Source organism: Calidris pugnax, unplaced genomic scaffold (genome assembly GCF_001431845.1).
Source record: "Calidris pugnax isolate Ruff unplaced genomic scaffold, ASM143184v1 scaffold237, whole genome shotgun sequence".
Taxonomy (NCBI): Eukaryota; Metazoa; Chordata; class Aves; order Charadriiformes; family Scolopacidae; genus Calidris; species Calidris pugnax.
The window spans coordinates 752251-822475 of NW_015090985.1; the positions used below are offsets into that span (position 1 = coordinate 752251).

Genomic DNA, 70225 nt, shown 5'->3' on the forward strand with positions numbered 1-70225 from the left:
TATAGGGATGTTGACCAAATCATAAAGAAGATGTAATGACGTTGTCTTGGCTGACACGCTGATCGATGCTTTTCATGCAAAATTATGCTTTCTGTGACTAATAAATATTGATCTTTTGGTTCCTGTGTAGCACTGCAATAAAGAGTGACTTAAACATCTGCCAGCACTGAGCATCCTCCATCACTTTCCAACCCCCAGCTCCCCGGCAGCCACCCAGCAGCACCCATTTGCATTCGTTACTGTTCTCACATGTGTCTGAGCCCATCTGACACTGATGCCTGAACCCAAGGAGGGGACAGCACCTCTGTGACCATCCACCTCCCTTTGTTTTTTGGTCCTTTGAACCATACTCACGTTACAGTGGTTCATAGGAAGAAGCAGCTAGTAAGTGGAGCTGGAATGAGTGCTGGGAAGGGGGAGCAGGGTCACGTCCTGGGCCTATTTAGGATAATAAACAGGAGAAACCAGGCCAAGTGCAGAACAAATGGAAACATTTACAACCACTTGGCAGGAGAATCGTGTAAGCACTAATGGGCATGGTCAGACTTGCAACTCCTTAAATCAAAGCCATAGAGCTTGGTAGCAAGTGCCTGGTGACAAGCTTTGCTGGATGCAGGGCCCCATTCCGGCCTGCAGTCCCCATGGTGGTGGCCCTGCTCTATCTGCTCTGCTGCTGGAGAGGGGTCACACAGTGCTCTGCATTTCACACCCATGGGGGTCCCACAGCACCACACCAAGGGGCACAGCAGTGGTGGTAGCCCAGGCCTACTCTCGAACACAGAAGGGATCACACAGTGATGTGATGGTACCTCTTGGGTTGGGTTCCTGAGTTCTGACAGGGCTCTGGGACCCTGTTTTCTCCACCCCATCGCCGCTTCTCCTTCCATCTCCCCACACAGGAAGAAGAGCATTTCCATGTCTCCCAGGAGCCCAGAGAGGGAAACCACACTGGAGAACACATAAGTGTGAACTCAGATACGGGACTGCAAATAGATTGATGACGACAGGCAGAGGCCTGGGTTCAGTCACTCCTGTCTGGCAGACACCCAACGATTGAATTTGTTCACTACGTACATTTTGGGAGTAGATTGCTTTCCTTTGCTGGAGGGACCAGATTCAGACCCACTGTGAGAGAAGGAGTTAAGATGCAACAGTGAACCAGAAAGCAGGAAGGGCCAAAGGTCTCCTGTGTGCAGCCTCAGGGATTCCCATAGGTGCTGCAGACACACACACACGCACACACACACACTGCAGCAGACAATCCCACTTACTGCCCCCCTCTCTGACATTATTTCCCCGTTCTGGGGGGCTGCTGTAACACACCCTGCTCCTTTTCTTCCTGAGTCAGGCAGGGATCTGCCCTGCTTTTGGTGACCTGTGTCAGCATCCAAATGGTGTCCAGGGTGACCCAAGACCTGGGATCGTGCCCCAGTCCCCATCCTTCAGCACAAAGCTTGCTCTCACCAGCAGTTTTTATGTGTCCTATTTCCCCCTTCCCCATGCAGACAGCTAAGTGCTGAGAAGGCATTTAAGGTGAAAAACCGACAAATCAAAGACACTGCCTCTGGACTATAGAGTTTAAAATATGATGGCATCTCCCCCAGACTGCGAATGGGTTCACTGAAAAGCTCCTCCAGTCCTGAGACCCTCTCCTTCCCCAGCCCCCTCCTGGGAAAATCAGAGAGGCAAAGGGCTGCTGTTCCAGCAGATTTGCAGGAGTGGGAGTTGAAGAATCAATGAAGCTCTGAAAGCCAGTGGGGAAAGTCATTCTGCACCTTCCTGACACCAGGAATAAATGATTCAGCGGGAAAGAAAAAAAAAAAAAATACAACAACCCTCAAATGAGGCTGGAATTACCCACTGGAGAGATATTTCATCTTGAGGAATTGTGTTTGCTGCAGCGTTCATCTCACTGAGCCACAGCAAGGCTTTAATATCCAGCAAAAGGTCAAACCTAAATGGGAATTGTTACAGCTTGCCGGAGCCCCCACTGCCAGCCCGCCTGCACGCACGGGACGAGCTCGCAGCCTTCACGCGGGGCAGGCTGGGATGAGAACAGAGAGACTCTGTGCATGTAACAGCACACGGGGCTTCGAGTGGTGCTACATTCATCAGCCCTTCCCACCCCTGCCAAGTATTATCACACCCAGTTTAGTAACAATCATCCTCCCTATTAATTAGACAGCACTTGCCACCTCGCGAGCCTGCTCCCAACTCTACCTTCATCATCTCTCGTCAGGCCAAAGCCGTGGGGCCAGGGGAAAAAAGCTGCAGGGCTCAGTGCACAGGAGCTGCTCCGGTCTCAAGATGCTGTCCCTCTCCAATGTCCCTGCAGCACAAGGAATCATAGAATCACAGAATGGTTTGGGTTGGAAGGGACCTCAAGGATCATCGAGTTCCAACCCCCCTGCCCTGGGCAGGGACACCTCCCACCAGACCAGGTTGCTCAAGGCCCCATCCAGCCTGGCCTTGAACCCCTCCAGGGATGGGGCAGCCACAACTTCCCTGGGCAACCTGTTCCAGTGTCTCACCACCCTCATAGTAAAGAATTTCTTCCTGAGATCTAATCTGAATCTTTTTTCTTCCAATTTAAAACCGTTTCCCCTTGTCCTATCATTACCCTTCCTGGCAAAGAGTCCCTCCCCAGCTCTTCTATAGGCACCCTTCAGGTATTGAAAGGCCGCTATAAGGTCTCCCCGGAGCCTTCTCTTCTCCAGGCTGAACAACCCCAGCTCTCTCAGCCTGTCCTCACAGCAGAGGTGCTCCATCCCTCTGATCATCTTCGTGGCCCTCTGCTGCACCTGTTCCAGCCGGTCCATGTCCTTTCTGTGTTGAGGACTCCAAAGCTGGACACAGTGCTCCAGGTGGGGTCTCATGAGTGCAGAGCAGGGGGGCAGAATCACCCCCCGAGACCTGCTGGCCACACTTCTCCTGATGCAGCCCAGGATGGGGTTGGCTCTCTGGGCTGCCAGCGCACACTGCCGGCTCATGGTGAGCTTCTTGTCCATAAGCACTCCCAAGTCCTTCTCCTCAGGGCTGCTCTCCAGCCAATCTCCACCCAACCTGTATTTGTGCCTGGGGTTGCCACGTCCCAGGTGCAGGACCCTGCACTTGGCTTGGTTGAACCTCATGCACTTTGCACGAGCCCACCTCTCCAGCCTGTCCAGGTCCCTCTGGATGGCATCCCTTCCCTCCAGCGTGTCAACTGCGCCACCAAGCTTGGTGTCATCAGCAGAGTTGGATTGGCAGAGTTGGTTCTCAGAGGCAAGGCCAAGAGCACTGCAGGGACTGAGATGCTCTCTGTGCCTGTGCTCTGCCACCCCACAGCAGCACCGCACAACTGGGGGCACTGCTCTGCCCCACAGGTGGTGTTTCTCAGTGCTGTTCTTCAGTCTCGCTTGGTCTTAAGTCTGTGAAGCTTTGCTCACCCCTTCTGTTCAAGACATGGAGACCTTCTGCTGCTGCAGCACTGCTTGCCTTGGGTACCCAGGCAGCAGGGCTTCATCTGTGGTGGAAGGCAACTGGATTTCCAGAGGCTTTGCCGTCCTCTTTCACCTACCTCCCCCCCTTGACACCCGTATGTAAAAAAGGATAACAAACACTAGGAGTGTGGCTGTACATCCTGCCCTTCACACCAGTCTGTACAGGGTGCTCTGGCGTGGCCTCTCTCTCTCCCACAGCAGAAGGAGCAATCAGCAATGGGAGGGTGACACTGCAGAGCTCAGACAACATCACAGAGCTACCAGCTGGCCACAGCACACTCAGCAGCCCTCCCTTCCACGAGATCAGCCGGACCTGTGCAGCACCCAGGGAAGTAGAGGCTGTCCCCAGGAGCCTCAAGGCCCACGTGGAAGAGCTTTATTGTAAGCCCCAAACCTTGCTGCTAAGGCCACTCTGCTGCTTCAGGGGCCAAATCCTGCAGAGCAGGGCTTTCCTCTGCCAGAGGGAAGAACACAAGATACAGCAGGAAAGGATCCCTTTGCCAAAGTCAAGGCCTGATACAGGGAGCAGGACTGAGCTAGGCCACGGCAAAGCATCTCCCTCCTTGACACAGTACAGCCCACATCAAAACACAGGAGCACAGCCCAACACCACCCTGTGCTTGCTCCCTTTGGAAGAGGGACTGGGAACAAAAGGAACAGACCTTGGGTGTCTCAAGCAGGCTGAATTTGAGGTGAATACTGGGAGCTTCCAGATGTTTCCACTCAAGGGATCTAACTGAGCAAGGCACCTGTTTATCATAAAGGCTGGTGGGATTTCAAGGCACTTGAGGGCTGGAGGGGGCAGCTGTCAGCTCCTCCTCACTTGGAAACATCAATGCTTGAAATATCTTCTCTGAGCACAACCGCAGAGAGTTTCTGCCAGTGCCCTGATCCTGACCACAGCCGGCCCTGCCCCTCACTCCTGACCTGTCATCCCTTCCCCTCCTCACCTCCTGCATCACTCTGAGGAACCCCAGCCCAGTCAGGCTTCTTACTTCAGGAAGATGTTTTTATGAGGATCTCATCGCACGTTTGGTTCTGCTTTGGAGTGTTTGAATCTCCAGCATGCATGAGTCCAGGGTGGTCCTCTGAGGCTGGGGGAGCAGTCTGTCTCCTCATGCCTCAGGCCATTTTGTTATTCCCTCTTCTGCTTTTGGTATTGCTGCTGTCTCCCTCTATCCACACATCTGCTCAGCCTCTCCTCAGTATTTTGTAATCTTCCTTCCCTCAGACTCAACTCTGCCTTCTGGGAGTTCATCATCCCTACCCCAGGGTCATGGCAAAGTTCTCCAGGAATGAATTAGGCAGACAGGAGGTGGAGGGGAGGCAGAGATTCCCCGAGAGCTCCCTGCCTCCTCTTCCCCATCCTTTTGCATGATGAAGGTGAGAATCCAAGAGAAGAACAGAATTTTACCTAAAGCAGAGCTGAAAATCTGCTTGAGCTTTAGGCTTTACAGTAAAAATGGTCCCAAGCTACAGGCAAACTCCCAAATCTGCAACAAAACAGAAAAGTGTGAGAACTAGCAACTTTCCTGACAGCCTTCCACGTTCCATCTCAGCCATCCATCACGACCTGAAGAGCTCATGCTTTCCTGTTCTAGACCATATTAAACTCAGCCAAGGCACCTCCATCCTGCCCAGCCATCCCAGCTGCCTCTGATGAACAAGCTGCCACCCGTGATGTGCAACATGCTGGTTTTTTGCTGATGTGGACAAACACCCACTGGGGAATCACTTGAAACTACCACTCTCACTTTCAGTTATGATTTAAGCCAGATTTCACTATGTGCAGAAAGATTAGATTTTGCTAAGGTTAAGACGAGATAATTTTTTGTTCAAATATTTACACTTAAGGCTCACCAGAAAGTCAACAGGATTCTGCTGGACAACGCTCAAGTATCCACATCCCCAGAGGAAAACAGGGGTTTCCTGTGGTATTTAAAAAATCCAAAGACATCCAAAATTCAGCCCTCCTGATTGTTCCCAGGCCAAGCTGTGTCCGTGCCATGCATCCAATGCCTCTGAGGGAAGCAGGAAGAACTTGTTGGCCTTTTCTTCCTAATAACAGTGGACACATGGACGTGGCCAGAGTGGGTCACCAGCCCCTCACACAGTCACGCTTACAGAGGAGGTGGAGACTGTCTCTGAATCACAACCAGAGCCAGGAACTTGGAAAATGGGGTCAGATTGCTTCTCCCCGCATTTGCCTTTGTCAAGGTGTTTGTGTCTTCTGGGTGGAAGACTTCCCTGGCAACGAACCAGAGGTCTCATTGGGACATCTCGTCCTTTCTATTCAGGATGTTTAAATTCAAGACTCAAACTTGTGGTTGGCAGGGAACGGGGGCAAACAAACAGCTGAATGATACGCTCTCAGCTCCTGACAGCCCAGTATAGGGCAGCCAGGCTGGCCTGCAACAGTTATCCCTGCTGTTGGTGGGGAATGTTTGAGCACAGGGGTAGCAGGTCAAGGCCCCGTCACAGATTTAAGCTGCTCAGGCTTAAGCACAACAACAGAAAATCAAAAAACCATCAAACAATAAGTGTACTGCAACATTTGGGCTATGTTCCCTCCTCCGGAGGGTCTGTTGACTACCCCCAGGTGCTCTCCTCTGCTCTCCTGTTGGGGTATCTGCCTCTCACAGCTACACTGCAGCAGGACTGTTTCCCTAGCAGGAGGAAAGCTGAGCTCACCCACAGCTGCACTACACATCTGGGGGCTTGAGGAACTCACCCAGTGGCTCCTGATTGCGTCTACAACTTTATGTTTGCTCCTCCCCCCACCCCTAGACCCCCTTTTTGGCATGTCAACCTCTATTTCAAGTTCCACTCATCCACTCCTACGACTCTTCACATCTTCAGTGTGTGCCCTGGGGTTTAATGGTTAGCTGGGAGTTAAGCACAGCTCAAATTTGACAAAGCTCCTGTGGCAGATGCAGAAGCTCAGGTAGATGTTGTTCTCTCCCATCTCTGCTCCTTAACAAAGGTCGAGGGGTGGTGGAGGGAAGCTGACCTCCTCCTGATGAGTGCAGGCTGAATCCCTGTGTGAGGAGCTCTGAAGGGAGAACAGACATCTTCAGATGTCACTCCCACGGGATGGAGGCCGAGTTGATTTAAGAGCCTCCTTTCTCCGGGTGGACAATCAGCTTCCCCAGGGAGTCAACCACTTTCTGAGACTTTTCAAAAAGGCAGCGTTTATCTGAAATGAAGCTCCTATCTTTGAAGATTTATCATCTCTCTCCCAGTGCCCTGGGCAGTGAGCAAGCAAGCTCTGTGTCCAGCATACACGACGTTCTCTCACGCAACCACATCCTGCAAAGGGCTCAGCAGCATCCCAGGCCAGCTCTCCTCTCTGCTGGATGCAGAAACATCTCCCTGCAGCCACGGTGTGTGCGTGTGACCCCGGTGTGATCCCCCAAATCCACCAGGCTCACAGGGAATGCAGGAGTGTACACAACTCCTTCCTCTCGGTCGTTCCCGACAACGCGAGCCGCAGACCTCCAGCCGGCAGGTCAGCCTTCCCCCTGTGCTGCTGAACACAGCGGGAATGCAGACAATATCCTAAACAAATCTGCTGTTTACAAAGTCCCCTGTAAACTGTTTACATTGCTGGGGAGAAACCATGGAGGGACAGCAGCTGGAGCATGTTCTTCCCAGTGCTCCTGTGGGAGTGGAGCTGACGCATGGTTGGAAAGGGTGCAAACGTATGAAGGAAAAGAAGAGGCAGCAAAATCCCAGCAGCACCCACTCCCCAGGCCTGCCAGGACCTCTGGCTACCACAGCACTGCCTCCCTGAGCACACTCCAAGGGAGGTGGCGTGTCCCTAGGGTGCCATAGCCATGTCAGCTGCAGTGGGGACAACCAACCTCAGGCTCCAGAGTAGTGCCTGGGGCGGAGAGACTAGCCGGGGGCTGCTGTGGGTGAGCAGACTCCCCACTGCTAGAGGAAGCAGACCTGAAGGAGCCAGTCCTGAACCTCCTCCAGAGCCCCTTGGCTCTCCCATGAATGTCAAGTGTCTTGTGACTCTCATCCCATGAAGACATGGTGTGTGGCTCACGGAGACTGGCCTCCTGTATTAAGAGTGGTTAAAAGCGGGGCCTCAGAAATACCATGGAGAACATTTTGAAGTCCTGGCATAAAATAAAAGCCTCAGTGCGCTTCTAATGTACCCTGCTTCCTGTCGGTGGAGACCTCTTTGAAGTGCCTGCGCACACGGCGATGCGTCAGCAGAGCGCAGCGAGCTCAGCTGAAACACCCGTGACCCCAGCAGCCCCCCCAGGACAGCCCTGGGACTGCCCAGTCCGGGGGCTGAACGCAGGGCATGAAAGGCTTTGGTAGAAGAAACAGAGGGTTAAAAGCAAAAGCCATCCTTTGTCAGTCCCCTTCATACCCACACACAGCAGAAAAAGTTCGTTACGTTACTTGAATGGCTGAGCAAGATGTGAGAAAATATGGCCTTCGCTCAAGGAAGGTGAGAAGTGCTCTGAGCCCAGAAATAGCATCAGAGAGGGGTAGGTGGGGATGGGCAGCCAGCTGGAACACCAAGGATGGTGAAAACATGCTCTCTACACATGATATGGCAACCCCGACCCAGCAGTTGGAAAGAAATATGGGTACAAGGATTGAAAAAAAAAAAACTCACCCATTTGGTGTTGAAGGGCAGGCAGAGAGAGGCAAGGAAACTGTGTTTCTCCATCAGCAGGGGGGGAGTGATGTTCATCCACATTTAATCTCAACCTCATCATCAGGAGCCCACTCCCAGAGCCAGTCCTGCCTTCACTCTCCACCCAGCTGGTCTTCCAGGGCACAGTTGCGTCCTCTTCCTCACCAGGGAGAGGATGGAGGGGGTCTCCCAACACAGCAGAACATCTCAGGCAGCAGGAACGCCAGAGGAAGCTGGAGGAACTCTCAAGGACTGAACTAAAAGAAAAAACAGGGGAAAAAAAAAATCTCCAACCCGTAACAAAAGATTGTCAGGTTCCTTTGCTGAAGCAAAAAAAAATAGCTAAAAACCCAAATCTAAAAACATTTTTAGAGCCAATTGCACAGACTGGCCAAGCCAAACGAAAATTTTTTTGGTTTTGGTTTCAGAAGACTTTGTACAGCTAAAAAAATGTCAGCCAGCCAAAATGGCTCTTCAAAATGGACACGTGAGCCATTTTTATTTAAAAAAAAGTCAGAAACAACTGAAGCTCTAAGCCCACCTGAGTTTCTGCACAAAATGGCTCTTCCAAATGGACACGTGAGCCATTTTTATTTAAAAAAAAGTCAGAAACAACTGAAGCTCTAAGCCCACCTGAGTGCTGGGTGGGTTTCCTTGGCTGAAACCACCTACTGAATTTGACCAGAATTTTGCAATTAGTTTCGCTTGCCCCTATGGCTCTGTTCCAGCAACAAAGCACCTTCAGATTCAAGCCCTTTCAGAGGAGCATCAACCCACAGGGACACCCCAGCGCTCCCTGAGCCTTGAGAAACCCACTGTCTGAAATTCATGCTAGCATCTTTCTGCTTCCTCCTGGTGACTGGGTGTGCACCAGTGCCCAGCTGTGTCTCTCCTAACACCCATTATTTCCCGTCGAGATGGGCAGTAAAGCCACTGGGGCTCCCGTGTTTGAGCGTTCAGGCTATGATTTATCATAAGCCTTTAAAAATTGGAAAGTGAAGCAATTCTCCTTTCCAAAAAGCATTTATGCTCCCCCCCTTGCACCCATATGGGCTTGTTATGTTAAGGCTGCTCATAAAACCTGCTTGGGCCAGCCCGACACTTAACCTTGGTTTCTGAAACGACGCTGAGCACAGTTTGTCTTTGTCTGTGCTGGGAGCGAGGCACCGGTCCTGCGGCTCTCACTGCTGACAACCATTGTCCAAACGCAGCCTTTTCTCCCGTGTGCAGCGGGGCTCAGAGGGATGGAAAACACCAGCCCTCACTACTCATGTCTGCTTCCAAAGGCTCTCTAAAAGGAACTCGAGATGCCAGCCCAAACATCTCATGCATTTTCCACTTCAGTTTTAATTGCTGGCGCTGCACATCACTTCTTTTCATACAAGGAGCTGCCGGTTCAGCCCTAGAAGGAGCCACCTTTCACAGCACAGAGAGGGGGAAGAGATTCCTTTATGCAACATCTCTGGTGGGATCACCTTGCCCAAAAGATCCCCCAGGCAAAGGCAGAGAGGCAGCACAGCAAATTCATCTGCCACGAGTTCACTTATGCTTGATGTGACAAGCTGATCAGAAAGCACGTGTGTCCCGTTAATGGCCGAGGTCTCTCTCAAATGGGTTCAGCATCTCTTTCTCTTCCTGTTCCCAGGGTTTTTATTACTACGAGCCATTAAAACGCTGCCAAGATGGCCACAAATTAAAACACAAATTTTCTCAGCGTGAAGCTCTGGTCCCATATGTTTGGCCATGCCCCAAAATCATCCACTGGAACATTTTCACACACATCTACCTAGAGCAGCCCAACACTCCCAGCCTCCTCCTGCACCTTTGGGGTGCATTCCCATCCCTCCCTGGGCACGGAGAGGGGACCGGCACCGCCAAGGTGAGCAGGATGTTCTGCACCTGGATGGCTGGGATAGGGGCTGTCCTGCTGAGAGCTGTGGGGACGCTGCCCCACATCATCCCATCAGGGGGAAGGGCTTTTAAGCAGAGCTGAGAGATGGCAGTGGGGTAGATGGATTCGGGTGGGGGTCAGAGCCCTCTGCGGGGTGCCCAAGGTGAGGGGGGGGTGGGAGCCTGCCCCCCACCCTCCCCATCTCCGCACTGACCCGTCCATCTAGACAATCCTCCCCGCTGGGCAGCCGGGGACGCCGAGGGCTCTTCCGTGCATGGAAGTATTCAGGAATTCCTCTTGCAATTAATTCTCTGTCATTTCCCAAAATAGCATTGCTGCGTGGAGCAGCTCAGAAAGCGGAGCGCCGCGGATCAGCAATTAAGGGGCAAAGAGAGACTACAAAGGGAGGCAGTGCAGGTCACACCTGCGCTGCACCAGCACCGCGCTGGGAGAAAGCCCTTACCAAGCTCCGGAGGGAACGGCAGCTCCTAAGTCAAACCCAAGTAATAAGATGATCTTGTAGGGGGAAAGATTAATCATTATTGGCAGCCAAGAATGTGCAAGTCTAACAAAAGCCAAAGGTTTTTTTTTTTATTACAGTCCAACTGCAGCTGGGAAGACAACGTTAGCTAAGAATCATTAAACCTATTGCAAGAATAAATTTTCTTTGAACCAAACCATAAAACGGGAGTAAAATCCTCTTAAGCCAGCGACAGCTCCTAATGGAACAGACATTATTATTTTTTTTTGCAAACCAAAAATAAATTAATAAAATTGCTTTAGATTATTATGTGAATAGATTAGGCTCCAAAATGGAAAATATTTACTCAAGCAAAACCTGCTTAATTTAATACCTGCCTCAATTAATTTTTACGTTTGGGATTATAATTGGACAGAATAATGACATTTTCTGCTTGTACAAATAGGGATTTGTGAACCCTATTTGCCCAGAATTCAGGCAGGAGAAGAAGTGTGTAGGAAAACTTTACCTTGCTAACCCCCAGGTAACATCAGGGCTGCTGCACATGCCAGTAATGAGTTTGGCAGCTTATGCAAGCCTGGAAGACAGAAGGTGAAGCCAAGGTCCCTTCTCACAGCTGGTCATTAAATTTCCTGAAACGTCTGACCAGGAGGTCACAAGCGATATTATAAAATACAAAGAATATTACAGAAAAATGGAAGTAATTTCCTTCATGAACGTGGAGGCAGAACACCAAGTTAAGAGCAAGATGAACTTGCACTTCATTTCTTCAGCAGGCAGGGGATGTCTGCTGGCAGAGAGGGCTCTGATCCATCTGCCAGAGCCGGGATGGATGAAGGGAGTTCAATCTCTCCCTGCAAAGCCCTGCCAGTTTGCTCCTGAACACAGACCTCAGCTGGATGCTCCGGTTCCAAAGTCGAAGCACGGGTGATCACTCCTTTTACAGACCAACACGACTGGCTGGAGCTCTCAGGCTGAGAGCTGCTGACAGCAATCATATTTAATTACTGCTTTTAGGGCTAGCTCGGTGTACTCCTTTTGTGTACTCCTCCCTCATCAAATTTGACAAAGCTCCTGTGGCAGATGCAGAAGCTCAGGTAGATGTTGTTCTCTCCCATCTCTGCTCCTTAACAAAGGTCGAGGGGTGGTGGAGGGAAGCTGACCTCCTCCTGATGAGTGCAGGCTGAATCCCTGTGTGAGGAGCTCTGAAGGGAGAACAGACATCTTCAGATGTCACTCCCACGGGATGGAGGCCGAGTTGATTTAAGAGCCTCCTTTCTCCGGGTGGACAATCAGCTTCCCCAGGGAGTCAACCACTTTCTGAGACTTTTCAAAAAGGCAGCGCTTATCTGAAATGAAGCTCCTATCTTTGAAGATTTATCATCTCTCTCCCAGTGCCCTGGGCAGTGAGCAAGCAAGCTCTGTGTCCAGCATACACGACGTTCTCTCACGCAACCACATCCTGCAAAGGGCTCAGCAGCATCCCAGGCCAGCTCTCCTCTCTGCTGGATGCAGAAACATCTCCCTGCAGCCACGGTGTGTGCGTGTGACCCCGGTGTGATCCCCCAAATCCACCAGGCTCACAGGGAATGCAGGAGTGTACACAACTCCTTCCTCTCGGTCGTTCCCGACAACGCGAGCCGCAGACCTCCAGCCGGCAGGTCAGCCTTCCCCCTGTGCTGCTGAACACAGCGGGAATGCAGACAATATCCTAAACAAATCTGCTGTTTACAAAGTCCCCTGTAAACTGTTTACATTGCTGGGGAGAAACCATGGAGGGACAGCAGCTGGAGCATGTTCTTCCCAGTGCTCCTGTGGGAGTGGAGCTGACGCATGGTTGGAAAGGGTGCAAACGTATGAAGGAAAAGAAGAGGCAGCAAAATCCCAGCAGCACCCACTCCCCAGGCCTGCCAGGACCTCTGGCTACCACAGCACTGCCTCCCTGAGCACACTCCAAGGGAGGTGGCGTGTCCCTAGGGTGCCATAGCCATGTCAGCTGCAGTGGGGACAACCAACCTCAGGCTCCAGAGTAGTGCCTGGGGCGGAGAGACTAGCCGGGGGCTGCTGTGGGTGAGCAGACTCCCCACTGCTAGAGGAAGCAGACCTGAAGGAGCCAGTCCTGAACCTCCTCCAGAGCCCCTTGGCTCTCCCATGAATGTCAAGTGTCTTGTGACTCTCATCCCATGAAGACATGGTGTGTGGCTCACGGAGACTGGCCTCCTGTATTAAGAGTGGTTAAAAGCGGGGCCTCAGAAATACCATGGAGAACATTTTGAAGTCCTGGCATAAAATAAAAGCCTCAGTGTGCTTCTAATGTACCCTGCTTCCTGTCGGTGGAGACCTCTTTGAAGTGCCTGCGCACACGGCGATGCGTCAGCAGAGCGCAGCGAGCTCAGCTGAAACACCCGTGACCCCAGCAGCCCCCCCAGGACAGCCCTGGGACTGCCCAGTCCGGGGGCTGAACGCAGGGCATGAAAGGCTTTGGTAGAAGAAACAGAGGGTTAAAAGCAAAAGCCATCCTTTGTCAGTCCCCTTCATACCCACACACAGCAGAAAAAGTTCGTTACGTTACTTGAATGGCTGAGCAAGATGTGAGAAAATATGGCCTTCGCTCAAGGAAGGTGAGAAGTGCTCTGAGCCCAGAAATAGCATCAGAGAGGGGTAGGTGGGGATGGGCAGCCAGCTGGAACACCAAGGATGGTGAAAACATGCTCTCTACACATGATATGGCAACCCCGACCCAGCAGTTGGAAAGAAATATGGGTACAAGGATTGAAAAAAAAAAAACTCACCCATTTGGTGTTGAAGGGCAGGCAGAGAGAGGCAAGGAAACTGTGTTTCTCCATCAGCAGGGGGGGAGTGATGTTCATCCACATTTAATCTCAACCTCATCATCAGGAGCCCACTCCCAGAGCCAGTCCTGCCTTCGCTCTCCACCCAGCTGGTCTTCCAGGGCACAGTTGCGTCCTCTTCCTCACCAGGGAGAGGATGGAGGGGGTCTCCCAACACAGCAGAACATCTCAGGCAGCAGGAACGCCAGAGGAAGCTGGAGGAACTCTCAAGGACTGAACTAAAAGAAAAAACAGGGGAAAAAAAAAATCTCCAACCCGTAACAAAAGATTGTCAGGTTCCTTTGCTGAAGCAAAAAAAAATAGCTAAAAACCCAAATCTAAAAACATTTTTAGAGCCAATTGCACAGACTGGCCAAGCCAAACGAAAATTTTTTTGGTTTTGGTTTCAGAAGACTTTGTACAGCTAAAAAAATGTCAGCCAGCCAAATTTCTGCACAAAATGGCTCTTCCAAATGGACACGTGAGCCATTTTTATTTAAAAAAAAGTCAGAAACAAAAGCTCTAAGCCCACCTGAGAGCTGGGTGGGTTTCCCTGGCTGAAACCACCTACTGAATTTGACCAGAATTTTGCAATTAGTTTCGCTTGCCCCTATGGCTCTGTTCCAGCAACAAAGCACCTTCAGATTCAAGCCCTTTCAGAGGAGCATCAACCCACAGGGACACCCCAGCGCTCCCTGAGCCTTGAGAAACCCACTGTCTGAAATTCATGCTAGCATCTTTCTGCTTCCTCCTGGTGACTGGGTGTGCACCAGTGCCCAGCTGTGTCTCTCCTAACACCCATTATTTCCCGTCGAGATGGGCAGTAAAGCCACTGGGGCTCCCGTGTTTGAGCGTTCAGGCTATGATTTATCATAAGCCTTTAAAAATTGGAAAGTGAAGCAATTCTCCTTTCCAAAAAGCATTTATGCTCCCCCCCTTGCACCCATATGGGCTTGTTATGTTAAGGCTGCTCATAAAACCTGCTTGGGCCAGCCCGACACTTAACCTTGGTTTCTGAAACGACGCTGAGCACAGTTTGTCTTTGTCTGTGCTGGGAGCGAGGCACCGGTCCTGCGGCTCTCACTGCTGACAACCATTGTCCAAACGCAGCCTTTTCTCCCGTGTGCAGCGGGGCTCAGAGGGATGGAAAACACCAGCCCTCACTACTCATGTCTGCTTCCAAAGGCTCTCTAAAAGGAACTCGAGATGCCAGCCCAAACATCTCATGCATTTTCCACTTCAGTTTTAATTGCTGGCGCTGCACATCACTTCTTTTCATACAAGGAGCTGCCGGTTCAGCCCTAGAAGGAGCCACCTTTCACAGCACAGAGAGGGGGAAGAGATTCCTTTATGCAACATCTCTGGTGGGATCACCTTGCCCAAAAGATCCCCCAGGCAAAGGCAGAGAGGCAGCACAGCAAATTCATCTGCCACGAGTTCACTTATGCTTGATGTGACAAGCTGATCAGAAAGCACGTGTGTCCCGTTAATGGCCGAGGTCTCTCTCAAATGGGTTCAGCATCTCTTTCTCTTCCTGTTCCCAGGGTTTTTATTACTACGAGCCATTAAAACGCTGCCAAGATGGCCACAAATTAAAACACAAATTTTCTCAGCGTGAAGCTCTGGTCCCATATGTTTGGCCATGCCCCAAAATCATCCACTGGAACATTTTCACACACATCTACCTAGAGCAGCCCAACACTCCCAGCCTCCTCCTGCACCTTTGGGGTGCATTCCCATCCCTCCCTGGGCACGGAGAGGGGACCGGCACCGCCAAGGTGAGCAGGATGTTCTGCACCTGGATGGCTGGGATAGGGGCTGTCCTGCTGAGAGCTGTGGGGACGCTGCCCCACATCATCCCATCAGGGGGAAGGGCTTTTAAGCAGAGCTGAGAGATGGCAGTGGGGTAGATGGATTCGGGTGGGGGTCAGAGCCCTCTGCGGGGTGCCCAAGGTGAGGGGGGGGTGGGAGCCTGCCCCCCACCCTCCCCATCTCCGCACTGACCCGTCCATCTAGACAATCCTCCCCGCTGGGCAGCCGGGGACGCCGAGGGCTCTTCCGTGCATGGAAGTATTCAGGAATTCCTCTTGCAATTAATTCTCTGTCATTTCCCAAAATAGCATTGCTGCGTGGAGCAGCTCAGAAAGCGGAGCGCCGCGGATCAGCAATTAAGGGGCAAAGAGAGACTACAAAGGGAGGCAGTGCAGGTCACACCTGCGCTGCACCAGCACCGCGCTGGGAGAAAGCCCTTCCCAAGCTCCGGAGGGAACGGCAGCTCCTAAGTCAAACCCAAGTAATAAGATGATCTTGTAGGGGGAAAGATTAATCATTATTGGCAGCCAAGAATGTGCAAGTCTAACAAAAGCCAAAGGTTTTTTTTTTTATTACAGTCCAACTGCAGCTGGGAAGACAACGTTAGCTAAGAATCATTAAACCTATTGCAAGAATAAATTTTCTTTGAACCAAACCATAAAACGGGAGTAAAATCCTCTTAAGCCAGCGACAGCTCCTAATGGAACAGACATTATTATTTTTTTTTGCAAACCAAAAATAAATTAATAAAATTGCTTTAGATTATTATGTGAATAGATTAGGCTCCAAAATGGAAAATATTTACTCAAGCAAAACCTGCTTAATTTAATACCTGCCTCAATTAATTTTTACGTTTGGGATTATAATTGGACAGAATAATGACATTTTCTGCTTGTACAAATAGGGATTTGTGAACCCTATTTGCCCAGAATTCAGGCAGGAGAAGAAGTGTGTAGGAAAACTTTACCTTGCTAACCCCCAGGTAACATCAGGGCTGCTGCACATGCCAGTAATGAGTTTGGCAGCTTATGCAAGCCTGGAAGACAGAAGGTGAAGCCAAGGTCCCTTCTCACAGCTGGTCATTAAATTTCCTGAAACGTCTGACCAGGAGGTCACAAGCGATATTATAAAATACAAAGAATATTACAGAAAAATGGAAGTAATTTCCTTCATGAACGTGGAGGCAGAACACCAAGTTAAGAGCAAGATGAACTTGCACTTCATTTCTTCAGCAGGCAGGGGATGTCTGCTGGCAGAGAGGGCTCTGATCCATCTGCCAGAGCCGGGATGGATGAAGGGAGTTCAATCTCTCCCTGCAAAGCCCTGCCAGTTTGCTCCTGAACACAGACCTCAGCTGGATGCTCCGGTCCCAAAGTCAAAGCACGGGTGATCACTCCTTTTACAGACCAACACGACTGGCTGGAGCTCTCAGGCTGAGAGCTGCTGACAGCAATCATATTTAATTACTGCTTTTAGGGCTAGCTCGGTGTACTCCTTTTGTGTACTCCTCCCTCACTGCTTTTCCCTTTCTGCCAGAGAGCAGGAGATGCAGGAAGGGAAAGGAACACCGAGCTCCAGCACTCACACTGGCTCTACACACTCAGCTGGGAAAATAAATCTGAACAATCACTTCTCTGGGGCAGACAGTGCAAGGAAAGAGCTGCGTCCTGTGGGCAGGAAGCTTTTTGCACAGCCAGACACCTTCTCCTCTAAGCTCTCCACTCTTGAGAAGTGCATCATCTTCTAATTTTAATCTCCCAGCCATCACCTCTGTTAGACCCAATTCCCAAGACATCATGGCCATTCCCCCTGCTAGGAGCTTGGTAGGGTATGCAGTGGTCACACAGTATTCATAAAGCAAATCCTGTATATTCTGAGAGAAAGAGCTTCAAAATAAAAGCATGTAGAAACACACCCGTCCTTCAGAGAGCTCCCCATCCTCTGCAGGTCAGGGAATATCAAACTTCTTCAAACAATACTTTGGAAAATCTGTCTTCCTCAGCTGCTCTCTGTTCCCTCTCTCCAGAGGGAATGATTACATGCTCAGACCTTTCATGCCTCTAAAAAAATTACCTGATCTAGACGTGGCCTTTGCACAACGGATTTGAACCCACTGAAAAATGTCTGTCTCCATAGAAGTCACCCACTGCCCAAGGGCTGGAAATCACCGCCGATGCACTGTCTTCCTCCTTGCTTGTCTTTTCTCTAAAAATCCCTCCTCAAGCCTGAAATAATCTCTACAAACATATTGAAATGCTCAATAACCTCTGTCCCCAACCCCTCGCTAACCCCATTACTTGCATGATGCAGGGGATTCCTATAGATGAGGATGCCCTGAGCAGTTCCACACCCCGCTGGCATTGCTCGGGAGCAGGGGGCATCCCACCACACGGGTCTGCCCCGGGAAGAAGAACATGGCTGTAGGCTTGCAGCTGGCAGCCAACTCTGATACCCATTTCCCCTGGTGTCGGAAGTACACACTGTATAATAAGCAGAAAAAAGAGAAATAATTGATTAAAGAAGCTTCCTGTCTGGAAGCAGTTCTGATCCTGGCTTGACCGGCTCAAACTCAGCCCCAAGAGCGTACACTTTAGTGTATGTATAGAGTCTTCTGGGGAGGAAGATGAGAAAGCAGAAGGGTTTTATTTGCCAGAGACCTTGCTGGCATGTCAGAGCTCTTGTGCTTTCAAGACAGGAACCTTGTTAACAAGTGGTGGTGAGCGCAGCAGGCTCCTGCAGGCTCTCCACCCCAGTTACTGGTGCAGGTCTGGTTGTACCTTGTGCAAAAGGGTCAGTGGGGACAAAAATGAAAGAGAGAGAAATGGAATCAATATTGAAATCTTCCTTATTTTAAAGTGAAAATGCAGAAGGTCAGACGATGGCAAAAGAGAAAGTGAGGAGTATTTAGGCCCAAATACCACTTAAATAAGAAACAGGAAGTCTGTGGCAACAGCAGAATCACAGATTCCCTCAGAAACAGCTGATAATCACGAGTCAGGAGCAAGCAAAGTCCGTAGCTTTTCAGGAAACAACACGTCCCTAGGATTATGGGCAAACCTTAGAAGGTACCTGTAATTCTGAAGGCCTGAGGAGTCAAATTGTGGTCAAAGAGCCATACAGGTGCAAGAGGAAACAGCATGGAAACCAGAATCCTTCTTCTAAAGGCAAACAGAGGTGAATTACAGCACAACAGATCCTTTCCAAATCACCCCCTAAGTCCCAAAAGCAATTGATGGAGGACTGCGCACGTGATGCTGACTGACAAGCCTGCAAGATTGTCTGTGGGAAAGGAACAAGAGGGGTAATTTTATTGTCATGTACCACAGGGGGGTGTAAGTAAAATCACAGCATGAGAAAATGACAGTGTATCTGTCTTAGGTCATTTACATGCCCAGATAATCTGTGGGAGGGGAGCCAAAGTTGCTACATTTGACAGAGGAACACAACAGCAACGCGTCTGGGAAATGGCAGCTTACACAGATTTGCAAACCCTAAAACCAATCTCTTGTTCCCTGCTCCCAGAAACCAAAATGACCAGACTTAATAATTTAGGCTTCCAGACAATTACGCTTCCCTCCCTCATTATAGGCTGTGTAATGGCCTCATCTTGCTGAGCAGGCTGCAAGAACGCCGCGGAGGGACAGTCCCACGCCCAGAAGTGTACGTACAGCCCAAGGACACGCGTAGAGGCTGCAGAGACACCACTCGCAGGCGAAGGAACACTAACAGGCACGAAGGCAGATGCTGGGTAGCAGCTGCAGGCATCAAGTACGTTGCTGTCGGCAGTCAGTGCAGCACAACAGTTTTCACAGAATCACAGAATCTTCTAGGGTGGAAGGGACCTCAAAGATCATCTTGTCCAACCGTCAACCTGACTGACAAAAATAGTCACCCACACAACAAACAAGGAGCATCATCACTAAACCATCCCTCCCAGCACTTCACCAGCCCGTCTTTTGAACACCTCCAGGGATGGTGCCTCAACCCCCTCCCTGGGCAGCCCATTCCAATGGCTGAGAACCCTTTCAGTGAAAAAATTGTTCCTAATATCCAGCCTGAACCTCCCCTGGCGCAACTTGAGGCCATTTCCTCTCGTCCTGTTGCCTGTGACTTGAGAAAAGAGACCGACCCCCACCTCTCTACACCCTCCTTTCAGGGAGGTGTAGAGAGCAATAAGGTCTCCCCTCAGCCTCCTCTTCCCCAGACTGAACACCCCCAGCTCCCTCAGCCTCTCCTCACAAGACTTGTGCTCCAGACCCCTCACCATCTTTGTCGCCCTTCTCTGGACCCGCTCCAGCCCCTCAATGTCTTTTTCATGGTAGGGGGCCCAAAACTGGACACAGTACTCAAGATGAGGCCTCACCAGTGCCCAGTACAGGGGGACAATCACCTCTCGGGCCCTACTCCCCACGCTGTTCCTGACACAGGCCAGGATGCTGTTGGCCTTCTTGGCCACCTGGGCACACTGCTGGCTCCTGTTCAGCCCACAGGCCACCAACACCCCCAGGTCCTTTTCTGCCAGGCAGCTCCAGCCACTCTGCCCCCAGCCTGTAGCGCTGCAGGGGGTTGTTGTGACCCAAGTGCAGGACTTGGCACTTGGCCTTGTTGAACCTCATCCCGTTGGTCTCAGCCCATCGATCCAGCCTGTCGAGATCTCTCTGCAGAGCCTCTCTACCCTCCAGCAGATCAACACTGCCACCCAGCTTGGTGTCATCTGCGAACTTACTGAGGGTGCACTCAATCCCCTCATCCAGATCATTGATAAAGGATCTGATAAAGATCATTGATTCCAGGATCTGGAAGAAGTAAATGCGTTGTTAGTGTTTACAGGTTGCTCCTCCGCTGCAGAAGGAGGAACCCAGCCGAAAGGCGCGGTGGCACGTTGGAACTGGCATGGCTGGCAGACAGGCAGGACTCGGGATCTCTGCAGTGGAAAATTTTTACGAGCTGGTTGGATGGAGCAGGGCCAGAAGAGGCCGTCTGCAGAAGACACACACACACTTCACAGCTCACGTGAGGGATGTGATTACAGGATCGGTGAGACAGGCTCTGCAGGACCCTTTAACACTGCCCTGGCAGAGGTTCCCAGTAAAAATCCCAACGATAAGGGTGTGCAGTACTCTGCACAGAACTGATAAGTGCGGCAAAAAATCTGATGGCTCAGAAAACCTGGGCATCCCACAGGGATTCCAGCTGGGTAGACGGGGAGGAAGAATTGGGTCTTAGAGATATCCTTCAGGAAGAACCAGCTAGTTTTCAGCAGAGCCCAGATATGGATATTTAAAAAGAGGTCAAGTCAAAGAGGACCAAGGGGTTGAGCAGATGGTAAGAAAAGAGACATCAAGAAAGGTAGCAGGGAAGAAGAAGATTTAAAACTCTGTTTTGATTGTGTTGAGCTGAAGCCAGTAGGTGGGTGTCCACAAAGTGCTGTCAGAAAGACAGACTGCAAATTAATTTGGACAGCACAGGACAGGCTAGGAGGAAAGCGATCACTCTGTGAGTCATCAGCAGGAGATTATGTATGCAAAATTTGTAAATAAGGTCACCCAGAGAGGAAATGCAGAGGAGGAATAGAGGAAGGCTGGGCGAATGGCCAAAGATGGAGCAGGTGAAATAGTTGGCAGTACTTGAAGATTGTCAAGCAGGACAGGCACAGCCTTAGATACATCACTGCGGGGGCAACCCTGTCCTACTCTGTGAGCAGAGGGGAATAAGCACACCTCCACTGGCTGATATATTCCTTGAGGGCAAATGTGTCATACCAGCTACTGATAAGAAACCTAGAAAGGGCTCGGGAAGCTGCTGGGTCCCGGTTCTCTGAGGGTGACTTTCTGCCTCAGTTTCCCTGGAGCTTCCTGCAAGTGCAAGCCCAGACCTGGCTCTTGCAGCTGCAGAGACCTCATCTGGAGGGCAGGGTTTCCCTGGGGAGAGGAGAAACCTTCCAGTGGTTAGGGGCTGTGTTCTCCTTTGAGCTTTTGGCAGCTATATTGCAAGAAGGGGCAGTGAAGCTCCCCCAGAGACAGCTACAAAGTCACCACCAAACCTAAAGAGAGGGCAAAACACCTTGTCGGTAGCCAAAGATTGGAAAAGGGAACCACACAGCTGCAGCTGGCAGGGGGTTGGGGGTTACACCAGGAAACCAGGCCCACCCCGCACTGCTCAGCTGCTGCCCAGGTGCTGGAAGAGCCAGAGCTCGTGTTTGTGGTGTGCAGGGGCAGGAGCAGTGGGATCCTGAAAGCCACAACTGACCCCAGATTACACAGCCAGCTGGCCAGTTGCTGCGTTCCGAAATTGCCCATTTACCTGCGAGCGCTGGCTGGAAGGGGCAGCAGGCAGGGAACAACCAGGTTAACTTGTCACCGGCAGCAGCCTCTCGTTTGTCAGGAAGGGGTTCATGCAATTTACAGAGAGATGTGGGGGTTTTGCAGGTGGAAGGCAGTCACCCTGAGAGCTCAAGATAGCAAAGAGATTCTGCAAAAAAGAGGATCCATTTCTAACCTCACGGAGGCTCTTGGCAAGTCCAACAAGCCCCCCCAGCAAGGGAAGGGGTGGCTAGGAATGGGCCAGTGGGATGAGAGTGAGTTGCAAGAACAAAAGGGCTGTATTCAGAGGGCCCATTCTGGCACTTAAACCAGGCTTAAGCAATTTTGCTGCTGCCTAATCTGAGGATAATAAGGAGTCAGATGTGTAACAATCTGGAAACGCCTGGCCAAGCCAGTGGAGGTGAGACACTTAACTCACCCTCTGGATGTTACTGTTTCTGTCTGCCTGTGCACGACAAAGGCAAACTGCTTTTAGGCTGAAGGTATGCAAACCCTGATGGAAGCAAGATATTACGTGGCCCTGATTTATAAATGGACCATGCCAAGAAGTGCTTGTCTCCCTCCCAGCCTTGGCAAGCCAGTAAATGTAAATTTCTCAGAAAAGGTCCCTTGCTGACTGACAGGTACTCTGCGGCGGCGCGACGGGGTGAGCAGCGTTAACGTCGCTTTCTGGCACAAACCCCGTTCCCAAAATTAAATGAGCTGGTTCCAGGGGGTGTGCAGCAGAGGCTTTCTGGAAGTCAGGCTCCACGAAGTGGAGAGTTAAGTCAGGACAAGGTGGCCTGGTCTCTCCAGACTGCCTGCTTACTTGCTCCAGCAATTCAGAGGTTTTTTTTTACACAGCCTCATTTCCAAAGAGAAATGAGTTTGCAAGGCACAGCTTTGTGCAAATTGCCACTACCAGACTTCATCAGATCACTCCGCACTCTGAAACTGCTCTTTCTGCACCGTAATAGCCATTATCCCCAAGCTTTGTGTGTGTTTATGTTACCCTTCCATTTTCCCTTCAGATATGACAAGCAATTCTAAGAAAATATGTTATAAACTCTTCTGCTCTGGAGTTCTGTCACCTTTGATTGCACTCATTTGAGGCCAAGGATGTAGTTTCAAAGTAAATCAATAAACAACACTTAAAAGGGTCCTACAGACACAAGCTGGGCGCAGTACTGCTGCCCTCCTCTCCCCCAGGCTTCCTCTGCTTTGCTCCTCCAGCCTGAATTATTGTTTTAGGCAGGAAACCTAACCAAATAAACCAAAAATCCAAACAGCAAAACATTTTCCAAGCCCCCAGTGGTGCTTTGCAGCATGGGAGTAGGTGCTAGGGCCTGCCTTGCAGTTGGAAGGGCACCTCCAGCGTTCAGAAGTCCCTGTAGTCACCAGATCAGCGTGACTGCTCACCACAGCACAGATGTGGGCTGCTGTGAGGGTCTCTCACTCCACACCAACACCTCATTGCCAGTCTGTTGCACCCATGGGTGGGCTGCAGTCAGGGTCTCCTGGTTGCTACAAATGACCCTGGAAACACCTGAGGAAACATCTCAACCCTAGCGAGGGATTGGGAGGGCAAATCTGGAAAGCCTGGATTCAGAAAGGGGCCATAAGCCTCCCGCTCTTCCTGAAGACATTGAGGACCCCTCAGGTTTGCTATCACACATGAGACACTCAAGATGAGCATGTTTCGGGTAGATTTACTTGGGAACCCCAGGGGGGCACACAATTGCTCCTACCCCTCATTTACACTGCCTGTGGCTGCCCTGACCCCCCCAGTGCTCCAACAGCCATGGAAGCACAGGATCTGGTCCTTGGGATCCTTCCAAGAAGCTAACAAGGTTGTAGCTCCTCAAGCATCTCCTCCAGAGCCCCTGAGCAGTATGGACAGCTGGCTGAACACTTCATTAAGGGACAGCCAAGAGGAGGTTATTCATCACCGGTGCCGTCCTGCTCTCCAGGATCAATGTGGCACACAGAGTGAGGGTAAACTACAGGAGAAAGCCCCGACAGAAAGCCCCCCTGGATGTACTTGCAGAAGGATTTACAGAGCAAATTAACTGCGCTGCTTGAATTATTTGGATTTGGGGTTTTTAAATTCAAAAATCTCCAAAGGCTGTGTTGACACCCTTGGTGATCCCGAGGTGACGACTCAATACCGACAACTCAGCCAGAGAGGGGGGGCTGCTGCCTGCACACTGAGCCTTACCCCCTCACTCTCCCACTCCCACTGCATTGAAAATGCAGCTGGGTTAAAAAAAACCAGACACAATTGCTCCTACCCCTCACTTAGGCTGCCTGTGGCTGCCCTGACCCCCCCCCCCCCAGAACAGCCATGGAAGCACAGGATCTGGTCCTTGGGATCCTTCCAAGAAGCTAACAAGGTTGTAGCTCCTCAAGCATCTCCTCCAGAGCCCCTGAGCAGTATGGACAGCTGGCTGAACACTTCATTAAGGGACAGCCAAGAGGAGGTTATTCATCACCGGTGCCGTCCTGCTCTCCAGGATCAATGTGGCACACAGAGTGAGGGTAAACTACAGGAGAAAGCCCCGACAGAAAGCCCCCCTGGATGTACTTGCAGAAGGATTTACAGAGCAAATTAACTGCGCTGCTTGAATTATTTGGATTTGGGGTTTTTAAATTCAAAAATCTCCAAAGGCTGTGTTGACACCCTTGGTGATCCCGAGGTGACGACTCAATACCGACAACTCAGCCAGAGAGGGGGGGCTGCTGCCTGCACACTGAGCCTTACCCCCTCACTCTCCCACTCCCACTGCATTGAAAATGCAGCTGGGTTAAAAAAAACCAACAGTCGTTAACGACTGTTGGTTTTTTTTAACCCAGCTGCATTTTCAATTGACATCTCCATTACCTGTTTCAGTGTGCTGATATTGGTGTGTCTGTCTGGAGTTCCTGGGGCTGACTCAGGGCGTCTGTTTGCTGTTCCCAGCTCTGCTGCTTTCTCTTACTGTAAAATAAAGCAAATTATTCAGAGTGGAAATGATCTCTTATTATGGGTGTCTTCATGGTTTGTTCTCTGTTCAGCGCCTGGGTGCTCAGTTCCAAATCCAGCATTGTCTGTGCAGAGCTTGATTAGGGGAATTTACACCTGCAAAATATACATTCTATATGCTCTTCACATGCAGTTACACAGCACAGCTTTGAAAGAGCCTCCTGCACAACACACTGGCGAGGTGAAGCTCCTCCTGGAGAGGTGTGGGACAAGCAGCCCCCACATCTCCTGCACAACAGGCTTACTTAACCCCAGAGTACTGCAGGGCCTTGCTCTGAGCAACATTTTCTGGTGATTCAAGGAGCCCTACAGCCTCTGCTTTGCTTTTTAGTGTGGTCTGTCCTCACTCCTCAGCATCCCCATGCTGGCTCCCTAAAACTGGCACACACCTTCACAGAGCTATTGCTCATGGCACGTAAGACTGGGTGCCACATTTGATATCACAGAAGAGCTCTGAGATATCACAGCCTGGAAAGGAGGATTCTCTGAGCTGAACTGAGTGACACCACTGCCAGAGGTCAGACTCATGACATTCCTGTGCATTCAGATGCTCCCCTGCTTCACACAGGGCATAATGCTTTGGTGCCTCAGTCTCTCTGTGTGCAAACCTCAAACTCAAAAAGGCCAAATTCTTCCCAGTTTCTATTCCAAGCAGCACCTTATCCCTGTACCCCTCTACAGAGCAAGCGGAACCCATCATACCCAGCCCAGGGTATGTGGCCCCAGTGTCACAACTCCTACCAGAGCCCATTTTCCTGCTGCCCCAGGTGCCTGCAGCACCGAGCACTTTTAGGGGTGCTCAACCACAGGGAAATTAATTAACACAAGTGATCACTTATATTATCTGCAACTTGAAAGTAACTCTTAGCAAGTGAGTGTTGGAGATGCACTCGTTCAGGGCATCGCTAGCTACAGCCTCTGGGGCCTGAGACCTTTGCACACTCGCTCTCTACAGCTGTTAAGAGTCAGGTGGTGTCGTTCCTAGAAGGTGAATAAATTATTATTGCAAATTACTCTGATGAAGTGGCTTTTATTAGAAAGCCAGACACAAAGGGAGCTTGCTGATTGGCTACCAGTGATGTCATACCCAGCCCAGCACTCAAATGCAGAGACACAAATTTTCTCGTCTATATTTTGTGTAGAATTTTCATTTTCTGCCAGCAATAAAGCCTCACCAGCAGAGCCTTTCACCCCGTGAGTGTGGCAGGGGGTCTGTACTTCTCAAGCGGCTGATGAAAGCAAAGCGGCCTTTGTTCCTCTCTCTTGCAATGAACCTAAGGCTAACAGTTTTCACCCACAAAGGCACTGTGTTTTATTGCTCTATTACAAACCCCACCACTCAATTTTCTTAGGTGGGTAGCAGAGAAATAGGCATTTTTTGGCTTGCACGTACCTAAAATAATTCTGACCGCAGAGATTTTGCAATTTACAAGCTGAAGCTTAAAGTGCAGATAAAGTAACAGCCTGGGTAATATTCTGATCCTCAGCAAAAGGTAAGAACGGGGTTTTGGAAACAAAATCCCAACTAATCATTTGTTTTTCAAGTTTCACATCTTGGTTTTTCTTCCCTGCAAAGCCACCATGAAATTCTCAGTGAGCTCAGGCTGCTCTGAGCCAGACTCGGCGACCGTCACACGGCGTACTGTCATTTCTCTTCCCTAATTGAATGGCCTATCAAACTTACAAAATTTCCCTAGCAAATGTTCCAGCTTGAATCATTGCTGGATGCGAGCAGGCACGCTGGTACAGCTGGAATACTAGAGCCCTGTGCAGACAGCAAGCATGACAGCACCACTGGCCTCTCTGAACCAGAAAGCACTCCCATTCCGGCGGCACGCGCAGCCTCTCCCCGCTGCGGTCGGCTCTGCACCTCCCTACGGCGGCTCCGGGCTCCAGCCCCTGCTGGACACGGACACGGTGGAAGGTCTGACGTACCTGCTGCTTCCCCCCTCCCTCATGTACCCCTGAAGTGTAAATTTTACCGGGAAGGCCAAACCTAACATTTCCAGCCCTGGCAACAAGCTCCTGCTTGTGCTGTACAAACACGGCAGTCTCTCCTCTAACACAGGCAGCACAGAGCCTGAGCCGACCGACGCAGCTCGCCTATTCCCCTTTGATTATGGCTCTAAAGTAATTTGTCCTACAAGGGCAGAAAACAAAACACATCTATCATGTGGAAGATGTCCTGGAAACCCCCAGATAGTTGCACTGATGAAACTGGACACCGAGGACTGCTGGAGAGCTGAAGCATAGTTAGATTTGCTGTTCCCAGTCCTGGGGTCATGACTCTCTGCAACAGCATCAGCTCCACTTTATTCCAGGTGGCTTGAAGTTGGAAATCATTGTCTCTTATCACCTGAAGATTTGCTGAGCTGCCTGCCCTTTGCGGATAACAGCGGCTGCCCTCAGACTCCTAGATGTTGGATCTGAGGCTTTTGAAGTCCTGAGGGTGAAGGTGCAAAGGACAGGCATCCGGGAAAGAGCGAGCCTGACTGTGAATCAGAGTTAAAAAAGAATATGAAGGCAGAAATCCTAGGAGAGGATGCTGTCTGGCTGAGACACATGGTCAGCATCAGCAAAAAGGGTACGGGCTCTCAGGTTTAAGACCTGGAACAGATTCAAATCACCCCTTTTAGATCTGACCTCCTTTCCTGTTTGAGGGAGACGGCAAAGAGGAGAGGGAGCCATGAATCTTGAACCCAGTCGCTGCTTTGCACGGCTTGGCCTGACATCCCTCGTTGCTTTTACCACTCCATGTGCAGAATGGAAGGTTATTAAAAGCATCAGAGGAATCTCAAGTAAAACATTTTTATTGTTTTTAAGAACTTGGTTACAGCATCTCTGGAGTTCTGGCTTGGACCACCACAAACTAGAGCCAGGAAGCACAGAACAGCCTTTGGTATTGAATTACCGTTGAGAACCATATCAAATTCCAAAATTGCAACCGCTGGCCAAAAAAAGAAACCACTGTAGAACAGAATACACCCACGCAGACGGTGCAGACATCAAAACGAGCATGCTGGGCCTAACTCTGTTTCCCTTCCTCACGCAGAGTAACACCCTCGATTGCAGCAGCATTATTTTCCCATGTGAAGCAGCCGATTTCCAGAGAAGAGAAGGGACCCACCTACTTATCACTTGCCACTTGCCTTACAAGAGAGTTCCCCTATCGCTTGGCTTTTTAACAGAGTTGGGGTTTGATGTATCAGTCAACTCCTCCCTATCACTTGAGGACAGTATTAGAATCCCATCTGGATTATAATACGCAGTAATACGCTGTTCTGGGGTGATATGAATCAAAGCCCCGAAAGTGGGATTCCATTTAATTAATCGTGGCTGACAGATGAAGGTATTGATTGTAGATTGAGAGGTTCAGGATTGGCCCGGGGGATGAATTACTGCAGGGCACACTGTCTTAGGGTGGTATTTTTGAATTTCTAGCAATGTGGGAGGGAAGCTGGGAGGAAGTTAAGTGAATAATTGCAGCTAATTAGAACTTGTGCGTTCATCCCAAATTAATTTGTTTGAATAACGAACCACCACCAACAGCCTGATCCAAAAGTGAAAGGACAACCCAGAGAGAGGTCTAGGTTGCTCCCATAAATTCTTCAGTTCTGTCTCTGAGACAAAGATTTTATGGACCTGAGGCCCTAAATACAGAAGGGAAGACGGACAAGATTATTGAAGTGGGAACACTTCCTTTTGCCTAAGATGTAAGATAAAGAAAAGGGGTGAGCTGAAGCTGAAGGATGGTGGAGAGTTGCAGGAGAGCGGATGCTGCTCTTGCCTTAACCTTCTTCCTATCCGTTCGCACCACGCCGCCTCCCGCCGCGCTCCCGCCGCCGCCGTCGCAGGTGGGACATCAAATCTGCCAACGGGGAGGTACGGGGTGGCTGCAGGGGGATCAGCCACGCAACTGCTGTCGCTGCAGGGATAATAAAAGGTACCTAGGCCAGCAGAGAGGGCAGATGGAGGCAAAGCTGTGGCTAGCAATCTGTGCGCGCACACCGACCAACCCACTGCTCCCTGCCCGCGGGATCCCCGTAATCTCCCAAGGCAGACCTGCTGTTACAAACACTCTCATCACTAACGCAGCGGGGGCAGCTAAGCAGAGAGAGGGAATGATCTAGCAGGGGGTTAATAAAAGGACTGACGCAGAACAAAAAAGCCTGTCAGTCGCCATAAGATGTGCTCTCCACCCCTTCCACCCCCCAGGAAATTAAAAATTACAGCCTGTGGTGTACACTGCTTTCTCAGAGGGAATGGATGGGGCAATGGGATGTAGAAGGGCAGGATGGGAAAGGGAAAGTCGGGAGTCAAATGTTTGTCCCAGCTGTTGTTTCTGGTACAATATATCAAGTGTTGTTGTTCTAAAGAAATAGGTTACCCGGCCTCTCTAAACCTGACGAGACCAAGCCACATTTCTGTTGCCAACAGCTAGGTCCTCCTGGAGAGAGGCCACCAGACCCTGCCAGGCTGGAGGGCGAGACTGCTCTGCCTGACACCACTGAAGTCCATGCTAGCATGTTTCCATGGAAATGGGAAGAGAACAAATGCCTGTGCCATGATATACCTTTTCTGATGTAGATTTGGACCATTTCTAACTCTCTTCCTACTAAAAACCTTCAGGACTGGGTATTTTATGAGCACAACCATGAAGAGGAAAAAAATATCTGGCTGTATGAAACAAAAGCCACCATCCTTTCTGGTGATCAGCTGCTGAACTCCACAGCATGCTAATCCACCAAAAACACCCTTCAAGGGAAACAGAGATCTCCACGCTAAATGTAATCTGGTAATCCACAGGCTCCTTGTTTCTCACAAGTGGTTAAAGACGATCTGTTCCCTCCCCTCTCGGGGCTGTTCCGCGTGAAGTTTCCAGCACCGTTTTCCCCCCCTCCAAAGGAATGAGATCTCTGTGCTCAGAGGTGAATCCCCCGCTGCCTGGCATTGTCTGCTGTGCGGGGCGCATTGTCTGCAGCCGGGCTGCGCAGCGCGGGCCCGCAGCGCCCTCTCCCGCGGGCCAGACACAGACTCGGACCATTCGACGCCGCACAGCCGCCGGGCCAGCGCCAGCACCCACGGCCAGGGCACCCTGCTCGCTTTCGGGGTGCTGGGCCGCCCGCCAGGCCGGTGGTACCAGCCTCCTGCCAACGGCCCGGCATCACCCAGGGCGCAGGGCTGGGGTTTCAGAGAATCATAGAATTGCCCAGGCCGGAAGGGACCTCCAAAGGCCATCTACTCCGACCCCCCCGCAGTCAGCAGGGACACCCCCAACTAGACCAGGCCTCGTCGAGCCCCTCCTTGAATATCTCCAGGGATGGGGCCTCAACCACGTCCCTGGGCAACCTGTTCCAGTGCTCCACCACCCTCCCAGTGAAGAACCCTCTCCTCATCTCCAGTCTAAATCTGTTCCCCTCCAGCTTGAAGCCATTGCCCCTCGTCCTGTCACTGCAGGCCTTTCTAAACAGGCTCTCCCCAGCCTTCCTGTAGGCTCCCTTCAGGTACTGGAAGGCTGCTATTAGGTCTCCCCGGAGCCTCCTCTTCTCCAGGCTGAACAACCCCAGCTCCCTCAGCCTGTCCTCGGAGCAGAGGTGCTCCATCCCCCTGATCATCCTTGTGGCCCTCCTCTGGACCCTCTCCATCAGGTCCATGTCCTTCTTATATTGAGGGCTCCAGACCTGCACACAATACTCCAGGTGAGGTCTCACCAGAGCAGAGTAAAGTGGCAGAATCACCTCTCTGGACCTGCTGGCAACGCAGCTTTTGATGCAGCCCAGGAGGTCCAGAGAGGTGATTCTGCCACTTTACGTTTCGCAAGAACGAAGCCTGGCAGCACCCAAAATAGCCATAACTTCTACACACCTTGAGCCAAGGCCAGTGGCATCTTGGCAAGCAGAGGCAGAAATCTTCGCCTGCTTTCTATCAACTGCTGGGCACTTCAGATAAAGGCAAGCTCTGTTCACGGAGGCTTTGCTGGGGGCCTGAGCTTGGCATCTTGCCGGAGGAGTGTGGAGTAAATTATCCCTCTGTTGGACACTGGTCTCTGATGATCACCAAAGGTCTGACTGCACCTCGCATGTCCTGAGCGGCAGAGTAACTCACTGGTCTGTTCTTGTACCATCACCACAGAGGATTTCTCAAGCCCCCCTCACCAGGAGCATCTCAGCAGCAGGTTCCTGTCTCCCCCCACCCGGGACACTGGGCTCCAAGGCATCTCCATGCCCACACCGCAGACCAACCTGCCCCTGGGAGCTTATTTCTCAACCCACTGGCGCAGGAGAGCCCCACACTTTAGGAGAAGGAATATGAGAGAGAGATCTTTTGTGAAGCCAAAGGCAAAGCAACAACAAGTTTTGTTTCTGTAGAGAGTTTGCTTGGTTTACTTGGGATTATTATAATTTTAAAGGACAAGTTACTGCTCCTAGTGCTGGGATCCAAGGATATGAATGGAGGAGCTTCATGAATACACGTATGTTGCGTGGACAGAATAAATAAAGCTCATCTACAGTTGTCATTTTAACTTCCAAGTGGGTGAAAACCAGGTGTCCCACTCCCAGGAGATCCAGAGAGGTCTCAGGCACCTTCATTAGACACAGAATCACAGAATCACAGAATCATCTAGACTGGAAGAGACCCTCAGGATCATCGAGTCCAACCATCTACCCTACTCTAAAGTTCTCCCCTACACCATATTCCCCAACACGACACAAAGAGGAGGCTGGGCATTAAGCCCTGCCTGAGATGCCAGGCCTGACTGGGTGCTTCCATGCTGCCAGGAGAAGCATGTTGGAGAAGTCAGCCTTCCTCCACAGGGAACAGCACACCCAGGAAGCAGAGATTTCCTGGCTGCCATGAAAACACTTGGAAAGTAGAAACACTTCTGCCCTTCCTCAGTGCAAGGGACTGCAGGAGGATCCCAGCATGAGAGTCAGTCAGGCCCCAGACCCAGCTATACCCGCAGGACGTTCAGCACCATACTACAGTTGCTGGAATAAAGTCAGCAAAAGAAATTACAAATGAAATAAAAGATTTCAATTGACCAGAACATTTCATTTGTCCCAAAAGAAAATGAGAAGCCCAGGGCTTCCTATCAGCAAGAAACAGCAGCACCGTGCCGTGTCCCAGCCCAGCTCTCCCCAGCATGGGCACTCGCAGCATCTGGCCAGATGTGCCCTCAGGCCCTACCCTGGCTCACGCACCCCCACCTGCTGCTGGAAAATGGGTTTTGGAATATTCCATCCTGCCACATCCATCTCAGACAACAACAACAAAAAAAACCCATCACATCTCTTACATCACATTCTATGTTCTGACAGATCTCTCCTGCTGCACTCCCAGCAACACCAGCCTTGTGTTGCACACCCAAACTCAGACAGGATTTTCTCCAGACTTGGGAAGATTGTTCCCTCTTTTTCCTCCCATTGAGAAAGCTCTTGTGCGTGCTGTGAGGGAGGCAGGATGTGGGTCAGCACGAACCCGTCTTAAGATGACAGGAGGTTGGTTCACAGGGGGCTGCAATGGGGCTGAGCATCTGCTCCACGCTCTCCGGCAGGCTGGCGGGCCTGCGCTCCTCCTCCTGCTGCTGAGCAACCCCAGGAGACCGTGTATTTCACTGTCCTCCAGGTCTCATTCGTCTTAACGCTTGCAGTGAGTGTATGTATTCCTGGTTTCAGTGAAATATATGACTCTCTACTGCTAGGCTGTATGAGCGGGAATTTATCTGCTCAACAGATTCTGCCAGCATGATTTATCCTGAAAAAAATGGTCTAACACTGACAGGATCTCCTGGTGGTAGTTCCAGGTGGTCTTTTCTGTGCTGGTGATAGGAGGTTTTGGGTTTTCTTAGCACTTTTCCCCTTTGTCTTAGTTCTTCCACCACTGCTGGCTGCACTAACACTGACACGGCATCAGCTTCAGGGCATGCAGATACCAAAAAGTGAGTACATTCCCATTTTGATGCTCCAGGCTGTGGAACAGGTCACGTCCACGCTGCCCAAAGGAGATATGGGCAAAATCCACACGCCCCTGACTCTTATCACTGAATGTATACACACACCCTGACATCAAGCCCTGTGCCAGGCTGCCCTGTCCGGCTGTGACAGCCCCAAAGCTTCCTCTATATTCACTTTGTCTCCTGCACCTGGGTTTAAGAGACCTGTGGTCATCCCAGCTGTTGGACTGGTACTACCATGGCACCAGGAGGGTGATGGTGACCCCATCCTGACAGGGGCTCTCCCAGCTGAACCATCACCAGTGCACCCATCCACTCACTCACTCTGATCTGGAAAGGCTACAAACCCATCTCCCCTCCTGAGCACCCTTCTATCAAAGCAACGAATCCCAGTAACTTGAGAACACTTGCAGAGCCCCAGCTTTCAGGTACTGAATTTACAGTTTATGTCTCCCGAGTGACACTGCAGATGGAAAACAAAAAGCACAGAAGTGACAAAAGGAACCTTAAAAAAGTATTTTCCACTTCAGGCAGCCGATCTAAGCCAAGATCTAGAGTCAGTCTTGTCTGAAGTACACAGGTCCTTTTCCTTGCTGTGTCCTTCCGACTCTTTAACCTTCTCAGAACCACCTTATCAGAGTCTTCTGCCACGCAGCTCCCAGGTCAGTCTTTCCAGGGGGCTGCACCATCTTGTTTAAGCATCTGTAGGCAGTAAAAGGGGATTTCTGTGGTGTCCCTCAGTCTTGCCAGAGTAGCAAATATTCACAATTGTGAATCTGTCTTGCATGTTTTTTTCTCAGATTCCTCCTAACCGCACCCAAAGTGGACACACAGTTTGGTTGATGCTCTTTTTTTCCTGCATTTTCTTTTACTCAAAATAAAGATCTCATTTTACTGCTGCCTTGCTGTATTTACGATCCATGAGGCTGCTCAGGGTCCCACCTACCTTGTGTCCTTTTCTTGTCATATAGATAGAAGCTGCAGCATGTCGTTTCAGCAAAATAAGCTGAAGGCATTTGGGGGCACTAACAGTGGCATTTCACAACTGCTTCTCGGGCATTTCATCTCCTTTTCTCAGAAGACTTTATGTCCTTGAAATACAGTTTGAACTTTTCACATGAGATCACAATTGCCAAACATTCCTGTGCTATTTAGAGGTATCTTTGCTCTTTTGGGAGATCACAATTGCTGTGCTATTTAGAGGTATCTTTGCTCTTTTGATAGTGGTGACATGAACAGGCAAGCCACTGCTCTCCTGCCACTCCATTTACTGGCAACAGATGACACCGTCACCTCTCAGTTCGTATCACCGTACCGTGCTGTGAGGAATAAGACCTGCTGTGGGCCAGGTGCATCACATTGATGTAAATGCCTCTGTAACAGTTGTCTCTTTGGTAGAGCTACCTAAAGATTTGCAAATATTTGAAAGATTTGGAAGCAATCTGGAGTTTACACATCCTAACGGTCTCTGAACTGGCTTTTTATCAGCAGGTCTGAAGCACACACTTTTCCAGGGCCAAGCCCCGACCGGAGGAAGCCAGCAGGTGTCTGCCACACGCTATTACAGCAAACTAGAATTTCATTTTAGGTTTATTCCCCCAGCTCTTGTTAGCAGACTAATGAGTTTGTGATTATGATCTGCCGCAGCTTCTGTCTTGAAGACGCCTCTGCACCTGTCTGCAGAATGTCCTTGGGTACTACACCGGCTCCTGCGCGTCCTGCTCACGCGGCTCGCTGCGGCGCTGGTATACTGGGTAAATAATCTGAATGGGAAATTCTTCCCTTGGGCTGAAGGATAATGACACTCTCCTCATTTTACAAAAGAATCGAGGGGAACATTCCTGAAGGCTTCTGCTGGTTGGCTGGGAAATGCACCTAAACCCCTGCTCAGAGGGATTCCAGGTTAACTCCTGTTCATAGTATGTGCCAAACAGGACGTGCAGCACCAGCCAGCCCTGTCCAAAGCAGGGCAGAACCTAGTTCTGCCTCTCCCTGCTCCTCTCCTACCTGTTACACGTGAGCAGCACGAGGCTCGCAACCGTTTCACTGCCACACACGGCAAAAGTTGCTATTTCAGTTGAAATGTTGAAGGCTGATGGGAATCTGACAGTCCATGGTTAAACTGCACTAGAGTGCCAGCTGGGAAGTGGGTGGAAATGAATTTTTTGTCAAATAGTTAGACTCCATTTTCTCCAGATTAATTAATTCACAAAGAACATATCCCTGCATGGATTTCACAGTTGAAAACAAAGCCAGTCTCGCCTCCCCCTACACTATCTGTCAGTCGTACCACACGGAACAGAGGAGCTCACTCAGTTGTTTCTCATGTGATCGTGTCATGGTGGAAAAAAGAAAAGCCCCCACCTTGGCTTTCAATTTACCTGAGGTTCTGAGCTGCCCTGCATCTATTTTTCTACAGTTACACCCAAACATCTGGGGGTTTTGTGCGGAGCTGATCTACAGGGCTATGACCCCAGCCTTCAGGAAGCAGCCAGAAGCCCCACCACAGGCTCACTTGCGCGGCAGAAAAGGCACAACCCAGTTCTATTTTCAGCCTGAATTTCTCTCAGTTTGTATGAAATGCCAAGTGTCTGTTTGATATCTCTGCCGCGGTGGTGACTCTCAGATCAGATTTGGTTTCCCACGGACAAGATCCAAGGAGTGAGGGATGGCTGGACGGGTGCCCAGCTGAAAGCTCCAGAGCTGAACAGCGAGAAGCATCTCCACACCTGTGTCTCCAGCTGAACTTGACGGAGGCAGTAACATGCTCCACCACGGAAAACCCAGCTGTCCTCGGACTCCTGCTTCTCATCTGGCAGCACGGCCTTAGTCGGACTCATCTGCTTTGATAATCTCCAAGTCTGGTCATCAGGTGCTCGGTGCATAGCTGTGCCCTTTCCCAGTAGAGTGTGCTGAGCAGCTGCCCAGACCTGTCTTTCTCACCTTCGGCTGCCAGCTAAGTGCTAAATCCGTGGCAGCCTCCAAAGAGTTATCAGCTCCTTTCCCAAAAGGGAGCTCTGTTTGGGAAAGGTTTCCTCACACACCTCCCTATTTGGCATCTCAGGACTTCACTTGAAGTAAGACCGTGCTCAGTAACACCTCTCCTCTCCAGCGGAGAGCATAAGACTGTCACGGCACGTCAGACTACAGACCCACATAGCCCGTTATCTCATCTCTGACAGCAGTGAGTGGTGTGATGCCTGGACAAAAGAGACCAAGCCATCATTGACCAGTCACCCTCTAGACACAGAGAACTTCACAGCCCTCTGTGGCACTGCTTTAGAGCATCTCTGCTCAAGGCTGACGCGTTTCCGTTTATTCACCTCCTCCTGGTACAGAAGCTGGTCCAGACTGACAGTCATCCTTGTTGCTCTTTCCTGGACATTTTTTATACCACATAGTTTTTGAGGTTGATGGGCAACCAAAACTGCTCTTGTCAGCCTGTGTTTGGCTAAAGCAAATGTCCTGTCAAAGGGGGTTCGGCAGCTGACTTTCTGAGGAGCAAGGCACTGGAAAGTCTAAGTGTTTCCATCAGAGATGAATGACCTCCTCTAGTCAGCAGATGGAGTAGTCACTTGCTGCTGAGGTCTTCTTCTGCGTGCGTACGTGATGTTTCAGCTAGAGGCGAAGCGGGGAAGAATGAAGTGATGTGATAATCTGTCTTGGCCACTACTGAGAAGGGAAATTGCACAGAAATAATTTCTGAAATCCAGAAAGCAACAGAGGCAGAAAAGGATTGGTTTGCTTTCTTCTATACTTTTGTAAAGATGAAAGAGGAAGAGTCTTTCTCAGTACGGAGAAGCTTTCAGTGCCTTCTCTCTTCTCTTTAGCCCATTTTCCTATTGGACCTCATCTTCCAGAGCACTACATTGTGGGCTATCAGTGCTATGGCCAGAACAGCCATTTCTACAAGAGAGATGAGCTCTGCTCTAAGGCAATGAGAACAACAGCCCAATCACCCAAATCAGCCTGAAGGTATCACAGGAAAGCATTCAGTCCTCCAGCACTAACAAAGCATCATTTCTGAGCTCGTAAAATCAAGATGGCACAAATCATATGCAGACCTGCAAAAGGAACTCTCTGGAGCCTGCTCTGGCTGGTCACCCATACAACCACAATGTCATTTCCCTGGGAATCTCTCTGGTTTTCAGCTCAAGCTCTTTTGGTCGCTACCTCTCCTTGTCACACACGTTTCCAAGCCTAGAGGCAATACATCATCACAAAACTTTCAGGTGCTGCAAAGCTACAAAGAAAAATAGAATTTCACACTGACAGAGCCTCAGCAATATCTATATGCTCCCATCAGTAAAAACAGACCTCAAATAGTTATTATCACAGGACAGACTGTGTTCCGGTTTTCTCTGATTTCTAGTGTTTTATAGTTTTATTTCCAGGGCACAAGATATTTTCTTTCAACTCTTCCCCATACAGTCAGTTTCACCACCACCCCTGCTTCTCCACCTCCTCTTTGGTTTAGAAAACATTTTTGGGGGGTTCTGCCTGTATATTGCTTTTCTCAGCCACATTTCTTCTAGAAACAGTTCTACTTACAGAATAGAATCATGGAATGGTTAGAGTTGGAAGGGACCTTAAAGATCATTGAGTTCCAACCCCCCTGCCTCTGCTCATTGCCTTTTTAAGGAAGAGACTAAGACCTCTTCTGCCAATTAAGACGAATCTGGTTCTGTGTGCAGCCACAATTACTACTGCTGGCTTCAATTTTATACCAACTGCTCCATGTTTTATGCCTCCTGTCATTCACACACGAGGAAAATACAAGGGACAACTCTGTCAAAGCAAGTTCTGTGGCTAAAAGCTCTGCAGCTGAAGACAGCTTTGCTGGGCACCACTATTTATGAGTTGTGCCAGTTACTACAGAACAAGGGGATACACACAAACAGTTTACAACATGAACTGTGAAATACACAAATACTTCTGGCAGTTTCACCGGTGAAATTCTGAAACAGCTGCCTCTCAGCAGACCAATACACGAATTTATTGCAAAATCTGATACAGGGCTTCGGTCAGCATGTTAAAATGTGCCTTAAAATATTGTGTAAGGCACATCCTATCAGTCAGCAGATCAGCCACCCGTGAAAAAGCACCCAATTGCTACAGCCGTGAGTTCCTGTTCTTTAGGTTGCAGCCTCACTGGAAGGTGCTGACGAAGGGACAGGGCTCAGGAGGGTGGAGCGGAGGCGGCCCTGGGGCTGTTCTGATTAAGCAGTGCAGCAAGGGCCCACCCAGGGCCACGCTGTAAGGCAGGACCTACAAGGATGAGCAGCACGTAGCTGATGTAACCATCACCTTACCTTGTCCCCACCCAATGCAATTCTTCCACGGTTGGGTGTGTGATTGCAAAGGCAAAACGGCAGCTGAGCCAGCAGGAGAGAACTGCTCCTCACAACGACATATCCTGTGCCCAGAATCCAGACTGTGGCTATTCCAAACATGCATAGAATCATTGAATCGTTTGGTTGGAAAAGACCTTTAGGACCATCAAGTCCAACCATTAACCCAGCACTGCCAAGTTACCACTAACCCATGTCCCTCAGCACCACATCTACCTCTCTTTAAAATACCTCCAGAGATGGTGACACCACCACTGCCCTGGGCAGCCCCTTCCAATGGCTGATAACTCGTTTGGTGAAGAAATTTTTCCTAATATCTATCCTAAACCTCCCCTGGCACAACTTGAGGCCATTTCTTCTTGTCCCATAGCCTGTTCCTTGGGAGAAGAGACCAACCCTCCCTGGCTACACCCTCCTTTCAGGGAGTTGGAGAGAGAAGGTCTCCCCTCAGCCTCCTTTTCTCCAGGCTCAACACCCCCAGCTCCCTCAGCTGCTCCTCACAGACCCCTCACCAGCTCTGTTGCCCTTCTCTGGACCCGCTCCAGCCCCTCAATGTCCCACTTGTCATGAGGGGCCCCAAACTGGACACAGCACTCAAGGTGGGGCCTCAGCAGTGCCCAGTACAGGGGGACAAACACTTCCCTAGTCTGTTGGCCACACTGTTCCTGACAGAGACCAGGATGCTGTTGGCCTTCTCAGCCACCTGGGCACATTTCTGGCTAATATTCAGCCAGCTGTTGACCAACATCCCCAGGTCCAGCCACTCTTCCCCAACGTTGCATGGGCTTGTTATGACCCCAGTGCAGGATCCAGCACTTGGCCTTGTTGAACCTCATCCCACTGGCCTCAGCCCATCGATCCAGCCTGTCCGGATCCCTCTGTAGAGCCTTCCTACCCTCAACGCTCCTGCCCAAATTGGTGTCATCTGCAAACTTACTGAGGGTGCACTCGATCCCCTCTTCCAGATCACTGATAAAGATATTAAGGAGAACTAGCCCCAGTACTGAGCCCTGAGGAACACCACTTGTGACTGGCCACCAACTGGGTTTAACTCCATTCATTATCACTCTTTGGGCCTGGCCATCCAGCCCATTTTTTATCCAGTAAAGTGAACCCCCATCCAAGCCACAAGCGGCCAGTTTCTCCAGAAGAATGCTATGGGAAACGGTGTCAAAGGCTTTCCTAAAGCCTAGGTAGACATCCACAGCCTTTCCCTCCTCCACTAAGCAGGTCACCTTGTCATAGACACAGGATACACACTGAATAAGAAACAGGGGGAAAAAAGGCCTATTTTCATGAAACAATGCTACCAAGAGTGTGGTTTTGCTGGTAAAACTGTGTGGCTCTCAGCCAGAGTTTATGCATTTTCCCTCCCTTGTGCTCACAGAAATCTGACCTGAAGCTCTCCTGCCCATTGGCAAAGTACCCTCAACAGGCCCCTGAGTACAGTGCTGAGAGCAGGCAGACCTACAGGGCAGCAGACACTTTGGCTTCTCTATTCTAGTCTCTCCTGGCCTGCCTACACCTCTCTTCCTCAGTCTTCTGCCACAGCAAGGCCTCCAAGTACAGCCTAAAGGGCTGCAAAGCTAAGGCTTCTCAGAGATATGGCTTTAGGAGTATTTTTGAAGGGTATCAGAAAGAAGTGTTGCATTTCTAACACAGAAATAACAGGGTTGTACTGTGCCAGTTTGTTAGTTGGAGGTATATGATGAGGTAGAGATGATGTTTTAGCAACACTCTGTGTCACAGTAGGGAGGTCAGTTTGGATACACACCGAACATTTCGAGGCACATTCACTGCCAATGACACCAGCACTGCTGTTGATGTGAATGGAAATTATAACCTATATAATAAGGAATCCAAAGTATGTATTATGAGATGCAATCCACATAACACTCACCACTGAGTATGTGGATGGATGTAATTGGATGGATTTAGAGGAATAAAGAGTATTTTGAGAGTTTCGTTTTCAGAGTTCCTTTCCAAAGATAAGATTGGGCATCTGTCATCCATCTTCTACCTTGCCAAAGAAGTTGAGAAGATAGGAAAGCACTTAAAGCATTGCTACACCCATACACATTGCTCATATAAGATACAGAACCATTCTTTCTTCTGGACAGCATAGAACACCACCTGTGATACATCTATTAACTCTCCCGTGACGTTTACAGAGCCAAACCTGACAGATAAATAGGGGTTTCACTGTCCTGTTGTTCTGCAGCTCCCAGCCCCTGACAGCGTCGCAGTTGGTGCAGCAGCACTTGGAATCTCACAGGGGCAAGAATGGAAATGCAGTCAAGGCATTTTCTTGCCAAAGTTTTCTCACTTCTTTCTTGAATTTCCTAACCTGTCTTCTTCCCACAAGGTTTTTAGTTCTCCCATCCCTGTCGATCTGAACCATATGCTCCAGAAACAAGGCTCAGGCAGTCACTGCCACCAACTCTAATTGCTCAGGGTGTTCACCAGCGCATGTGGTGGCTCACGCTCGCTCCAGTCCCTGCGTGATCTGCTGAAAGCCAGGCTGATCACCACAGGGTGTGAGCTATCAGCACTGCAAAACCCAGCAGTTTGGCTCAGATTGAAAGAAATGCTTAATTTTAGGTCTGGATGTTCCCAGCTCCAGCCCTGCTGTCTCAGATGGGATGGAAGCTGTTCCACCCCCCACTGCTGAGTTCTCAGAAAAATGGAAGCTGGGGAGGCCTCCAAGGAGGCAGATTTATAATCATGAGGCAGGGTGGGAGGGAAAAGAGATTCTCTGCACAGGAACACTCACTTCTGCAACAGCAAATCTCTCTAATGTGGTGGCTCAGATTCTGCAGAACATCCAAACAACTGACAGCTTCATACTAGGCATATCTTCCAAACTCTAATTCTGGGTACAGACTATCCTGATACTAATTAAGCAATTTAAACTGGGACTTGCATCTTTCCTGTGCGATGCTACTTCTGAAGCGCTGTATTACCAATGAGTGTTTTGCAACTGCCAAAACATGAAAGTGTGTTTGTTATTAACACATCACTATATAATTAGGGGACTTAGCAGGGGGCTGGGTATTCACATGTTCTTTTTCCTCTGTTGCTGACAGCATTAGATGAAAGTCTCTAGGTATCCCATTAGGTGACAAGTGAAAATGAGTTCTGCAGCCAAAACTAAGCAATTTGGCACAATTTAGGAGAGAGATGGCATTTTCTGCTCAAAAAGGGCTTGGAATTGGAACAGCAGGAGGTGTTACAGATCAAGATGGAGATGCGCTGGCCAAGCTGAGCGGGTGCCTTACGGAGCAGAGCAGCGGTGGGTGCTGAAGTCCAGGACAGAGATAAGTTGGCAGAGCTCAGATGGGGAATGATGCCCAGTTTCTGAGAACAACAACAGAGTCTGTATTTTAATTAGAGTTCCTCTGCTCATCTGCATGGCTCAGCACAAACTTTCACCTGCTGAATTTTCCAGACCTTTATTAGGATCCATCCAAAAGGCCGATTTTCCACTTTTTCCTATTCCTCCCCCAGTGAAGACATGCCAGTAGTGACCACTCACGCCCAGGTATTCTGCTGTTGGCTCTCATTAAACGTCAGAAACCTTTTTCTGATGCCAAGCATCACAAACACATGCACTAGTTTCATGTATATAAACTGATATATGGGTCCTGCTGTAAAGAGTTTTGAGTTCAGACTAAACGAGGCCCAAAAGCAGGAGACTGTGGGATTTCAGGAGAGGTTTAATAGCAGAGAAGGCACGATGACGCACAGAAGAGTGAGTTGGACACACAAAACCTGAATAATTGACTTCATGAAGCCTGGGGAACAGAGAGAGGGGCAGTAATATGATGGGAATGTGGGACAGGACAGGAGGTAACAAGATTTCCAGCATCTGCAATGCAAATCCTGCCCCAAGTACTGCCTAATGTTTATTAGGTACAGCTAAAGATTCCATCCCAGGCATTACAGATACGCATGACCGATCCCAGCAACAATAAAGGAATTCATAGTTTGAGAAAAACTCCTCCCCTTTCCCCATTGTGCATGGGGCTACCGTTTAAGCTGGCCAAAGTGGGTCAAAGGGAATGAGTTCATTTGAATATGTAAATTTGGCTTAACAAGGAGTAAAGACAATTGCTTCAAGCTTGTGAGTTCAAGCTAAAAAAAACAGGTCTTCACAGCTCCTTTGGGAACTGGAAGCTTTGGCTTTCACCCCTCCTTGCTATTTCCTCCTCTTGCCCACCTTCATCCCCTTCCCTCTCGCTTCCTGCCCTAATAAGCGTCAGGCAAACCCCTCATTTCTCAAAATGGAGCCTGTGGCCAGAAAAGCAAATTCAGTAAGGTCATTAAAAAGCTCATGCATAAAGGTTTGTCAGCTCTGAGTGGCTGCTGAGAGCCTGTGCTACGTGTGCAACTCTCCATAGCTAATTTTCAAACAAGAAAGAAAATGCATCTTTTGTCTGCCTCCTGCAGACAGTCTGTTTTCCTCTTTTTCTCTTTTTTTTTTTTTTTTGCTAAAGGGAACAAATTCCGTTTCCAATAACTGAAGACTGATTAAACCCACTGTCCCTCTACCACCACCCCCAGTTACAAGCAGCTCATACCATGAAACGGTGTCAAGATAAGGATTTCTTATACAAAGAACTTCAAATAACCAGGGAGAAGAAATGAAGGAAAACTCATCATTAAGTTTTGATTTAACTCCTTCTGTTCTAAAATCCAGTCACTCTTACCCTTCTCTTCCTAAGCTTTTAAGGAAAGTATTCCAGCAAAAACTCTTTAAATCAGGTGTCTTTCAATGTGTTATACCTTTGAACCAGAAATAATCAGCTTGATATTTCTGTAATCAAACAGGTATTTAATTAATACCTTTTACTCAGCCTGAGTCAGCTCTTATGAATCCAACACCCCTGCGTCCCTCTCTACTACCTCTAGCCAAAATTTGTGGGGCACCAGGTAGCTCAAGGGAAGGAAACAAGAAGCCAAATTTCAGTTCTCAGCTGAGTGTTTCAGTTCTAATCTGGTTGTCTGAGGCAAATCTAGATCTGCATTGCCTTTAAAACCAACGTTGACCCAGAAATCTCTGTTTAGCTCCGTAAGCGAACAGGTTCTCTGAGGGAACCTCTTATCTTTTTTTTAAACCTTTTGTTTTGGTTGGTAGGAATGAAGATCACAAAACAAATCTTTCAATTACCTTTGCAGTCTCTTTCAAGTCCACTGACAAAACTGTTCATGGAGATTGAGCACCAGTACTTTACGGAGACGGTGCTGTGGTTACAGAGAACAGCAGTGGTTCCTCCTGAGCAGCTTTGCTTTTGTTGATGTGGAAACCATACCTCTGCTGGGAGTTAAAAAAAGCCAACTTCAGTCTTCAGGGCAGCAACACAGAACACTGCATTAGCATCAGCTGAGAAACTAATCACCCCAAAATGGGATCATGGCTTAATTCCCCACGGTACTGCTGCATTAGATAGGTTATCTGCTTGCAGCCTAACCCTCTGATGACACAGTACTAATAAAGGGGTCCCCGAGCTGTGACAACGCTATGAGTTGCGGCTGCCTTATGGGCATGTCTAATTATGATGTTCTGTGACAAGGCTATAAATACACACAGTCCCACAGGTGAAGACCTGATTGCAGCGAGCAGCGAGGGGCTCTGGCAGGTATTTGCTCTGTTCTCACACAGCCTAGCATCGCCTCCTTGAACTGGAGGGCTGTTTATAACTGCGAGGCCTATACCCCGGGGAGTTCAAGAGTATGGAAGCAAGTGAGATTTCATAATCACATATAGATCAAACGTTAGCAGGAAAAGCGCCGAAGGGAAAAAAAGAGTAAATTTGTTTAAATGAAAAAGCCTACTGACAAACCCCAAAGACCACCTGAGCAAAGGAAAAATGGGATTACATATTAACAGACCCACCCTGCTGGGCAGAACGTGGGCCTGAGATGAAGATAACCACTCTTTTACAAGGCTTTTAAGCAGGTATTTGAGGAGGAAGAACTGTTTGAAGGATTTCTTGAAGAATATGGAAGGTGGCTAGGCCTCTAGTTTGCTTTCAGGATTTTGTTCTTAAAGATTGTTACATTATCATAACGCTGTAGTCTCATAAAACCAGCCAGTGCCCCTGCACACCATCTGCCGCCAGGCAAGGATGTTTTTCCTCGCTCTCTCCTTCCCCAACAATTCCAACCCCCATCGTCTGTCTGTCCTGCCCCCCTTTGCACCCTCGGCCTTCACCTGCTCCAAGGAGCAACTTCATGGGAGCAGAAAAAAAAAATTAACATAATTAAAAAATATGGAAGTCCTTTTTGGTAAGGACTAGTAAGAAAGGGAACCTGACGGGCTGCCAAATGACCCCCAAGGACCAGTCATGAAGTCATGATAACACCTGCTGGAGATCAGCTGTTGACTGAATACCAATTCTTGCATCCTCAAAAGAAAAATCAACAAAAAGCCTTCTACTACCCCATCTCCTTTACTGTTTGTTTTGTCAGAGTCAAAGGAGATGACAATCACTCACAAGGCAGAACTGAGTAAGGAAATTATCAGCTGCCTCAGCCAACGCACTGTGGCGCACAGTTGTCAAACTCTTGCAAATTTTGTCATAAGTCTTAGAGCTAACATTTCCATGGTTTCTAAAGAAGCCCAGAAAAATCCCCTTTGATTAAAAAGGGAAACCTCCCTTTTGACTTGCTACACCACCTCTGTGGTGGGATGAGAGAGACAACAAAGGACGCCCTCTCCCACTGCTCCCAGCACGGGCTGCCTCAGGAGGAGCGTGGGCAGGGATCTGAAGTTCACTCACCCTGGAGAAGGCACGGCGGAGGCTGAGTCCAGAAGCTGTGCTACAGAGGAAGCCAGAATATGCACTAGGGCCAGTGATGGGTGCCAGGTCAGTGACTGGTTTGCCTGGCGGGACCTGTTGGAGGAGCTGGGGGACAACGCTGACAGGGTTGGGGCACACAACAGTGGGTATTTCCCACTTCCACAGACCCACAAAGGTGCTGGGCAACAAAGGACAGACTACAGGGGCACCGTAAGGAAGAACCCAAGGGAGGGGAGGGTGAAGCAGTACCACGTACAGAGGAATGATGCCCACAGATGGGCTTCAGCTCGGTACCAGTCACACGGTGAGGGCCAGGCCCCGAGGCAGAACCAGGGCAGCTCTCACTGTAGGCTCCCGGGTCCAGGACTGTCTCCCTGCTGCCCGAGGGCCGGGCTCTACCGGGTCGGACCGTCCCCAGACGCCCCTGAGGCCCAGCGGCGCCCCTGAGGGAACAGCTCCCCCCCGCCATTTCCCCTCACGAAGCGCCGCCGCGCTCGCGCCGCCTCCGCCACCCGCCTTATTCCCGTAGATCAGTTACGCAGGCGGCGCCGCCGTACCTCCCGGAGGTACGTAGGTTGCGCTGAGGGAGAGGAGGCCGCGCCGTTCGCGTAGGGCCCGCCTCGATTCCCGAAGCGGCTTTACGACAGCTGGCGGCCGGCGGGGGCGGGGCGCTACGGAGGCGGCGTAAGGAGGCCGCCGCCGCCGGCGTCCCTCCTCAGGCGTGGCGGGGGAGGAGCGGCCGCCCCGCGATGTGGCAGAGGCCGGTGTGCGTGGGCCTCCTGGCCCTGGCGCTGGGCTACCTTTGCTTGCTGGGCCCCGAGCTCTCCTACTCGCCGCTGCGGCACCTCTCCGCCTCGCTGCTGGGGGGGCTGCGCGGCGCCCGCTCCCTGGAGGAACGGGTGGTGGCGGCCTGGCAGGCGGCCATCGTCCGGCCGGCCCGCCGCTGGGCGCGCGTCGCCGTCGGGTAGGTGCGGGGGGCGGGCTGTGTGTCCATGTGGCTATATATATATATATATACGTGTATGTATGTGTGAATGTATGTATGTGTGAGTGTGAGTAGGTATGTATGTGTGTGCCCTTGTGGGCAAGAAGGCCAATGGCATCCTGAGGTACATTAAGGAGTGTGGCCAGGAGGTGGAGGGAGGTCATCCTGCCCCTCTGCTCTGCCCTGGGGAGGCCCCATCTGGAGCACTGGGTCCAGTTCTGGGTTCCCCAGTTCCAGAAGGACAGGGAACTGCTGGAGAGGGGACAGCAGAGGCTACAGAGATGATGAGGGGCCTTGAGCATCTCTCTGCTGAGGAACAGCTGAGGGACTTGGGGCTTTTTAGTCTGGAGAAGAGAAGGCTGAGGGGGGATCTGATCAACACCTATAAATACTTCAAGGGTGGGTGTCAGGAGGATGGGGCCAGGCTTTTTTCAGTGGTGCCCAGGGACAGCACAAGAGGAAATGGGCACAAACTTGAACAACAGAAGTTCCATCTCAACATGAGGAGGAACTTCTTTGCTGTGAGGGTGGCAGAGCCCTGGAAGAGGCTGCCCAGGGCGGTAGGTGGTGGAGTCTCCTTCTCTGGAGACATTCAAACCCCACCTGGACAAGTTCCTGTGCAACCTGCTCTGGGTGGACCTGCTCTGGCAGGGGGTTGGACTAGATGATCTCCAGAGATCCCTTCCAACCCCATAGCATTCTGTGATTCTGTGTGTGAATATGTATGCCTGGGCCTCACCTGCCTCACCAGCGCAGCCTCCCTGAACTACTATGACACCTCGCACCAGATCTCCTGCCTGTTCATTAAACCTTTCTGTTAATTTTCCAGGCCTGTAATTTTCCAGACCGAGGGCATTTTCCCCAGGGAGATGATGGCGAATGCGGGCACCTGCCCACTGCATTGCTTAGGCAGAGGTGGCCCTTGGCCGAGGGGATTAATGGTCTGGAAAAGTCACGTCATGGTGATTTAAGTGTGTGGCATGGTTCAGACCTGATTGGCAAGCCCATCTCCTGAGACCTTATCCCCGGCTTGCTTCCTCATAAAACTAACTTATACATGGAGTCTGAGGGACTTGCAGCTGCTGGCCTGTCCCCAGGCAAGTGGCAACTGGGAAGCGTCGTCTGGCAACGAATAGGTATGAGAGATGAGTTTATGAAGTGGGGAAGTGCGTGAAGCCTCCACGACAGGGGAGAACTAACCGAGTCAAGGCAGAGAGGCCAAGAAGAGAGATGAGGGAAGGGAGAGGAGAAAGCAAGAGACACTGAAGACACCTGTGCGTGCACAGGGAAATCCAACACCCTTTCTCTTTTTAAACTGGAAAGAAGGGGAAAGTTCAGGAATATCACATTGATCTGAAACGCTCTAAGTGACCGTTAATCTTGTCGTTATATATAGCGCTTGACTCATTTTCTTTTAAATGTAAGGACATGACAGGATAACTTGACTTTGACTGAAGATTCGGCCTTCAAGTGTTGGAAGAGGTTACACCACCTCGATGGCTGTGTAGCTGATACAGTGTTAGCTGGAGTCTGTCTTCCTCTTGCATTACGGTTGTTCCATGCTTTTTCCTATGAATATATGGCAAAGTAGGTTTTCCAGTGCCTCATTTAACTTTCTCTTTCACCGCTCCTTCCAGGTGTCTTTGGTTTGTTCCTTGCTTTCTTCTTTGGTTTAAAGTGACTGAATATATATAAAAATAATATATAAGCACACCGAACTCAAAGTTCAACAGCAAACAGAGTTCATTACTGGCATATCCCTTCTCTTAAGGGAGTTTATTAAAAGCATGAAGTGTGTTAGTGGAGGAATGGTAGGAAGGGAGAAGAAAGTTGGAAGATAATTAGAGGTGTCTCACTTGAAAGAACTGTGACTTGGTTTATGGCTCCTTGCATCTTTAATGATTCATTAAAATAGAAAATTGCTGACCTTTTGCCACAGTGAGTTTGGGGCTAAAATGCTGCTTGAGCTTATTGTTTCTTTGGTTCTCTTTTCTCTGCTGCATGAGGGGGATTTTTCTCTCTGTAGTGTATGAAATGATGCACACTAGGGATGATTTCTGAGCTGGTCACCTTCTGTACTGAAAAGCCTCGGGGTTTTTGCTGTCCTTTATTTTGTATGGTGCAGCCTTCATGTGTTGTGGCTCAGATTGTGTGCGAGGGGTCAGTGACAAGGAAGGACACTAAACAGCTGTACGTTTCACAGAGTAAGGTGGATATCCTGCAAAAGTTTTATAGATTGTTTGGACCTCTGTCAGGGAAGCATGGGGCAGAGGAATGGAAACTGCATTTGACAGCAGTTCCAGAAGAAGCTTTTGTAACTGCTGGTATTGTCTTAGTCAATATTTGGTACGTATCCCTGTCTCTCTCAAACCAAGGAGTAGAAATGAAGGCAAGTGTTCATAAACTTTCTTCCTGGTTCCAGCCCAGAAAGTTTCCTGTTCTCTAGTCTGAATTAGACTGTGTTTAAGTTGATGTAATTGATCAGAAATGGAGACTGCAAGATTTAGTCATGGGTTACGCTTCACATAATGTCTAGATCTGCTGAAATGGTTCTTATCACTTCCTAAAAATTGCAGGACTTTTCTCCTGTCCGCTGTTTGGGAGAAGGCGGCATGCTGTCGCTGGAAACTTGGGATGGTCCTTTTGAAATTGCAGTTTTCAAATATTTCAACTGACAAATTGCTCTCTTGACTTCTTATAAACAGCAGCAGGTTGTGTGCGGGGTGTTGGTGTGTGCGGTTTCGGTTACTGTTAGCAGGAGCTGAAACTCCAGAGGCTGATCTAGTAGACTTCAATACTTTCACTTTTGTTTTTAACAGTTCTGAATTGCATGTATTTTTTAAGCCGGAAACATATATTTTAAAAAAGCCAACTTATTATTTTAAGAATATAAAATGTTATTCTTACTGTGCCTATTCCTTTTTGAGCAAGCCTAAGGCAGCACACGAAGTGCAAAATGTACCCCGACACATGTAAGCTGCGTGGTCCAAAGATCATTATTCTTGTTTTAATTCCCCAGAATGAAGAGAAGGGAGGGATTTCTAACAGTGTTGGAGCGCAATAAAAGCCTGTCAAAAGGAGGCTGCTTTAGGAGAGAATTTCAGGAAATTCATACACCTTTGTGGTTTTTTTTCATTTGGTTGGTTGTTTTCCCCCTTAGCACGAGGGCTGTGAACAGCAAACATCCCTGGCCGGGAAGTGATCCCAACAATATTGTCTTGCAAGTGCCCTAAGGTCCCTGTGGTTTTCCCAGTCAGCATTTTCCTTCTCTCTCCCAGGGTCAATGCCTGCGTAGACGTGGTTCTGTCTGGCGTGAAGCTGTTAGAGGCGCTGGGTCTTGAACCTGGGGATGGAAAAAATCACGTAGTCTTGAGCTCCAGACAGGACCTGAAAGAAGCGTTCGCTCACTTCATGGAAAAAGGGGCAGCTGCCGAGCGCTTCTTCAGCGACGCCGAGTCTTTCCATCACATTGCACAGACAGCCTCCGAGTACCCCGCTGCGCAGGTAGGTCTTCCACCTGAAGACAAACTCTGAGAAGCATGTTTCTTATTTTCTGCATTGGTGGTGACTTCTGTTCTCTGCCTAGGAACAGTACAAATTCTTTATGAAAGAAACCTATCCTACAGCTTGAGTGTGTTCATGACTTTCCACAAAACTCTGCACCTGCTGCAAATAGTAGGGTTTTGAATGGTCTGTCCCAAGACTGGAATGTCAGTTGGAGATGCCTCTGGAAGAGTGAAGTTATCTGGGAGCCAGATGGGGCTGGTGCTGTAAGAGGCTCCAATATCTTGTAATGAGGCAGGAAGTGAGGAAGTAGATCCAAGCGTTAGGAGTTGTAAACACTCCGATCAGCTTCAGCTCCTTAACGTGGGATTTAAATTCTCTCTAGAAGAAGTGGTGATGAAAAGAAATAATTTTTCTGAAGACTCCCTTTCCAAAAGCAAAGTTTTGTTGCTCTAATTTATACTGGGTCTTCTGAGTCTAAGTTAGCTCACTGCCAAGCAAGGTATCAGTTTCTACAAACTGCTTAATGACCCCTTCTGTGCAGTTCACCAGCTGCTTTTGAAAATGAGGAAGAGCTCTAAATGTTTTCTGTTGTTCAAGACTCTCCTTTGTTGACTTCTCACCGCATTTGCTATGTTGGCCCTTCTGTAGCCTGTTTTCTGCCACCTCTGAGTGCCTGTGATACTCACGACAGTCTGTTTTCTTCGGTTTCAAAGCTCACATCAGAGTTGCCTTACCTGAGAGTTTGACCTTTCTTACCTGAACAAACTTTCACGGGTTCTGCTTCCTTCATGTGGGCACAGGTAGCAGGTTTAACCTTGGTTTCAGAGCAGAGAAAGTATTGTTGCAGTTTTTAAATAATTGCTTGTCAGTCTTGCTAAAAAGCCACAAGTTACCACCTGCCACAAAGTTGCGCAGAGATAGGGGCTGTTTGTGTTACACATGAATTGATTCCTACAAGGGTGTGAGTTACCTCATGGCAAATACTTAAGCTTTCTCTGACTTATTCCTAACCTAACTTGTTGATGTTGTAGAGAATTGTAAAACTGTTTTGCCTTCAGCCCCAGTAAGCTTTATTATCTCCTAGACTGTTTTCTAAAAAGCTAAAATCTCTAGCCTGTTCTAAGGACAAAGAGTTGGAGAGCTGGGCAGAGAGGAACCTGATGAAATTCAACAAGGGCAAGTGTAGGGTGCTGCACCTGGGGAGGAATAACCCCCTGCACCAGGACAGGTTGGGGCTGACCTGCTGGAGAGCAGCTCTGAGGAGAAAGATCTGGGAGTCCTGGTGGACAACAGGATGACCATGAGCCAGCAATGGGCCCTTGTGGCCAAGAAGGCCAATGGCATCCTGGGGGGCATCAAGAAGAGTGTGACCAGCAGGTGAAGGGAGGTCATCCTGCCCCTCTGCTCTGCCCTGGGGAGGCCCCATTTGAAGTACTGTGTCCAGTTTTGGGCTCCCCAATTCTAGAAGGACAGGGAACTGCTGGAGAGGGGACAGCAGAGGGCTACAAAGATGATGAGGGGCCTGGAGCATCTCTCTGATGAGGAGAGGCTGAGGGACTGGGGTCGTTTTAGTCTGGAGAAGAGAAGGCTGAGGGGGGATCTGATCAACACCTATAGATACTTAAAGGGTGGGTGTCAGGAGGATGGGGCCAGTCTTTTTTCAGTGGTGCCCAGGGACAGCACAAGAGGAAATGGGCACAAACTTGAACAACAGATGTTCCACCTAAACATAAGGAGGAACTTCTGTCCTTTGAGGGTGACAGAGCCCTGGCAGAGGCTGCCCAGGGAGGTGGTGGAGTCTCCTTCTCTGGAGACATTCAAACCCCGCCTGGACACGTTCCTGTGGGACCTGCTCTGGATGGACCTGCTCTGGCAGGGGGTTGGACTAGATGATCTCCAGAGGTCCCTTCCAACCCCACAGCGTTCTGTGGTTCTTTGGCAAAGCACATATAAAGTTATCAAAGCGAGGGAACGCCCATAACTGCCTTCATTTGTTTTACAGCTTTATGTAGGAGGAAATGCTGCTCTCATTGGCCAGAAGCTTGCAGCACATCCAGACCTGAAGGTATGTGTTCCAGAAGTTTCGTGCTATTTGTTTGTCTTTAGTAGATCTTTTGTAGATTTTGGGGATCCTGCAGTTATTTCTTGGGTTATGGTGGAACATATGGTTGGCCTATAAATTGAAAAGGATAGCTGATTATATATTTTTAATTTCAGTATTTTTTAAAAAGAGCTATTGTCTAGGTGATGACTTCCAGGTTATTGGTCTCTTAAGAGTTACTGGCTTCGGTTTTAATCTTCTCTCTAATAAATATGGACCCCTGTGTCACCCTGATCCTCTAAATTTTTGTTCTCATCTTAGTTTAGGAAAAATTGGTTCTTCTTTTGAGGTGGCTGTGTGAGGGCCACATTGTTTGAGACAGACAGGGGTGAGCTCCTCTATCTTTCAGTAAGGTTGTGAGAGTGACTAGAGTTTGGTTCTAATCCTGTGATGGTTTAAGTCAAGGTGTCTGTACAGCACCTACCCAAACCCTGAAAGGGATGTAGTTTCCTGTATGAGATTATTTTACATATCAGCTGCTGCTGGGAAGAGATGAACAGATTTGGGGCCACTGCATACACTGAGATATTGGCAAGGGACATGCAGGGAAACCTTGATCATTTTTTCTTGCTTTCTAGATCCTGCTTTGTGGCCCGGTTGGTCCTAAACTCCACGAACTACTTGATGACAATGTGGTTGTGCCGCCTGAATCCATGCAGGAAAGAGATGAATTCCATCTTATCTTGGAATATCAAGCAGGTACCTTGCCAAAGGCTGGGTGGTAGCTGAGAACCCTGAACATTACTAAGATAGTCCTGGTTTTAGAGTTAGGTTTTTTTGAACTGGTTAATTCCAGAAGGGCTGTGTAAGTTATCACTACTGGCAGCTGCCACTGCACTAATCCATAATTCCATGCGCTTCAGGGGGCTGTGGTGGGTGAACAGGCATCTAAAAGTCTTTTGAGACTTTTTGCCTTTGTAATATGGTTACTGTAAATACCGACTGTGCTGCTCCTGTGCCACCCCTTTGGTTCTGGGTGCTTGTACCCTATAACCTGTGGAAACCAAGTGGGTCTGCTGGGTATAAATCTAAAGCTGTATGAACACAAAAGTAGTCCGATAATGTACCGAAATGGTACAGAGGTACAAAGGTACCATTTAACCACGTGCAGATGAAGTTCAGGGTAACTCTAATATACTGGCTAAGCCAAATCTGGATGTATTTTCTTGGCTGTTCTCAACCTGCATCATTCCACACTAGGCCTGTCTCAAAACGTTCAGAAAGGATGTGTTGGTGTGACAGAAGAGGGAATATTTGGCAAGGAGAGGGGCAAGAACCACCTTATTAAACATTTCCAGCAGCAGCACTAACGTGGAGCAGCACCCAAAGCATGCACTCAGCTGGACTTCTGCCTGAAACAAGGGTACCAGAACTGACAAGGGCCGTGACACAGGGCCACTTGGAAAATCACACTGATCCCTTAAGTAAATCTGCAGTAGCAGGAAAATCACACTGATCCCTTAAGTAAATCTTAATTGTTCCTGCTCCTGGGAGCATCACGATTAGACGATACGTTAGTAGATGATATCTCCTCAGCATCTCTGTTCTCGGTTGCAAAGCTGGGGATCTTTGCCCTCGACACAGCTTTGCCGTAAGACTTTTCTTAAGGGGAGGTGGCGCTGATGGCTGTTGATGCTGGTTTAGTGGCTTTTCCACAAATGCTGATTATATTCTCCAAACTCTAACCAGTGTACAGTCTGGGAGAGCCTGGTGAAGAAGTACACAGGCTGGCTCTAAGGTGGAGATCCTGCCTATAACAGAAGATACCCCCAAAAACGCCTGTGTCTCAAGAGTTTTCTGTTCAAGCTGCCCTTTGTGACCTGTGTTTATTTACTCCCTTGCATTTCTTTCTGCCCAGTTATCGTAAGGGGCAGGAGGCACGGCCTGCTGCCTGAGCAGAGATGTGTGTGCAGATGGGGAGAGCTGGCAGAGGGCTGGCCAGTTGGACTGTGACTTGTGCCATTTATATCCTCTCCGGGCTCGCTGTCAGTACCCTGTTTTCTCATGGTTCAGTGTCCCCCAGCCAGAGCCCGTTTAATTTGTGATCTTATCCAGGAATAAAACCATTTACACGTAGAGCACTGATGCAGCTCTATTTCTGCAGAGCTTTTCTGGGAGCTCCCTAGTGGGGAACAGTAAGAGCCACCAGATTTATCGGGGTGTCCCTTCATGATACAGCGTAAGCCAAGCTGACAATGGTTGTTACCAGAAGGGGAAGGTCTCCCCTCTCTTTGCACATCCTGCACACTCCAAATATTTGGCGTGAGCTGGCTGTGACACGTAATTGCACGCTAAACTAAAACATCTGATTAAAACATCACAAAGCTTGCAAAACCAAAAAAGTATTGAATTCTCCTTCTGATCAGACAAGCAGCTAAATAAGGAGCGAATGAAGAGAAAAAGAGCAAGACTACTTTTATGGCTGGCAGTAGCTGTTAATTGGACACAGACATTGTGAAACTGTGCCTTCAGATTCCAGCAGGATATCCCCAAACAGTCTCCAGATGTGTGGTTGGATTTGCTTCTCTTCTGTGTTAACGTGCGTCTGTTTGTTCCGCCTTAGGTGAAGAGTGGGGACGGGTGAGAGCACCCAACGCCAACCGCTTCATCTTCTCCCATGACCTATCAAATGGTGCATTAAATATGCTGGAAGTGTTTGTGTCCAGCTTGGATGAATTTCAGCCAGATCTGGTGGTACTTTCAGGGCTTCACATGATGGAAGGACAGAGCAAGGAGATGCGGCAGAGACGGCTTATGGAGGTGAGGTACTTGGACACCACCTTAATTTCCCTTCCAACAAATGCTTTGTGGCAAACTTTTGGTTTCTTAGGCTTGAACTTGTAATTGGGCTGTGTCTTCACATCTCCCACAAAGCTTTTCAGTGCTGTGTGCTAAAAGAATGTGAACTGTAGGAATGGCCAAAGGCTAAACCTGTAACTTGTGTTTCTTGGATACAGTGGGCTGTCCAGGGGAAAAAAACCACAGGTCTGGCTGGAGTACGGTGACATGGTTACCAGAGCTGATCTGGTGGCTAAATTACACTTTCTCTATCCCAGATGCTAAGATGATTGGGGTTACAATCAAGACTTCCATTCCTGAGGCAGCATCTGTTAGATGGTCCAAGAGGCCACCTTCTCATCTGAGTCCAAAAGAGCTCCACCACATTTTATTTTTTCACATCTCCCACAAAGCTTTTCAGTGCTGTGTGCTAAAAGAATGTGAACTGTAGGAATGGCCAAAGGCTAAACCTGTAACTTGTGTTTCTTGGATACAGTGGGCTGTCCAGGGGAAAAAAACCCACAGGTCTGGCTGGAGTAGAGTGACATGGTTACCAGAGCTGATCTGGTGGCTAAATTACACTTTCTCTATCCCAGATGCTAAGATGATCGGGGTTACAATCAAGACTTCCATTCCTGAGGCAGCAGATGGTCCAAGAGGCCACCTTCTCATCTGAGTCCAAAAGAGCTCCACCACATTTTATTTTTATTTACAGATCAGCACCTGTCTTACAGCCAATTGCCCTTCCTCATGCAATGCACTAGTTTTGGGGTTTTTTTTCCCTTTTTCTCAGTTCTAGGATCAGCTGTTCTACAGCTGCTTCAGATTTGCAAGGTTTCTGAATTAGTCCATTAGAAAGTGGGTGCAGATGAGGGTTAGATCTGGTTTTCCTGCTCTGGGATTCTGAAAACTAGTTGTTTTTATTTCTTCCCCTTAGCAGTACATTCTGGCACTTCTGAGAGATCTCAATTGGAATTGTGTTTAAATCCATACACGAGAAGATTAAACAATGTGTATCTCTGAGTTAAAACCCCTTTGTTCCTCGTGTTTCTTGATGAATATATGTTTTAGGGTGGTTTTTTTCTTTCCCTGTACCCCTGTAGGCTGTGGCCTCCATCTCCGATATCCCTACGGACATCCCCATACACCTGGAGCTGGCCAGTATGACCGATCAAGACTTCATGAGCAACATTGTGCATCAGGTAACGAAAAAGAAAGGACACACTCTTTTTATCAGTTTCCTTTTCTTCAGTAGCACAACGCAGAGACCAGTAGATGAATATAGAGAACTTAAAATTAGGGCTATCCATTTGGAGATCAATTTGAGAACGTGGGTTTAACGTCTGCCTTTGTGTTCTGGAAGCTGCTGTTTTCTCTGCTGAGCTCACCAGAGTCTCCTTTGTGCAGTGAAGGAGAACTGTAATGACTTGGGGCTTCGCAGAGGACACATTTGTTTTCTTTAGCTCAGAGAGAGTATTCAATTTAGGTAGGTCTCTCTGGGAAGTGGCATTGAGGAGGTATCTGTAATGCTCTGGGTTGATCATCAGACCGTTTTCAGCAAGGAGGAAGGATTTTCTGCAGATCTGAGTTTATTCGCCGACTGTATTCAGTAAAAATAGTGTGGTGAATACAGCTGGGCTCTGTTCTCTGATGTAAGGAGTTTTTGCAGTCACGAGTGACCCAGGAGAATATGCTCAGCTCCACTGATAGAAGTCACTTTGGCCAGTTCAGATTTTGCAGGCTTGCAATTTCTAGAAAAAAACAGGATTTGAATTTATAATTTTCTTCTCCCATGACCTATCAAATGGTGCATTAAATATGCTGGAAGTGTTTGTGTCCAGCTTGGATGAATTTCAGCCAGATCTGGTGGTACTTTCAGGGCTTCACATGATGGAAGGACAGAGCAAGGAGATGCGGCAGAGACGGCTTATGGAGGTGAGGTACTTGAACACCACCTTCATTTCCCTTCCAGCAAATGCTTCGTGGCAAACTTTTGGTTTCCTAGGCTTGAACTTGTAATTGGGCTGTGTCTTCACATCTCCCACAAAGCTTTTCAGTGCTGTGTGCTAAAAGAAGAATGTGAACTGTAGGAATGGCCAAAGGCTAAACCTGTAACTTGTGTTTCTTGGATACAGTGGGCTGTCCAGGGGAAAAAAACCCACAGGTCTGGCTGGAGTAGAGTGACATGGTTACCAGAGCTGATCTGGTGGCTAAATTACACTTTCTCTATCCCAGATGCTAAGATGATCGGGGTTACAATCAAGACTTCCATTCCTGAGGCAGCAGATGGTCCAAGAGGCCACCTTCTCATCTGAGTCCAAAAGAGCTCCACCACATTTTATTTTTATTTACGGATCAGTGCCTGTCTTACAGCCAATTGCCCTTCCTCATGCAATGCACTAGTTTTGGGGTTTTTTTTCCCTTTTTCTCAGTTCTAGGATCAGCTGTTCTACAGCTGCTTCAGATTTGCAAGGTTTCTGAATTAGTCCATTAGAAAGTGCCGAGTTGGGTGCAGATGAGGGTTAGATCTGGTTTTCCTGCTCTGGGATTCTGAAAACTAGTTGTTTTTATTTCTTCCCCTTAGCAGTACATTCTGGTGCTTCTGAGAGATCTCAATTGGAATTGTGTTTAAATCCATACACGAGAAGATTAAACAATGTGTATCTCTGAGTTAAAACCCCTTTGTTCCTCGTGTTTCTTGATGAATATATGTTTTAGGGTGGTTTTTTTCTTTCCCTGTACCCCTGTAGGCTGTGGCCTCCATCTCCGATATCCCTACGGACATCCCCATACACCTGGAGCTGGCCAGTATGACCGATCAAGACTTCATGAGCAACATTGTGCATCAGGTAACGAAAAAGAAAGGACACACTCTTTTTATCAGTTTCCTTTTCTTCAGTAGCACAACGCAGAGACCGGTAAATGAATATAGAGAACTTAAAATTAGGGCTATCCATTTGGAGATCAATTTGAGACCGTGAGTTTAACGTCTGCCTTTGTGTTCTGGAAGCTGCTGTTTCCTCTGCTGAGCTCACCAGAGTCTCCTTTGTGCAGTGAAGGAGAACTGTAATGACTTGGGGCTTCGCAGAGGACACATTTGTTTTCTTTAGCTCAGAGAGAGTATTCAATTTAGGTAGGTCTCTCTGGGAAGTGGCATTGAGGAGGTATCTGTAATGCTCTGGGTTGATCATCAGACCGTTTTCAGCAAGGAGGAAGGATTTTCTGCAGATCTGAGTTTATTCACCGACTGTATTCAGTAAAAATAGTGTGGTGAATACAGCTGGGCTCTGTTCTCTGATGTAAGAGGTTTTTGCAGTCACGAGTGACCCAGGAGAATATGCTCAGCTCCACTGATAGAAGTCACTTTGGCCAGTTCAGATTTTGCAGGCTTGCAATTTCTAGAAAAAAACAGGATTTGAATTTATAATTTTAAAAAACCCTCTGTTTCTTTGCAGAATTTCTTTCCTGCAGATCCTGATGGTTCCTTGTTTAGCTTGACACAGCTCTAATCTTGGTGTTAGGAGTGTTTCACATGGACTTGATGTTTTGTTACTCTTTAACGTCAAAGTGTGTGTCTAGAACATGAATGGCACAAAAAGAGCAGTACCTTTGGTGTGACATGTCTTCTTGGCTGAGTCATTCTTGCAAAGCTGTTGAAGTGGGGCAGCTTGTGGCTTCTGTCTGCATCTCTCTGGGGAACTGGGTGCTCCCTGCTGCTGAGGGCGCTGGCGATGGAGCCAGTAAAACCGATACCCTGAGCGAGGGAGACCAAGGTCTGATTCTGTCCCCGAGGGACCAACTGTTGCCCTGTGTTTCCGTTAGCAGGTCTTTCCCCTGGTGAACTCCATTGGGCTGAACGAGCAGGAGCTGCTCTTCCTCACGCAGTCCGCCTCCGGGCCCCACGCCTCCCTCCCTTCCTGGAGCGGCGTTCCCGACGTGGGCGTAGTCAGCGACATCCTCTTCTGGATCCTGAAGGAGCATGGGAAGATGGCGGAGCGGGCCTCCGACCTCACGCGCGTCCACTTCCACACCCTGGCCTATCACATCCTCGTCACGGTGGATGGCTACTGGGGCAACCAGGTGGCTGCAGTGGCTGCCGGGGCCAGAGCCGCGGGGACTCAGGCCTGCGCCACCCAAACCATCGACACCCACAAAGTCTTTCTGAAAGCTCCTCTGGAGTTTGTGACCTCCCAGATAGAGGCACCTTCCCCGATCTCTTTGGATCCGGACGAGCCGGTGGTGCACTGGCACAGAGAAGGCATCTCCTTCCATTTCACTCCCGTTTTGGTGTGTAAAGATCCTGTCCGGACCGTGGGACTCGGGGACGCTATTTCAGCAGAAGGACTGCTATACTCAGAGATATATCCTCAGTAGAAGACTAAGACCCTCCTTTTTCTCCGGTGTCTGAGGAATCATCGTGTTCTTTTTAGGATTTCAGCCCGGGATGGTATAGGAACAGAACTGGGGTGTGGGGTGTTTTCTGGATATAACTGAAAAAGAGCCAAAGAATAATTCCAGGTATAAACTGTCAGATACATTCCAGTCACTTGGCAGTGACTCGAAGGCGTCGCGTTTAGGTGCAGATGTTTTAGTATTTAATGTGAAAACTGATTTTTGCTTTGTCTTAAGCATGTGGGGAGGGAAACAAACATCAAACTCCCTGTTTGGTGCAGGTTTGGTGTCTGTAACCCTGAAGGGGTCTGGTCTGTCAGCGCTGGGAAGCGCAGCAGCCAGGAGAGTTCCTGTGCGTGGATCCCAGGGAGAGCACAGCACTGCTCAGCCCTGTCCTGCCTCTGATAAATTAAAAATAAAAGGCTCTTGCATTATCTCCTCGCAGCACATGGCTACGTGGCAAGAGCAGACCTTCCCCTTGCTCGGTGTGGGGATGGAATCACCTCCCAGCCTCCGCTGCCCCAGAGTCCCAAAATGTGATGCACGTTGTACCTACTCACTAAAGGCACAGAGAAAACCTGACTCGGGCTGCACACGTGATTTTGGGTCTGTGTTGTCTCTGTGACTAAAGACACTCAGCTGAGCCCTAGGAGCCCATGCTTAGTTATTGGGCAACTATAAGTGAAGATAATCAGGGTTTCTGTTGGGGGAGAACAGCTTTATCTTCTTGCCAGGTAAGCCCAAGATGTTACCCGTGTTTGCTGTACACTGAAAGCCAAGAGTTCCAGCCAGGGGGGTCACAGCTGGAGTTCTTTGCTAACAGTGGGTGCTTCTGGCTGGCATTTCACAGAAGAGCTAGGGAGTGCTGGAGACTATTCTTTTTGTACCAGAGCAGTTGTGCAATTTCCTTCAGTTTCCTGCCTTCCGTTCAGCAGGGGTAATAGAGCTGGGGTAATAGAGTAGGGAAGGGCCTTCTGGAGGCTCAAAAGCTGCAACAGCCTTTTCCAGGTGAGACTGGAGAGAGAAGGGCTTTTTTAGGGTTTGATTTTGATTTCTTTTTTTTTCTCTGAGTAGATGACGGATAGTTTCTTTGCTCTGGACAGCCTTTGGAATTAAAAAAAAGTAGAACCATGTGTCCCTGTTAAATACTTGGCTTCTGTTTTTTCCTCTTTGTAGCAGCACGCTGTGGATTGCGGGTGGGTTTTTTTTTTGTCTCTTTCCAGCACGGTTCCTGTCTCTGTCCTCTTCCAGGAAAGTCACGTGTGTTTGCACAGCCACCATACACCTTTTTTCAGTCGAAGTGGATGAAATGCAGTCGGTGTGTGTGTGCTGTGTCTGTGTGTGCCTGCGCTGCAGCAGAACCTCTGGGAGGTCCCTTGGGGTCAGGCTGTGCCTGGGAAGGGAGAGGAGGAGGGTCCGTGTGGCTCAGGCCGGAGTGAGCTGTCCCAGTAATGCTGTTGTGTTGCTGTCAGGGATGTTCTCCTGTTGGAAAATGCCACGGCGAATGCTCTGTGAGGATAAAAACTGGCAGCTGTTGTAACTTGTACTGACTTAGCACACAATGCTGTCTGTCAATGGAGATTTAACTCAGCTTTCCCTCTGAGCAAAGTCTTCTGTGCTGGACTGGAGGAGAAATACAGCCAGTGCTGTGCTTTCCTGCAGCTTATCCCATCCTCATCCCATCCTCATCTTCTGTTGAGTCTCAGCATTTATCTTGGTGCTGGATCTTCTTAAGAATGGAAGTATATCTTGGACCTTGCCCAAGAGTGAGTTATGTTTGGATTTAGCAGGACTGTTACAGGCCTAAATTACCTCTTTTTTTTTTTTTTAAACTACTTTGAATAAATAAGTGCTGTAAACAAGTATGAGAAAGGAGTCTATTGCTTAGACTGGGCCTAAAAGTTAAACTCTAATTATTATATTAATTCCTCTTGCCTGCTGCTCCTGTGCTTTCTGACCAGGTGATATTTCTTCTGCAGCCTGTTGTCGTGGTGCTGAGAGTCGCTTCTCAAATGAGCGCTGCTCCGTCCTCGTACCTGCTTTGGTGGGGCTCAGAGAGCTCTCCTGGTCACCAGATCCACTTAGGGAGGGTGATTGCTGCGTGTGACAGGCTGATCAGACACGCTGCTCCTGGCCCTGATGAAGTTTTGAACCCATCTATATGATAATAAACCCAGCCCCCTGCCTTCCCTTGGTGTTCCACACGCTGTGAACACGATGCGCTCAGCTTCCCTCTGCCTCCCCAAACTGCATTACAGGCAGGGGCTGCCCGGGCTCCCCACGGCCCTTCCTGCAGCTGGGGGCTGCCCCCACAGCGACAGCAAATCAAAGCTGCTCTTCTGCAGCAGACCCCCCTGAACCACGGAAACGGAAACCGCTACTGGGGTTTTTTGGTCTGTACGTGGGGGAAGAAAACCAGTGAAATTTCTAGTGATCGTGGGCTTTGGTGTTCGGTTGGTTTGGGTTTTTTTGTGAAACACAGAAGTCCTTGTAGGTTTAAACACATTTATCTAATGGATTTTAAAAATCCATCTCTCTCTTCACCATGAAGAAACAAAAGCATTGCTGAAGTACTAAAGCTTCAGCTCCGGGCTTGAAGTAATCTCTGCTTTCCCCTGATCCTCTCTATCTTTACAAATCCTGTTTGTTCCTGTGTGTTACTCACACCTTGAAACCCAGAGCGAGGGGTGACTCAAACCTCAGCTGCCCTCGTGCTCCCCGCTGGACACGCTGATTCGCAGGTGGTTTGCTGGAGATGCAGCACCTGAGCTCATCACAGCGACGCTCTGGAGGATAAAACCTGTGCACGGTGCCATTTCCCCTCCGTGTGCTGGCACAGCCACCTCGGGTTGGGCTTTTCTTTCTTACCCTGGATCAAAAATGAGCAGTGCTTCGTGTCTCTCCCATGTGTGTCACTTGCTGAAGGCCAGGCTGTGGGTGGCACTTTGAAAGGAGATGTTCCTGCTCTGCTGAGCCCATGGTGATGTGCGAGTACCGCCGGGCCATGGCAGAGCCCACCCCAAATCCAGCTCTTCCCAAAAATACTTTGGTATTTTTTTTTTTCTCTCTCCGGGGCGTTTTGCAGCATCACTAAGGATTTTTTTTACTTCTGTGTTTCTTGGTTCTCTCCTGTCTGGTATCAGAGATCTTCTACCCCAGTTTATTTTAAGACCAGTTAGTTAGCCTACGGTAGGGGTTGCTCTTCGTAGTTACCTCTAATTTACCTCCCTACAACAATTAACAGAACCCAAAAGTAGATTTTTAAACTGTGAAATGCTACTTGTGGTCGGCAGGAAAATCTGGAATTTATATTTTTACAGCTTCAGTGGGATTACTTTGTGTCCTGCATTAAATCAGTATTTGAAGGCGAATGTTTGTTTCAAGCCATATTAATTGTCCTCTAGTGCAATTAATGTTTTGGTAAAAGCAGACAGTTCAGTTTGAAACCCGTGCTCACACCAAAGTGGTAATTTAACGTTTAAAATAAATTGCATCTTGTGGACTCACTGGTTAAAACCAGCTGGAAGACACCACAGGAACTGTCCCACCTTCTCCACCGAAGCACTAATGAGGTCACTAGAGAGAGAAATGGGACTATTAAAGGTTGTCTTTGCTCTTCATTAACCTTAGAATGGTTAGAGTTGGATGGGGCCTTAACAATCATTGAGTCCCAGCCCCCCTGCCCTGGGGTTTGTGAAGTTTGAGGGGGGGTGGGGGCAGAGGAAACCCACGTGCAACAAGCTGTTGTGTGCAGTGTGTCCCTCAGCCCTGCTCCACCAGCCCCGACTCTGAACTTCACCCAGGAGGCAGAACATCCTTCTGGTGGCTGCTCAGAGACACGAGATGAAACTCTCTCCTGTAACAGAAGGAGCAGTTCCTTGTGTAGTATCTCAGGTGGATCCTCGGCACCTCCCAGGCTGAATCCTCAGGGAGTCACTGATCCCGGCTCCGGTGGGAGGGTGTTCTCTCAGCGAAGGAGACACACGTGGGCTGGAAACCTGGGAATGGTGTCTGTTCCCAACCCCCCACTTCAGCCCGTAGTGGCTGAAGAACACAAAGGCTGGCAGCTGGGGGGGACCATCTCAGTAAAACACATGTGGGGGAAACAAACAAACAAAAATAAATCCCCTGAAACCCTCCCCTCTGAATTTCTCAGGAAAGCTGCTCCCGGGGAAAACTGGGTTCCAACCTCACCTTTCGTTAAAAAGCACTAATTTGTGTGCAGTTTGGTTCGAGGGGGTGGCGAAGCTTTCCTTGCAGCACAACTGTCTTCTCTAGTATCTAAAAGAGTGAACAACTTGGCAATAGGTGGGGTTTTGAGCACATTTCTCTGTAGAGCTTATGATTTTAGTAAAGTTTGGTTTTCTTCATTCAGCACCGAGGCTGGGCTGTCCCTGGAGAAGAGGCTTTGCTGCCTGAAACCCACTTCCCAAGGGGGAAGTCTCAGTTTTTAACACCTTGGGCAAGGAGAGGACGTTGAGTAGGAGCCAAGGTCCTCCTTGCTCAGTGTTGTCCGGGAGCAGGGGGGGGCTCACGCTGACGCTGCCCCATCACAAACCCCGTTGTCTCGGGGACCTCAAACCCCACGATGTCTGGGTGGAGCACACGGTGCTGGGGGGGCAGGTCATTGCTCTTGGGTGGGCAGGTCATTGCTTGTGGCTGAAACAAGGTCTCGCTGCTCAGGTGTTGCTGTGGGAGGGTTTTCTAGTCTCTTTCCAGCGAGGAAGCCAAGCTGCGTGATTTAACCTGGCTGATGATAGACATTTTTCTAAAAAGAGGAAAAAAAGTCCTAAAGCAGATGGTTTCTACTTCCCTAGAAATTAAGCTCATTATTCCTTTCCATCTTAAAATTTCAATTAGGGGGGGAAAAGAGAAGATCAGAATTATGGCTGATGCCAGAAACAGGTTTTGGAACATAAGGAGCGGTTTCCAAAGTCCCTGAATGGTTTTAGCGTGGTCCTGCTGAAAAATCCCTGCCTTATTTTCAATGCAGAGACCAGTCCAGCTTCATTCTCATCATCAGACAGCACAAAACCCCCTCTCCTTAAAGATACCATGGGTTTACTGTATGCAGATGCCATCCTCACGGCACCGAGAGGGGACAGGATGAGGAATTGCAGCTCTATTTATTACCCCACTGTAATTACACAGCTAAAAATGCTTTCTTAGACACGAAGCTCCCTCCTGCTCTGTTCAAATCCCCAAAGGAAGAAGGTGCTGCTGCTTCACAGAAGGAGAACTGGTTCATTGTCTGCGTAAGCTTTTCACCAAAATACAGAATTATATATATATATTTACAGTACCTCCAAATGTAGCACACCCTCTGTACCACCCGGTGATGTTTCCCCATAAACCCATCCCAACAGCACTGGTGGCACTGGGTGAGAGAGGGGAGACTTGTGGTTGTTCCTGGTCTCTGGCTGTAGGGTGAGGTGGGACGAGGGCTGTTCCCATCTGCTGAAGGTAGCAGAGGAGCTCCATAGTGCTCCAGTCTGAGGTCACTTTCCTTTTTCACACCCAGCAGAAGGCGGGGAAAGGAGCTCATGAAGTCACAGGGAAGGGTCACGAGCAGATGGGGGGAACCTTCCTGCAGCAGCGATGCTGGTGCCCACCTGCCTGGAACCACCCTCTTCTGCTCACTCTTCCTTCTGCTGGGACTTCCACAGCTGGTAAAGTCACAAGGAAGGGTCACGAGCAGATGGGGGGAACCCTCCCGCAGCAGCGATGCTGGTGCCCACCTGCCTGGAACCACCCTCTTCTGCTCACTCTTCTTTCTACTGGAACTTCCACGGCTTGAACACCTTTGTGATAAGACTAAAATATTTACAGCAGGCAGATGTTATTGGAAAAAAATGTCTGGAACTAAAGTTCTGGGGGTGAAGAGTTCCCCCCACCCTCCCTCTCTTCCCCAGGCGCTCTGTTACGCTGCACCCACTTTCTGTGTAAAAACTTTAATGTGAATAAAATGGCTGCACCGTACCCGATTTACGCTGCCTCTTGGCTGCTTTGTTTAAATTCCCTGCTGCTCCACCAAAATCCTCTTGTTTCCTTCAGCTCCTCGCCCGAGGGAAGCCCTTCGGGGGCACTGCCCTGAAGCTGCACCCACACAGCCCCAGCAGCAGAGGATGGGGAAAAAAAGCCACTCTTGAGCTAAGGAGGCAGTTTGGGCAATGAGAGGAGAAGTGAGGGGTTCCTACTCTTTGAGTGCTCTCCGGGGAGCAGGACAGCACTGCAGGTCCTGGTTACGCTCTGAAGATGCAGCAAGGTCACTGTGGGCAACAGCAGCCACCCAACAACAACCAGAGGGTGTTCGTGGGTCCCGAGCTCCATCACGCTGCTCCTACGCTGAGGCTACAGAGAAGTTCCCGTGAGCAACCGTGCTCTGATGGACTCGTTAGTTATGGAGCCAGACAACGCAACAGCGCAGAAATAAAAGCAGGAAATATATTTTAAAAAGCTGGGGAGGGAGTCTAAAATACAAACACACTGAGCCCGAACCTTCGGCTTCGCTGGGGAAGCGCTACATGTGCCGCTGGGAGAATTCAGAGGGCAAGTCCCCCGGGCAACGGTGGCTTTGTGGCCTTCTCAGTATGCAGATGAGGAAAAAACCCTCCATTTAACCCAATTACTAGGTCTTTCTGTAAAGTGTGATGGTCCTTCCTTTAGTTCCCAACAGCAGTTTTTTTGAGGGACTGTCTCAAGCTCAGGATAAATCCCAGAGGCAACAAACGGACAGGGAAAGGGAAGGCTGAGATGGCGCTGTTCGGGGATGGAAACGTTTCCAAAGCTTCTCCAGTATCACAGGGGCATTAAATTCCTGGCTCTGCTAACCAACGGGCTGCTTTGTCGCCTTGCAGTGAGCAGAAGTGATTTCTCCCAAAATTAACCTGCAAGGAGGGCACAACCACATTCAGCATGTGGCTGTGGTCACACTAAAACAATTTAAATTGAGCATCGAAGCTAAACCATTCAGCACGTGGCTGCGGTCCCACTAAAACAATTTAAATTGAGCATCGAAGCCGACCATGTGGCTTTTCCCAAAAGGCTTGCTCTTGTGTTCCCTGCAAACCGATCCTTCCCCCCATGCTGGGCAACACCAATTCTCCAGGAGGAACCCCCATCCCGGGAGCACGGAGCTTCACTGAAGCTCATTTACCCTCTTTATCAGCAAACGATGAGGAATTACAGACTTTTTTGCTGCTGCAGCTCAGCCCCTGAGCCCCTGCCTTGCTGTGGGCCAGCTTTGCAACCTTCTGGGCTACCACGTAGAAGTTTGCTCTTAAAACCAGGTTGGACTCAAGAAATGCAAAGTGATCCTGGGATGGGAAGGTGGATGGTTCCTAAAGGAGCCGGCTCAGTGGCCAACAAACACCCGGCCTCCTCCCTTCAGCCTTGAGAAAGCATTTACGGAGTCTTGCCCGTGTGAAATGGGGAGCCCAAGCCCATCACTCCAGGATGTGCCTGTCCCCGGCCTGGCTTTCTGCTCTGCTCTTGGTGCTCACCTTCACCCCTCTCCCAGCGTGCTCCCACTGACCCTGGGGGCTTCCTCAGCCGCTTCAAATTCAGCCACTAGGAGGGTCTGACCCTCCTCAGCGTCCAGGATGCTACTACTCAGGATGCTACCTCACTACTGCCAGCTCTTCTAAACACACTGCCTGCCCCAGCACCCTCTGCAGGACTTACACCCAAACACTGAAGACCTCCATCTCTGGAGAGATGGATCTCCATCCTCCGGTCTCTTGTAGGAAGCTGGGACCACACTAACAGTAGCTACACAAAACCTCTTCTGGTCGCTGCAACCATTCCTTGGGAGAAGGCAGAGACCACGTGCTAAAATCATTAACAGAAAACAGCTGCATTTAGACTAACTGACAGTGGGGTGAAGCCGCTGTGGGTCAGGGGAGAGGGCAGGTCCCTTTCCCCACAAGTCCACAGGCAGTGCTGGAGATGATCTGCACCTGCCTGTCTCCACCAGAGCCCGTCCTACTCTGCTGCCTGCCGGCTCCTGCGCTTCTCCTTCCTCTGTTCCTCCGTCCCTGGTGGTGCTGGGGTCTCCTCGGGGCTCGTTTCGGAGCCTGGTTCTGGCTCCAGGGGCAGGGAGGGAGGCTTTGCCAGGGGAGCTGATGCTCCAGCGCCTGGGGAGAGAACACAGTCACAGTTACTATGTGACCACACCTCTTTAGTCTAGTCTTTTTGCCCTTCCGGGCAGCACGGAGATGCAGAACAACCCCAGCATTAATTACTCTCAAATTTCTTCTGTCCTGTCTGAGCAGTAGCTCACGAGCACCCAACTCAGGAGTTCTCCAGCCAGAGACCTTGCAGCGCCCAAAGGTCCGCTGAAGGGACGCTCAGGTACAGGCTCTGGTTCAGCTGGGGGAGGTCAGCACAAACTCAGGAACTGGCTCACACTTGGGAAGGGAAAACAGCTCCACTCAAGCTGCTTCATACTCAAGCTCGAGCCAAACCCACAGAGTTGTCCTCAGTTCACAGCTTTAGCAAACTCGGGGAGACTTTCCAGGCAGTACAAGTAGCCTCTTACAGAGTAAAATCAAAACAGGATACTTCCCTGCTGAAGCTGTTTCTACGCTTAGATTTAGGCTGACAACTGCTGTTATGAACCAGCTCCCTGCTCTGATGTGGACTGATAAAGTTCTTCAGGTCTTTAGTCCTTCCAAACTCCCATATGCTTTGTTGTTCACCTTTCCTAAGCCTTCCCTGCATGGAAAGTTTATTCCACGCGTGAGAAATGGCAGAGGTCCTTGGGGGCACCAAAGAAAGAGGCCTGGATTGCTCAGCCTCTCGCCTGGCTTGGTCCCAAGGAAACAAGATGAAGAGTGACAGAAAATCCCCCCGATGAGCAGTATCTCTAGCACATTCCTCCTGGGAAGCCAAGGGGTGAGAGGAGGTCAGGCTACGAAGGACGGCTCAGGAGATGCTCCTCCCCAGCCCCAGCGAGAAGCAGCTCATACAGATACTGGCCAAAGCCTTCCAAGGCTGATGCCATCTCCTGAGCAACCCTCAGTCCAGCGGCCAGCACTAAGAGGTAATTAATTCAGCCACATCTGCGAGGGAGGGACCTGGCTGGGCAGCTGCAAAGCAGCCCCGTCGCAGTCATTTTTGTAACAGAATTGATAAAGAGCTTCAGAAAATTGCCCATCATTTCCCTTCTCTCCAAAGCTCTGGTTTCTGAAACCACCTCCTTCCCGGAGCAGGAGCTCAATCCCAGGCTAACAGGGTCAGGATAATCATAGAATCATAGAATCATAGAATGGTTTGGGGTGGAAGGGACCTTAAAGATCATCTAGTTCCAACCCCCCTGCCATGGGCAGGGACACCTCCCACTAGACCAGGTTGCTCAAATAGCCATCCAGCCTGGCCTTGAACACAACTCACCTCAGAGAGCATCTCCCTTCCACCCTTCCTTAACCCAGAAAACTGGGAAAGCCGTTTCCAAATATTGACATCCCTACTGGGTAAGCACGTCAATACCTTCCCGAACACGTGCTGTAACTCTGTACTCAAAGAGGGATTTCCCTTCTCCCCTTCTCCCCTCCCACAGCCCTACTTCACAGAGAAGGAGGAGAGAAGTACCTGGGGGAAGCTGCATGGTTTTCCCATACCCTGCAGCTGAGGACATGGCCTGCCCCAGGGCCTGGTTGGAGCCCAGAGGCTGCTGAGCGCTGGAGGCCTTCCCCGCCGGAGCAGCTCGCTGCTTGGATTTGGACTCTTTAGAAGGCTTAGTCCAGACCAGGCTCTCCCCCACCTGCAGAGCAGCTCCCATCTTCTGGGCAACCTCCACCATCTTCTCGAGCAACAAAAAGAGGAGATCCTTGTAAACAGGAACACTTCAGACAACAATAAAAAGTCAACAACACCAAAAAAAAAAAAAAAAAAAGAGAGCTGTGCAGAGCTGACTACTGCCTCGCTGCTCGAGGGAAACATCTCCGCTAATTCATTCCCTTAATTAAGAAGGAATCTTGTCTTGCTGTGTATTGATTGAAGAACTGGGCTTCAAAGAGCAGAAATGAAGCGAGCAGCTCTCAGCAGGCGACTGCTCTACTCGGAAAATCCCATAAGCAGAATTTCTGCCTAATAATTGGGCTCCAAAGTCAAATTTCCCCCTCGTTTGTTGCCGGTCGGCGCACGGCTACTTAGTTCCCGCTGACAACTGTTAGGGTCATACCTCAGGGTCGAAGTCAAGAGAGCTGCTGCTCTCCTTGGCCACATTGACCTTCTTCTCCATCTCCTGGTACTGGCTGAGGGCTCCCTTCTTGTCGCCCTGGTTGTAGAGCAGGACAGCGTAGTTCAGGTTGACCAGGGGGTTGCACCTGCAGCAAACACACGGGATGCACCATCTTCACCATGGGAACACTCCTCCTGACTTGACTAACACCAGGATAAGTCTCCAGCTTCACTGCTTGGGCACCTCACTGTCTGGCAGAGACAAGCCATGGGGCGCTCTGACCCCGAATCAGACGTGGGGCTGCACAGCCAGAGGCCTTTGGGACCACAGTGGAGTCCCACGTGCTTGGTCAGAGCCCCAGAACCTGGGCTCAGCAAAGCACCCCAGTATCAATGACAATAGGAACAACTCTGCTGAGCCAGGGACCACCTCGGGACTGTCTTTAGCAAGTGCCTGGTCTCCCAGCCCCTTTCTCCTGGGGCAGGAAGAGCAGTGACGGGGACTTTCATCACACTGAGAGCTGGTCTCCCTCCGACGCATCTCAGGCCCCGTTTGTAGGAGAACAGCTTGTCGTGGGACAGGGCAGTGGAACAGACTCACACCTACTGATTGTATTTTCCAAGCCAACATGCCACACAACGTGCTGTTTACATTTCATTTGCCTCCCTTCCTCTCTCTTATTCACCCAGAAAAAGCACACTGAGGTGTGTGTGCCATTAGGGGGGACAGCGGGCGATACCTGTAACGAAGGACTCCAAGAGAAGCCCACATGGCAGATAACCCTGTTGCCCTGCACAGCCCTGGTGCACAACAGCACAGGAGGATTTTGAAAAGGCAGAATCGAGCCCTCAATATAAGAAGGACATGGACCTGATGGAGAGGGTCCAGAGGAGGGCCACAAGGATGATCAGGGGGATGGAGCACCTCTGCTCCGAGGACAGGCTGAGGGAGCTGGGGTTGTTCAGCCTGGAGAAGAGGAGGCTCCGGGGAGACCTAATAGCAGCCTTCCAGTACCTGAAGGGGCCTACAGGAAGGCTGGAGAGCGCCTGTTTAGAAAGGCCTGCAGTGACAGGACGAGGGGCAATGGCTTCAAGCTGGAGGGGAACAGATTTAGACTGGAGATGAGGAGAGGGTTCTTCACTGGGAGGGTGGTGGAGCACTGGGACAGGCTGCCCAGGGAGGTAGTTGAGGCCCCTTCCCTGGAGATATTCAAGGAGAGGCTCGACGAGGCCCTGGGCAACCTGGTCTAGTTGGGGGTGTCCCTGCTGACTGCGGGGGGGTGGGACTAGATGGCCTTTGGAGGTCCCTTCTGGCCTGGGCAACTCTATGATTCTATGATTGCTCCATATATTCTTATTTCCTGCAGTATCCATTTTCTTCACTCGGGCACATTAACCCTGAACAGCCACTTCTCCTCTGGCGTAGCCAGGAGCGGGAGCAGAAACTGGAGGGAAAGAGTGAGCTGGCTCCATGGCTCTGGAATTGGGAAGGGAAGCTTCTCCTTCCCAGCCTCAATTTCACCCTTAATTCGGAGAAGCAAAATGTGTGGGTATAACCTGACAAAGAAATGAAATGCAAGAGGGTCACCAGCCCCACTGGGGTCTCCTGCAGGCGCTGGGCTCACCCAGGCTGCACGGTGGGACCTGGAGGAGCAGTGGTGGTCGGGACAGGGGACCTGCTGCCCAGGGGC

At 49.7% G+C, this 70225-nt stretch overlaps 2 protein-coding genes and 1 long non-coding RNA gene across 5 annotated transcripts in view; 1 reads left to right on the plus strand and 2 right to left on the minus strand.

Annotated features, from left to right (window-relative positions):
- Positions 1 to 13455: 13455 nt before the first annotated feature.
- On the minus strand, positions 13456 to 43094 carry LOC106894870. The gene is made up of 3 exons (XR_001413332.1): positions 42957 to 43094; positions 24341 to 24436; positions 13456 to 13584 (listed from the first exon to the last, which is right to left on the minus strand). It is a non-coding gene; the product is annotated as an uncharacterized LOC106894870 (long non-coding RNA).
- A 2177-nt stretch (positions 43095 to 45271) lies between these two features.
- ADPGK (ADP-dependent glucokinase) lies at positions 45272 to 58788 on the plus strand. 3 transcript variants are annotated; one of them, XM_014953850.1, is made up of 8 exons: positions 45272 to 45553; positions 48853 to 49078; positions 51084 to 51146; positions 51761 to 51881; positions 53746 to 53814; positions 55768 to 55895; positions 56711 to 56809; positions 57783 to 58788. In XM_014953850.1, exons 1-8 carry the CDS (start codon positions 45339 to 45341, stop codon positions 58332 to 58334), a joined length of 1473 nt encoding a protein of 490 aa, XP_014809336.1. In that variant the 5' UTR covers positions 45272 to 45338; the 3' UTR covers positions 58335 to 58788. The 3 variants fall into 3 exon arrangements, with proteins under 3 accessions (XP_014809336.1, XP_014809337.1, XP_014809335.1); XM_014953851.1 differs by having other exon boundaries at positions 57786 to 58788; XM_014953849.1 differs by lacking the exons at positions 55768 to 55895; positions 56711 to 56809 and adding an exon at positions 55064 to 55162 and having other exon boundaries at positions 45273 to 45553; positions 53746 to 53942.
- Positions 58789 to 65318: 6530 nt separating this feature from the next.
- Positions 65319 to 70225, minus strand: part of BBS4 (Bardet-Biedl syndrome 4) — a 29801-nt gene continuing 24894 nt past the window's right edge. Inside the window, exons 14-16 of the mRNA XM_014953841.1 lie at positions 68536 to 68680; positions 67944 to 68154; positions 65319 to 66487 (exon numbers count right to left, since the gene is read on the minus strand). Of these exons, the coding sequence (XP_014809327.1) occupies positions 66336 to 66487; positions 67944 to 68154; positions 68536 to 68680 (508 nt within the window). The 3' untranslated portion in view covers positions 65319 to 66335. The remainder of the gene's footprint in view (positions 66488 to 67943; positions 68155 to 68535; positions 68681 to 70225) is intronic.

What these genes read in the sequence shown, in the direction of transcription:
- ADPGK (XM_014953850.1), top strand. Translation starts at nt 45,339, where the DNA reads ATGTGGCAGAGGCCGGTGTGCGTGGGCCTCCTGGCCCTGGCGCTGGGC. An exon ending in TATCTTGGAATATCAAGCAG is followed by an intron (nt 51,882 to 53,745) that starts GTACCTTGCCAA and finishes GTTCCGCCTTAG; the next exon opens with GTGAAGAGTGGGGACGGGTG. An exon ending in GGCAGAGACGGCTTATGGAG is followed by an intron (nt 55,896 to 56,710) that starts GTGAGGTACTTG and finishes GTACCCCTGTAG; the next exon opens with GCTGTGGCCTCCATCTCCGA.